The sequence below is a fragment of the Capricornis sumatraensis genome, chromosome 16 (genome assembly GCF_032405125.1).
Source record: "Capricornis sumatraensis isolate serow.1 chromosome 16, serow.2, whole genome shotgun sequence".
In the NCBI taxonomy this organism is placed as follows: Eukaryota; Metazoa; Chordata; class Mammalia; order Artiodactyla; family Bovidae; genus Capricornis; species Capricornis sumatraensis.
Genome location: NC_091084.1, coordinates 83,106,657 through 83,177,602, shown reverse-complemented (window position 1 = coordinate 83,177,602; position 70,946 = coordinate 83,106,657). Strand labels below are relative to the sequence as shown.

The window sequence follows — 70,946 nt, the reverse complement described above, 5'->3', positions numbered from 1 at the left end:
CATGGGATCTTCCGGACCCAGGGGTTGAACCCAGGTCTCCTGCACTGCAGGCAGATTCTCCACCATCTGAGCCCCCAGGGAAGCTTCACATTTCAACGCTTACGTTCTCTCAGGTTTCATATTTTGGGGGGAGGAGGGGTCGCCGCTGATAAGCCAGGCTTCACACATCACACGTTGTAATGTTGGACCTGCAGGGCACAATCCACGTGACCACACCACACGCGGCTACATACACAGGTTTCAAAGTAACTAGAGGGGTCTGTATGTTATCCAACGAGGTGAGAATCACCAAATGCTTTAGCATTTGTTTTTCTGTATTTATCTTCTCACTGATTTTTGTTTGTTTCCAGCACTTGTCTGCGTTCTGCTGTGTGAGGGGCACCAGCCTATTCAGGATGATGCTCCATGTCTGCCAGGCAGACTCCATCTTGTAGCCAGAGATGCAGGGAGCCAGATCCAGTTTCCTGGGAAGGGACGTGGTGAGGGATTGGTCTCTTGGGGCTGGAGGCCTCAGGAAAGAAACCAAGGCCCGGCGATATAAACCGGCTAAGAATAAGGGGAGGAGGAGGCAAGAGATGCCCAGGGCTCCTAGAAAGTATGTGGAATGAAGGCAGATTCTAAGCCTCAGTGTCTAGTGGCCCAAGGATGGTAGTATATTTGATACTAGAGAAGGGAATGGCAACCCTCTCCAGTATTCTTGCCTGGAGAATCCCATGGACAGAGGAGCTTGGTGGGCTACAGTCCACGGGGTCACAAAAAGCCAGACATCCCTGAACGACTCCACACACACACACACACACACACTCACACGCACACACGAATTAGTTTAGAAATAGCATCACATGCTGTTTATCGGACACTATTTGGTCCTACATTCACCTCCGTTATTTATTGTCATGAAAACCCTGTAATAAGTTTAACTGCCGCTTTGGACAGGGGGACGGTGCGTCGAAGCGTGGTAGGCAGTCTGCCTGAGGGCGCAGTCAGGGAATATGTGGCAGGCTCTGGGCTCTGTGTCCGCCGGCGCCAGGCTCGGTCTTGAAGCAGGGCGCCTGCAGGGAGCCGCGTCTCACCGGGTCTGCAGGCTCCCACGGGCCACGGAGGAAAAGCGGCGGCAGAGGACACTGCAGAGTGGATGGCGGCGCCGGGCGTCCCTGTGGCGCTTTCCCCAAGGCTGGGAATTCTGCGCGGCAGCCGCGCCTGAGTCGTGCCCTCTAGCGGCCTGTGCGGTCCAGAGACGCGGCCTGGACAGGACGGTGACAGGCTTCACCACCAGATGTCCTCCATGGCTCATCTTTGCCTCTTTTTTTTCATCCCCCTTTAACTTTCTTGCCTGTTTCAAGCAAGGACGCTTTTAATTCTTTCTACGAGGCACCAAGAAGTTACCTTGGATCTTGGAGAGGCAAGAGAAAACGTGCGCCTTTTCTGCTCCCGGGCGCTGTGCAATTCCAGAAAGTGACAGAGAGTTGGGGATCTTATAATGTTGCTTGGACAGTACGTGTCTGTGGGTCAAGGGACTTGAACCTAAAGAAAGTATTTGTTGAATATTTAATGTCTAGGCAGAGGAAGATGAAGCTGAGAGACAGGAAAAAGTTGTTAGCAGCAAAAGAGAGACAACAAGAAGGGTGTGCTGCAGTGAAGTTGAGGAGGAAGCGTTTGAAAGCAACGTGATATGGTGAGGGTGTGACTTCTCCCCAAACTGACAGAAAGGTTTAATAAAATTCCTACCAAAACCCCAATGAGGTTTTTGTTAAGCAGGCACAGACTCACTCTAAAGTTTCTGTGGAATGGCACAGGGTGAAGAACAGCTGAAACAATCCCAGGAAGGAATAAAGGAGAAGGACGCTCTCTGTGCAGTGTTAAGGTTCACTGTGTAGCTACAGGAAGTCAGTCCTGGGTGTTCATTGGAAGGACTGATGTTGAAGCTGAAGCTCCAATACTTTGGCCACCTGTTGCGAAGAGCTGACTTGTTAGAAAACACCCTGATGCTGGGAAAGATTGAAGGCAGGAGGAGAAGGGGACGACAGAGGATGAGATGGTTGGATGGTATTACTGAACTGATGGACCTGAGTTTGAGCAAGCCCCGGGAGCTGGTGATGGACAGGGAGGCCTGGTGTGCTGCAGCTCGTGGGGTCACAAAGAGTCGGACACGACTGAGCGGCCAAACTGAACTGATATAGCTACAGGACTTCGCTGTTGGCTCAGGTGGTAAAGAATCTGCCTGCGATGCAGGAGACCCAGTTTGATCCCTGGATCGGGACGATCCCCTTGGAGAAGGGAATGGCCACCCACTCCGGTGTTCTTTCTTGGAGAATTCCATGAACAGAGGAGCCTGACAGGCTGCAGTGCATGGGGTCACAAAGAGTTGGACGTGACGGGGCAACTCCACTTTTCTCATGCAGGTACAACGATTGAGACTGTGGTGTTGGAGAGGGACACATAGATCAGTGGAATGGAATAGACAGCCCAGATGCAGAAGCGCACAGATACACCTAGGTTTCCATGAAGGTGCAAGAGCAACTCAGCGGAGGAAGGGTAACCTTTCAAACAAGAGGCGCTGCAGCAAGGGGCAGCGTAAAGTGAACGCGAAAGTCTTACTCGCTCAGTGTATCTGACTCTGCAACCCGTGGGCTGCAGCCCACCAGGCTCCCCTGTCCATGAGGTTTCCCAGGCAAGAATACTGGAGTGGGTTGCCATTTCCTCCTCCGGGGGATCTTCCCAACCCAGGGATCGAACCCAGGTCTCCCACATTGCGGGCAGATTCTCTCCTGTCTGAGCTACCAAGGAAGTCTAGTGGCACCATAAATTTAAAAAAAGGAAGGACTGAAACCTAAGTCTCACACCTTATATAAATATTTAACTGAAAGTTAGTCATAGACTGTAATGTAAAACGGTAAATGTGTACAACATATCACTATAAAAATAAACTTTCTGTAAATTTGTTTTCAAGAGATAAGCACAGACCTGAAGAATCTAGAGTTAGTGGAGAATTCTCAGATTAGACACCAAAAGCACAACTCATACAAGGAGAGAGAAAAAAGGGTTGCTTACTGAAGGCCTTGAATTAAGGACTGGCTGGTTTTGTGACCCTAGTCAGCACAAGGAAAGTACAAAAGAACAGAGCGCACTTTAAAACCCACTGAATATTTACGGAGGCCCAGCTCGGTGCTGCCCTCGGCTGTGGCGCGTGACCGTGGCGGAAGGTGCTCCCCGCAGCCCGAGGTTCTGTGTTCTGTCCTCCTCTGCTGTTCGGTGTGAAAGCCTCAACCGAGCAGGCAAGCCAGGTCTTCCAAGATAAGGTCTTGGCATCAGCCTTCCAAGTTCACGGATGGGCAGAAGACCTGGCGTGAGTTCAGCACATAAGGGTAAAGGCTGCAGACATTGTCAGACACCTACATCCTATACATGCAAGGGGAGAGCATGTTCCGAGACTGTTAATACATTCAGCGTCACCAGTGGGTAACATTTCTAATACGACCATGCTGTGTAACAAGCCACTCATTTTCAAGACAAATTCTGACTTTTATTATTCTCATTAGCCAAGGGTCTGATACTAATTGCCTCTGGAGAATGGTTTATAATTAGAAGACCAGTTAACCATCACCATTCCTAATTTAAATGGTCATACACCAGTAGTCGTGTATGGATGTGAGAGTTGGACTATAAAGAAAGCTGAGCACTGAAGGATTGATGCTTTTGAACTGTGGTGTTGGAGAAGACTCTTGAGAGTCCCTTGGACTGTAAGGAGATCCAACCAGTCCATCCTAAAGGAGATCAGCCCTGGGTGTTCTTTGGAAGAAATGATGCTAAAACTGAAACTCCAGTACTTTGGCCACCTGATGGGAAGCACTGACTCATTGGGAAAGACCTTGATGGTGGGAAAGATTGAAGGCAGGAGGAGAAGGGGATGACAGAGGATGAGTTGGTTGGATGGCATCACCGACTCAATGGACATGAGTTTGAGTAAACTCCAGGAGCTGGTGATGGACAGGGAGGCCTGGTATGCTGTGGTTCATGGGGTCGCAAAGAGTCAGACACGACTGAGCGACTGAACTGTACTGAACGTTGGTTTGAACTTAATGCAACTGAAGAGTAACCAGAATTATGCTATGTTAAAGTATTTGAACTTCAACAAATAGATATTTGTTGAAGATATTGTGACCCTAGGCCTTACTCGGAGACAGGCAGATAGAATGGGTCTTAAACACGGTCCATAATTCTGCATTTTTAGCAATCATATCCAGTTTAAGAAAGGCCTCCCACCATATTTTGAGAATCACTAGATTATTCGAGTAGAAGCAGAGGAGTCTGGAAAACAATTATAGTGGTAAGTAGACAAACTATAGACCCACTAAACGGAGTGCTACACAGCAATAGAAAGTAACGAGCGACTGACGCACACAGCAATGACCACAAGGGCATCAGGGTGAGGGAAAAAAGCCAAGCTCAGAAGGCTACACACTGTGCAGCCCTCTCTGTTGGTTATTCTTTCCTTCCTTCCTTCTCCTTCCTCCTTCCCTCGCTCTTCCATTCCTTTCTTCCGTCCCTCCTTCCTCCACACGGGGTCTTCGTGTGGCACGCAGGATCTTCGGTCGTGGCGTGTGAGATCTAGTTCGCTGACGGGGGACCCTTGCACTAGGGTCTCAGAGTCTGAGACGCTGGACCGCCAGGGAAGTCCCTCGGCTATTCTTAAAGTGACGGAACACGTGGCGGTGGTTGCCAGAGGTCAGGTACGGGGCTGCAACTATGGAGGGGTAATCCGAGGGGGTTTTGTTGCGGTTATAGAAGGGTTCTGTATTATCAAGGGAGTATTTTGGGGGCTAGCAGAATTGTGGTTTTGGTAACTGTTTTATGATTATGTAAGATACAGACATCAGGGAACCTGGAAGAAGGGCACCCAGGAGATTTTGTTCTATGTTAGCAACTTCTGTGTGAATGTGAGATCATCTCAAAATAAAAAGCAAACAAACAAAAAAACAACCAACCACAGAGCAAACCTGGGCAGATGTGAGGTTGAAACGTAAGGATCAAAGACGGCGTTTGAGAAAGAGAAAGGGAGGCAAAGCCCGTAGAGGTTACCAGCGTGGTGGGACCTCCACGCCGGCTCGCATGTCTACTCACTGCACAAGACCCTGCGTGGGTTAGTTAACCTCTGTGCTTTAGTCGACGTGTGTTTGAAATAGGGAAATAGCAGCATCTAGGCAAAAGGAAGCGTGATTGTGAAGGGCATATGCAAATATGTATGTGAAACACTCAGTGTGGTGTTTGATGTATGGGAAAGTCTAAAAAAGCTTTCCTCATTTGCTTAGATGTGGGGAAAGAATCATCACGGCTCGGTTCCGAGGCACGGGAGAAGGGACAAGGGCAGGTCCCAGAGCGGCGGCAGAATCGTTACGGAGGGCCTCGGGCGGGGGCGCTGTCACTGGGGAGGTTGTGGGACCCGTGGCAGACACAGTGGGCCTTCCTGGCTGGCCTGGGGACAGGACTCCAGAAGATACAGAGAAGAAGGTTTCCTGAAAGCGGTGATTGGAACAAAGTTTGGAGCCAACAGAATCAAAGCTGAAGTGCTTGGTACTGATCTCTGGAATATTTGGAAGAAAGTACTGTAGAATAGAAACACTTACTTTTGTTGTAACTCATGTGCCTCAAGCAGTCAGTGCCGCTAATGGAAACTGTGTCAGAGATGATGTCACTGAGCTCATAAAGAATAAAGTCTGACTTAATTTTTTAAACACTGTACTTTTATCCTTAAATTTTTATTGGAATATAGGTGATTTACAACGTTGTGTTTCTGCTGTACAGCACGGTGAATAAGTTAGACATACATTTGCTCTTTTAAAGATTATTTTCCCGTATAGGTCATTACGGAGTGCGGAGTAGACTTCCCTGTGCGGCACAGTAGGTCCGTATTTTGCTGTTATTCAGTCGTTAAGTCATAACCAACTCTTTTGTGACCCCTGCAAGGCTTCTCTGTCCATGGGATGTCCCAGGCAAGAATGCTGAAGTGAGTTGCGTTTCATTCTCCAGGTGATCTTCCTGGCCCAGGGATGAAACCTGCATCTCCTGAGCTGGCCGGCAGATTACCGCTGGGCCACCGGGGAAGCCCCCGGTCCGTATCAGTTTCCTGTTTTAAATGTCCTAGTGCGTATATGTCGATTCCATCTCCCAATTTATCCCTCTTTCTCCCCTTTCACTCACTGGTAACCATAATTTTTTTTTTTTAATCTGTGGACTCTATTCTGTTTTCTAAATAAGTTAATTTGTACCATTTTTTCCAGAGTCCACACAGAAGCAATATCATATTTTCTCTTTTTCTCTCTGACTGGCCTCACTCGGCGCGACAGTCTCTGGGTCCACGCACGTTGCTGCAGGCAGCATTGCTTCGTTCTGCTTCGTGGCGGAGTGATGTACTGTTGTGTGGCGTTCCACGTCTTCTTCATCCGGTTATGTCAGTGGGCGTTTATGTTGCTTCCGTATCCAGGCTGTTGTAAACGGTGTTGGTTTGAGCACTGGGTTGCACGTATCTTTATGAACAATAGTGAAGTGAAGTGAAGTGAAGTCGCTCACTCGTGTCCGACTCTTTGTGACCCCACGGACTGTAGCCTACCAGGCTCCTCTGTCCGTGGGATTTTCCAGGCAATAGTACTGGAGTGGATTGCCATTTCCTTCTCCAGCGGATCTTCTTAACCCAGGGCTCGAACCCAGGTCTCCCGCGTTGGAGATGACGCTCTGCTGTCTGAGCCACCAGGGAAGATCCCAATATAGTTCATAAAACTATCATGAACAATAGTTTTGTCCATATGCATGCCCAGGAATGGAATTGTTGGGTCATACGCTGGCTGTATTTTTAGTTTCAGAAGCATCCAGACTGTTTTCCATAATGGTTCTACCAATTAAAATAAGTATTAATTCAGCAGGAAATGGGGATTTTGAGATGAGTTAAAAAATTGTTTTTTACCTTCAAAAAGCTCATATCCTGATGAAAGAATCAGTGAGTAAAAGTCAAAGAAATACAAGTTATGATAGTCCAGGAGAGAACTTAAAATGCCGAATGGGGAAAGGCCTCACAGAGGATGCCGGCCTCGAAGCTCCCTTTGAGCAGGACCTCCTCTGAGATGACAGGACCTGTGGGATCTCTGGGGCTGAGGAGCAAGCTTCAGTTTAAAAGTAGCAGCCTGAATCCCTGTCAAAATACCAATGGCATTTTTCATGGAGCTAGAACAAATAATTCTAAAATTTGTATCAAAAGACAAAAATACCCTGAATCTTGAGAAAGGAAGCCAAAGCAGGAGGTGTCATGCACCCTGATTTCAAACTGTGCTAAAAAGCTACAGTAATCAAGGCAGTGTGGCATGGTCCATAACCAGACACAGAGATCAGTGGGGCAGGAGAGAGAACCCAGAAGGAAACCCACGCTCACACTGTCAGTCAGTCCACAATGAAGGAGGTAAGACTGAACAGTGGGGGAGAAGACGGGCTCTTCAATAAACAGCAAGAGGAAGACTGTACACCTGCAAGTAAAAAGATCAGATTATTTTTTTCCCGTCATATATCAAACTAAACTCAAAATAGACTAAAGACTTAAATGTAACACTGGAGACCATGAAACTCATGGAAGAAAACAAGCACCCTTAACCTATGACACCCTGAGATTTCAGAGATGTTATTATGTAAAAAATAGTGAATCATAGAATTGATATAAGATGGTGTATCTTTAGATAGAAGACAGAGATGTTCCTTTTTAGTCTTAAAAGAGACCGTAGGAGAAAGGATGAGGGATTTCTGCTTAGCGTGAAGTTTAATCTCACCCCCTCTCACTTAGCTTTGTAATTCTGGGAGGTGACAGTCCTTTTTTTTAAATCTGTGAAATGGAATCACACTCACCTCAACTGGCTTGAGGTGAAAAACTGTTGTTGTTGCTCAGTTGCCAAGTCGTGCCTGACTCTTCCCGACACCATGGACCGCAGCATGCCCAGGCTTCCCTGTCCCTCTGTTGATGGCCATTTAGGTTGCTTCCCTGTACCTCACAAATAATTTACCGGCATTAAAAAACCTACAAACAGTAAGCGTTGGAGAGGTCGTGGAGAAAAGCGTACCCTCTTGCACGCTTGGTGGGAAGGCAAGTTGCTGCAGCCGCTATGGAGAAGTGTGTGCGTGTTGTCAGTCATGTCCAGCTCTTTGCAACCCCATGAACTGCGCTCCTTGGCCATGGAATCCTCCAGGCAGAAATACTCGTGTGGGTGTCCACTTCCTTCTCTCAGGGATCCTCCCGACCCTGGATCCTTCCCGACCCTGGATCCTTCCCGACCCTGGACTCTTCCTAACCCAGGGACTGAGCCCAGATCTCCCGCATTGTAGGCAGATTCTCCACCATCTGGGCCACTAGGGAAGCCCATGGGGAACAGTATGCTGCTGCTACTGCTGCTGCTGAGTCGCTTCAGTCGTGTCCGACTCTGCGCGACCCCAGAGACGGCAGCCCACCAGGCTCCCCTGTCCCTGGGATTCTCTAGGCAAGAACACTGGAGTGGGTCGCCATTGTCTTCTCCAATGCATGAGAGTGAAAAGGGAAAGTGAAGTCACTTCAGTCGTGTCCGACTCTGCGCGACCCCAGAGATGGCAGCCCACCAGGCTCCCCTGTCCCTGGGATTCTCTAGGCAAGAACACTGGAGTGGGTTGCCATTGCCTTCTCCAGTGCATGAAAGTGAAAAGTGAAAGTGAAATTGCTCAGTTGTGTCCGACTCTGTGTGACCCCATGGACTGCAGCCTTCCAGGCTCCTCCGCCCATAGGATTTTCCAGGCAAGAGTACTGGAGTGGGGTGCCACTGCCTTCTCTGGGAGAACAGTATAGATTCCTTAAAAAACTAAAAATAGAAGTACCATATGACCCAGCAATCCCAGTACTGGGTATGTCCCCAGAGAAGGACATAATTCAGAACGGCGCCTGCACCTCAGTGTTCACGGCAGCACTGTTTACAACAGCCAGGATGTGGAAGCCACCTAAATGCCCACCAGCAGAGGGCTGGATAAAGATGTGGTACCTGTATACAATGGAATATTGCTCAGCCATAAAAGCAAAGAAGTTGGATCATTTGGAGAGATGTGAACGGACTGGAGGCTGTGATACAGAATGAAGTCAGAAGAAACAGTGGCCATGTTGATGCATATATATGAAATCTAGAAAAATGATCTTATTTGCGAAACAGAAATAGACACAGGCTTAGAGAACAGACGTGTCGACCCCGTGGGGGGAAACGGGCAGGATGAGCTGGGAGAGAGAGATTGGCGCGTGCAGACTGTTGATCCTCAGTGTGAAACACACAACTCACGAGAACCTAGCTAACACTTTGGTTCCTCTTTAAAGAAGCTTATTGGGTGTAATGCTTTTACCCCAAAGCCGGAGATGGTGTATATTTAACAAAAATTAGTTTCTCTTCCTCTCACTTAAACCGATCTATTTCTTGTATTAACTCCAATCACTTTCCTGTTGTCTCAGCCCTCTGGTGGGCAGGCATGGTTCCGCGTGGGGATGCCGTGTACCGAGAAGTCTCAGGACAGAGCACTGCTTTCTTCCCGTACCTGTCTCCCTGGTCTCTGTCCTTGTTCCCACCCTGCGGGGGGAAATGTGGCCTTGAGGGAGTTAGTACCCAGACATGCGCAGGATGGGGGTCATTTGCCTCTGGACGCCTCTTCTAGTCTGCGATTTTGCCTGCTTTTGCCCTGCCGCATGGCACGGGGGATCTCAGTTCCTCCACCAGGGACTGAACCTTGCCCCTTGCCGCGGAAGCATCGAGTCTTAACCACTGGACTGCCGTGGAAATCCCCCGTTTGCTTCTATCTTAATCTCAGATTGCCTGTGAAATCTTTTGTGGACCCCCAATTTTATGCTTGATTGAATAGCCATTTATGATCACCAGAAAAGCAACTCTCGTTTCCTCTATTATGGAAAGTAGCTTGGCGCAGCAAGGTCCCTCCCCGTATCTGGTGTCTTCCCCTGCATAAAGCCATAGGCTGTTGTTGATATTGCCTCTTCATCCTCTGGCTCTTCTCCAGTAATCCTCTACCCATATTCTCTGTAGCTATTGTCTCTTCTCTGACTTCATCTAAACTTCACTGTCTCTTCACCAACTCTGCTTTATGTGTCTTTATGAGATTATCTCTTCAAAGGGATTCACTTTTTCATTTCTTCAGAAATTATAGCGTCTGCCTCTTTCAAGGTGCTCCCTCCAGAAAACAGAAGCCAAGAAAAGCAGAGAAAGAAAAGAAGGAAGGAAAGGAGGAGGAAGGGTGGCAACTTTGCTCCAAACTGCCAGGTTTGGTGGTTTGGCGTGTCTTGCCTTCTTCCATGTTCTGACTACTTGATACTATTAAGTTAGTAAAAGTGTCAACCAAGGTAAATCACATTTTAGTGGGCAGAAAATGTGAACAGAAAATAAAAAGAAATGCAGTTAGTATATGAGAAAGCTGTTCTATTTACTCACAATAAGAAGTTATCAAGATGGTACAATGTTCTGTTTAATGAATTGGGGAGGGTGTGAAAGAGAGAGTGGTAATTTATTAAAATTAGTCTAAATTTAGTGAACAGGGCACGCCTGTCTTTTAAGGGAACTGCATATCTTAACCTAAAACTATTAACATATAGAAAAAATCACCACACATGAAAAAAAAATGAGTGAACTCCCTTTGAGTCAACATTTCACTGACTTCTAATGTAAACTTTAATAAAGGGATGAAAGAAGAATAAAACTGAATGCTCCTATTTTAATTGGTAAATGTAAAGACAGGAAGACCGGTGGGTAGACACACAAGGGCCTCCTGGGTGGCTCAGTGGTTAAGAATCCGCCCACCAGTGCAGGAGACTCAGATTCGATCCCTAGTGGGGAAGATCCCCTGGAGGAGGAAATGGTAACCGACTCCAGTTTTCTTGCCTGGAGAGTCCCATGGACAGAGGAGCCTGGCGAGTCGCAGAGAGTTGGATACAACTGAGCGACAGAGCACACTCACAGGTAGACACGTACGCTTAGAATCGACCAGGCAGAGATAGTTCCTGAACAAGGTGAACGGATAATCTGGGGCTTTCTCGTGATGGACTCTTGTGCAGCCGTGACGATGAGAACATGCCGAGCTACAGCTACACACGAAGCCCGTTATGAAGGTTATGCAGGGGAGAGAACATGTCTGCTGGTCAGCCTGATTGCAAGGAGCCACAAGCAGAACTGATCTTTAACCCTCACCCTTTAACACTTGCTGTTTGGGGACCCAGTCTGTGACACACTCCTTCAGATGCTGCGGTTTCAGTGGCAAGCACAACAGGCAAGCCCTAGGCCTCAGGAACTTGTCTTCTAGGCAGGAGAAGCAAACCCTCAAATAAATACTGAAAGTATCCAATTGTGATAAGTGAGTGTCAGGCAGAGAACGAAGATGAGCTGGGAGGGAGTGTCGGGAGAATAAGGTGCCAACTGGGTGGTTTTATGTTGTTTATTTTTTCCCTGTCATGTCTGCAAAATTCTGAGCTGTTTTTTCCATATAAAGTATATTTCAGGAGCTATTGGGTTGGCCCGGAAGTTCATCTGGGTTTTTCTGTAACAACTTAGGGAAAAGCCTGAACGAATTTTTGGGCCAACCCAATATTTAAAGTGATAACTTGTTACCTATTTTTTTTTAAATCTTACTTGAATTCTAGAATTAATTCTAGAATCTTACTTAAATTCTAGAAGAATTTAAAATAGTGGTCCTCAGATTACTGCACATTAGAAGCACATGAAAGTGTAACAAAATTCAAGTTTTCTTAATAAAATATATGTGGTCTGACTTCCCTGAATCAGTTTTAATAAAGTTTTCTACCATCTCACGACTTGGATTGTTCTGTGTTAAACATAGATTAACTGCAGCTGTTTCCTGCAAAATGCAAAAGTGTAACTTTAACAAGTTTCATTTCCTATACAGATAAAAGCACAGGGCATTGTTAACAGATCTCTGGGCAGCTCTTTCCCTGCAGAAGCTGATGAAAACTGGTGCCCAGTAATTATGCTGTGAGTACTTCTTGACATTTTAGGGGCCAGCGGCTTCTCCCTTCCTTGATCCCCTCGGTCCCTGGGGTAATCCTGCGTCTGTCTGACGCTGCAGCCCACAGATTTGTGTTCACTATACTGGCTGTCGTGGTTGTTCGTGTCAAAGCCGAGGAAATACTGTTTTGAAAATGAAAACCATTGTAAAAGCTGCACCTGGTCGTCAGTAAGTTATGAGAATGTCAGTAAGTTGGAACTGAAGCGCCTGAAGCCTAACTCCAGCGAAAAGAAACATGGCAGCTGATGACTGCGTCTGAAAGGCGTCAGCCCCACAGAGGGAGGAACGCTTGTCTGTGTCGTTCACTAATTATGTCCTCATCACTTAGAGACAGTCCCAAGGGCAGTAAACATCTGAATTTGATAAAGTGCGTGAGTGCTAAGTCCCTTCAGTCGCGTCCAGCTATTTGTGACCCCACGGACTGCACTAGGCTCCTCTCTGTCCATAGGATTCCCCAGGCACGAATACCGGAGTGAGTTGCCATGCCCTCCTTCAGAGGACCTTTCCCTACCCAGGGACCGCCCCGCACCTATCTATGTCTGCAGGTTTTACGTCACCCACTCTTCTGAATGGGTTTCCTGGTGGCTCTGGTTAAAAAAAAATGTGCCTGCCAGTGCAAGACGTGCAGGAGACTCGAGTTGGATCCCTGCGTCGGGAAGATCCCCTGGAGGAGGGAATGGCAACCCGCTGCAGTGTTCTTGCCTGGAAAATCTCATGGACAGAGGAGCCTGACGGGCTACAGTCCATGGGGTGGCAAAGGAGCTGGACACAGCCTAGCAGCTCGACAAGTGTTCTGAGTGACTCCTTGCCCTGCTTCTCCGTCAGCCGTCCCTCTCCTTCCTCCTATAACCAGACATTCCCGAAGCAGTTTCATTCTCACAGTTTAAATGTTTTCATGTTGGGTTCTTTTTTTTTTTTCAGTGAATTGCAGTCTTTCCTCTTTCCTTAATGCTTTTCTAAAATTGTCTCCCCTGATACCGCCAGTAACAACCGGATGGCTAACTCCAACGGGCTGTATTCAGTCCCCGTCCTTCTGGGTTTCTCAGCTGCATTGCTCTGCTTCTTCCTGGCCCTGTGAGATGCTTGTCTTTCCTTAGCTTCCAAAACAGGACACTCTTGAGTCCCTCTCTTAATTTCTCTGATATCCTCAAGTTCATCTTCATTTATTTCACTTTCTCAGCCAGACATGCCCCTTCCTTACAAGGTGTCACCTTCCCTTGGAACCCTCACCCATTCCCCTAACATCAGCTTTAGGTGGACCTGGCACTCGACGCCGTGTGCGTCCAATCCTGTCCTCTTGCCTGACTCGCCACCTTGCCTTTCCAGAGACTGGCAGTGCACGTCGCAGGGAGTCTTCAGTCCACAGTGTCAGCGCACACAGCTGGTCCAGTTTGAGCTCCTCATCCAACTCCTGCGCTTCTCTGCTTTCCCAGCTTCCTCTCTCAGCGTCACCACCACAAGCCCTTCCCGCTTCCCATCATTCAGACTCAGAGCTGAGAGCTGTCTTGGATTTCTTCCTCTTTCTCAGTCTTTATATCTAATAAATTCCTTCACATTTATTAAATCTTTTCTACCCTCAAATATCTCTAAAATATAACACCCCCTTCTTATTTCTAATTTCTAATTCAGCCTAGTTCCTTGTTTAGCCCTACTGTCTCACTTTCTAAACCGTTAATTGCAATTTCTTTCTTCCCTACTGAGTTCATCTCCAGTGATTCTCTGATGCCTACGTATTAAGGTCCAGATGCCGTGGGCATGTGACACCCCACGTAGTGTGTTTCAGCCTCTGTCTGTTGCCTTAGGTCTGATCACACCCTGATTTACTGTGGACCATCTGGGTATCGTTACTGGCTGTGAACACGAGTGTGTTTCAGCCTCTGTCTGTTGCCTTAGGCCTGATCACACCCTGATTTACTGTGGACCACCTGGGTATCGTTACTGGCTGTGAACACAATTAGAATGTTTCTGTTTCAGCCTGCATAGGTTTTTTTTTTTCCTCCTACCTGGAATGATTTTTCCTTTTTTATTAGATAATTTCTACTTACTCTCTAGGAATCAGCTCACATGCCTCCTGTTTCGCGAGGTTTCCTTTTCATATATCAGCCTTCACTGGCTCGTTCCTGTAGTATCATGGAGCAGTTATCTTGTGCTAGATACCAGAGCATCTTACTGCAATTTAGCCCTTCCTCGCTGTCTCAGATCACTGCTATCTCTTCTTATTTTTATTGGAACGTAATTCATACACCATTTATAGATTTTTTAAAATATATTCACAAAATTTTTCAACCATCTTTGCACCATTGTATAAGGACTTCCCTGTAGCTCAAACGGTAAAGAATTTGCCAGCCAATGCCAGGGACGAGAGTTCAGTCCCTGGATCAGGAAGATCCTCTGGAAGAGGAAACGATAACCCGCCCCAGTGTTCTTGCCTGAGAAAAATCCCATGGACAGAGGAGCCTGGCAGGCTACAGTGCATGGAGTCACCAAGGGTCAGACACGACTGGCTGAGCACACACGAAGACACCCAACTGACTAATTGGCATTCATTCCACTTCTCCTGTCCCCTTCCCCCAGCCTCCGTCTACTTTCTGTTTTTATGGACTTGCCTATTTGGGGCATTTTATATCAATGGAATCATATGATGTATGGTTTCTTGCAGCTATTTTCTGTACTTAACATGAAATTTTTCAGGCTCATCCATGTTATAGCATGTACCAGTACCTCATTCCTTTCATGGCTGAATAATGTCTCATTTTATGCATAGACCACCTTTTCTTTGCCTGTTATCAGCTGGTAGACGTTTGGATTGGTTTTCACTTTTTGCTCATTATGGCTCATGCTCCCACACACATTCGTCTTAGTTTCTGTGTCATCCTGTGTTTTCATTCTCTAAGTATATACATAGTAGGAGGCTACTGCGCTGTATCAGCTCAGTTCAGTCCTCAGTCGTGTCTGACTTTGCGACCCCATGAATCGCAGCACGCCAGGCCTCCCTGTCCATCACCAACTCCCGGAGTCCACCCAAACCCACGTCCATCAAGTTGGTGATGCCATCTAACCATCTCATCCTCTGTTATCCCCTTCTCCTCCTGCCTTCAATCTTTCCCAGCATCAGGGTCTTCCAATGAGTCAGTTCTTCGCATCAGGTGGCCAAAGTATTGAAGCTTCAGCTTCAGCATCAGTCCTTCCAATGAACATTCAGGACTGATTTCCTTTAGGATGGACTGGTTCGATCTCCTTGCAGTCCAAGGGACTCTCAAGAGTCTTCTCCAACACCACAGTTCAGAAGCATCAATTCTTTGGCACTCCGCTTTCTTTATGGTCCAGCTCTCACAGCTATACATGACTGCTGGAAAAACCATAGCTTTGACTAGATAGACCTTTGTCAGCAAAGGATTCTCTCTATTTTTTAATCTGCTGTCTATGTTTGTCATAGCTTTTCTTCCGAGGAACAAGAGTCTTTTGGCTGCAGTCACCATCTACAGTGATTTTAGAGCCCAAGAAAATGAAGTCTGTCACTGTTTCCACTGTTTCCCCATCTATTTGCCATGAAGTGATGGGACCAGATGCCATGATCTTGGTTGGGCCTTATAGTAACTCATATGTTTAGCTTTTTGAGGAAATGCCAAAGAGTTTTTCAAAGCAGCTACACCATTTTACATCACCACTAGCAGTGTGGAGGGCCTAATTACTCCAGACCCTCACTAAACTCATTACTTTCTTTTTGATTATGGCCATCTGTGTGGGTGTGAAGTCATGTCTCATTGTGATTTTTTGTTTTTTAAAGATGTTTTGCTGTGGGCCACTTTTAAAGTCTTTGTTGAGTTTGTTACAACATTGCTTGTTTTATGTTTTGGTGTTTTGGCCGTTTGTCATGTGGGATCCCAGCTCTCCTGACCAGGGATGGACCGCACACCTCCTGCTTAGGAAGGTGAAGCAGTAACCACAGCACCACCAAGGAAGCTCCTTCGTTGTGGTTTTGATTTGCGTTTCCCTGGTGACTGGTGAGGAGCACCTTTTCAGATGCTTATTGACCATTTGCACATTTTCTTTGGACGAATATATATTCACATCCTTTGCCCAAGTTTTGACTGGGCTCTTTGTCTTTTTAATTGTTGAATTGTCAGCTGTCTTTTCACATTCTGGATACTGGACCCCTGCCAGATATCTGATTTGCAGATGCCTTACCCCTCCTGCGGGTCGCTGCCATCGTCTGCGTCGCGTCCTTTGAGGCACGAACGGTTTTGACTTTGATGGTCTGTTCTTTTTATTTGCTGATGCTTTAAGTGTCCAAGAAACCTTTGCCTGATCCAAGGCTGTGAATTTCATATCTGTTTCTTCTAAGAGCTCTATAGTTCTAGCTCTTACATTTAAGCCTCCGATCCATTTTGAGTTAAGTTTTGTAACTGATACGAGCTAAGTGTCCAGTTTTATTCTTTTCTATACACCAACTGGTTGAAGGATCATTCTTCTCCCACTGAATTTTCTCGTATCTGTACTGATTATCTTTTAATGCATATGGTTTCTAGCACCTCCGGTTAGGCACTAAAGGGTGGGGGGTTTTCTTATTTTGGGGGGCAGGGAGCTTTGGAGGTGGGGGTTTTTCTGATTTCTGAGGACAGAGGACTTTTCTTATCTTGAAGTATACCACTCTTCTTCACAGGATGCCATACCCATAGTAAGTGCCTTATGAATATATTACTAATCTCTGTCTAACCAGATAGTAAGCCCTTCAAGGAGGGGACTCTGCTGATTTTTGCTTGCTGATAGGCTGGCATCAGCAAGCACTTCTGGATAACTGCATTAATAATTCCCCAATGATTAGCTCTTCCCTTAGAATTTCTGTTCTCCCTTGCAGCAGACTGCAGACTAGATTAGAGTAACTTTCTTACAGTAAGTCATCAGTGGAAGAGGTGAGCAGGGGGCAAACGTGACTCCATGGGAAAGTCCTAGCTTAGCTGTGACTTTGCCACCAAATGATTCTGCCATATCCAGTTTATATTGCTTGGTTCTCTTTAGCTGAGAATGTCTAACCTCTCAGGTTTACAGACTTATGAAGATTTCTGATTGGTGTTTTAGGTTGTGTACCAAGAGTTTAAAAAACAAATCTAATCCAAGCTACCTTTTCTGTGTATTGGATTTTTCTCTTCTCAAAGTGTGATAAAAACTAATTCCCTGGCTTTTAACAAATGCCAGTGCTTCCTGCTGGTGGAATTTGACAAGGCCTGACATGTGAAACCACACTTTGAATAATGAGAACAGGAAATATGTTTTTTTTCTTGCTGATGTTTTCTGCAGCTATAAAAGTGATTTGAAAAAACAAAAAGCCAAGGAAATACTCTAAATACCCAGTTATAGAGGAATGGTTAATTATCCTATATTGATTCAGTGAGTACTAAGTTGCAACTAAAAACAATACTTAAGAAATTATATACCAATAAAAAAAATTATGTAACAGTAAAGAAATATCTACTTTTGTTTCATGGACTATACTAAAGCCTTTGACTGTGTGGATCACAACAAACTGTGGACAACTCTTAAAGAGATGGGAATACCAAACCACCTGACCTGCCTGCTGAGTAACCTGTATGCAAGTGAAGAAGCAATGGTTAGAACTGGAATGGAGCAACAGACAGGTTCCAAATCGGGAAAGGAGGACGTCAAGGCTGGATATTGTCACCCTGCTTATTTAACTTACATGCAGAATATGTCATGAGAAATGCTGGGCTGGAGGAATCCCAAGCTGGAATCAAGATTGCCGGGAGAAATATCAATAACCTCAGATATGCAGATGACACCATCCTAATGGCAGAAAAAGAGGAACAAAAGAGCCTCTTGGTGAAAGTGAAAGAGGAGAGTGAAAAAGCTGGCTTAAAATTCAATATTCAAAAATTGAAGACCTGGCATCTGGTCCCATCATGTCATGGCAAATAGATGGGGAAACAATGTAAACAATAACAGATTTTATTTTGGGGGGCTCTAAAATCACTGCAGACAGTGACTACAGCCATGAAATTAAAAGATGCTTGCTCCTTGGAAGAAAGGCTATGACAAACCTAGACAGTGTATTGAAAAGTAGAAACATCACTTTGCCAGCAAAGGTCCATATAGTCAAAACTATGGTTTTTTTCCAGTGGTCGTATATGGATGTGAGAGCTGGACCATAAAGAAAGCTGAGCACCGAAGAATTGATGCTTTTGAACTGTGGTGTTGCAGAAGACTCTTGAGAGTCCCTTGAACGCAGGGAGATCAAACCAGTCAATCCTAAAGGAGGTCAATCCTGAATAGTCATTGGAAGGACTGAAGCTTCACTGAAGCACCAATACTTTGGCTACCTGATGCAAAGAGCTAACTCATTGGAAAAGACTCTGATGCTGGGAAAGATTGAGGACAGGAGGAGAAGGGGACGACAGAGGATGAGATGGTTGGATGGCATCACTGACTCAATGGACATGAATTTGAGCAAACCTTGGGAGATGGTGAAGGACAAGGAAGCCTGGCGTGCTGCAGTCCATGGGGTCATAAAGAGTCAGACCCAACTGACTGACTAAACAACAGCAAAAGAAATGTATTTATGATATAAATTTAAGTATAAAAATATTATATTATTATGCAGTGATTCCATCTGGGTAAAATCATGTGTTGTCTTGAACTAGGGTGATCAACTATTCATCCTGGTTTGCCTCAGACAATCTGGGTTTTAGCATTAAACTCCCTGTATCCCAAGAAATCTCTCAGTCCTGAGCAGAGTGGAGTGGTCAGTCACCCAGCTATGAACAAACTGCCAAAGAGATAACTGGAGAGAAAGTCATAGCAAGGGTTTTCATTTTCTAAGAGTACACATCAGTGGTGTCTTGTGATAAAGGAGTTAATGTAGGCTCAGTAAAAACCATTTGAAAATATAAAAATGAATTGATTTAGTTACTAAGTCCAGTCCGACTCTTGCGACCCCATTGACCGTAGCCCGCCAGGCTCTTCTGTCCATGGAATTCTCCAGGCAAGAATACTGGAGTGGGTTGCCGCTTCCTTCTCCAGGGCATTTTCCCAAACCAGGAGTTGAACCTGGGTCTCCTGTAGTGCAGATAAATTGTTTACCGACTGAGCTATGAGCGAAGCCCTATTTTAAAAAGTGAATGAAAGAAACTAAAATACTTAAGAAAGCCAGGTGTTTGGAGAAGGATCCTCATATGTATTTCAGAAGCTGAGAAAATGAGACAGAAATAAGAACTCGTGTCCTTATTATTATTATTATTTTTTGGCCATGCAGCATGGCAGGCAGGATCTTAGTTCCCCAACGAAGGATCAAGCCCATGCCTCCAGCACTGGAGATGCAGTGTCTTAACCCTGGACAGCCGGGGAAGTCCCAAGAGCTTGTCTTTTTGGAAGGTTTTCTCGCCAGTTTTTGCCTCGAGTTGCTCACAGCTGCACCCTCTTCCCTTTCCCCTAGTGCAAGGCAGGGACTGGTCCGAGTCCACCACGGTATAGTCCAGTCACATTCTGGGGTGGAGACAGGAAGGAATGTGTTATCAGTGACCTAGGCCAGGAGGATTTTCCTTGGGAATCTGTGTGTGTGTGTTAGAGTATGTTGACATGAATAGTCAATGTCTTGACATCTCACGGTTCAAACCCAGACTAGGGTTACGTGAATATGAACCTGAGAATGTTGGAGGCTCCTGTGACCAGAAAGCTACAAGAGTAGAGCAGCTCAGGGAAACGCCACGTCGGGATCGCCGGCTGCAGCTGAGCACACACGTAGCGCTCTCTTCATTTAGAGCCATTTTCAAGAACTTTACACAGAGAAATGCCCCACCTACTTTTTTTTCTCTAATCACCACAAATATCTTTTATTTGTGGCCCCTAACAAAGTGGAAATGTCCCCGAGAGTGGAAATCGCATTGTCTCTACACCCGTGAGGGTCTGGCAGCATTTACCACGCAGCAAATGCTCACACATGGTTGGTAGATTTTAGTGACACCTTCCTAGGTTAACGCTCTCTCTGTGTAGGGTAGTAGCCTCTCTGAATGTGAATAAGAATCTAGAGGCAGGGTAAACAGCCCCTGAGCTTTCGCATTGTAAGTAATTGTGTTATTTTCAAGCATGATCTTTCTCAGAATGTCTCTAGCACTTAGTATCTGCATTTTATAATCTGACAGCTGATTGTATGTTAATGAGTTTTTGAAGACTGTGAATGTTTAAGTTTTTTGTCCCCAAGGGGTAAAACATCTTCTGTGTCTTTCTCAACACCTCTTTCGTGCTGGTCAGAGAGCAGGTGCTTGATAAACCTGTTGACTCGGCTCTTAAATAGACACTGGATAGGCAATTTCGTTCTTTCAAGCATTATAGTATTTGAATAAGAAGATCTGGGTACGAAATAGTTCAGTTCAGTTCAGTTCAGTCGCTCAGTCGTGTCCAACTCTTTGCGACCCCATGAATCGCAGCACGCCAGGCCTCCCTGTCCATCACCAACTCCCAGAGTTCACTCAGACTCATGCCCATCGAGTCAGTGATGCCATCCAGCCATCTCATCCTCAGTCGTCCCCTTCTCCTCCTGCCCCCAATCCCTCCCAGCATCAGAGTCTTCCAATGAGTCAACTCTTCGCATGAGGTGGCCAAAGTACTGGAGTTTCAGCTTTGGTATCGAAATAAGACTCTCAAAATTACTTGCTGTGACTGTTGACAAGTTACATTGATTTATTTGTTTACTGTGTAAACACTGTAAAACAGATATGAATTTTTTTTCCTTGATCATGAAAGATCAATTACAATCATTTGATAAAATGTTTTGTGAACTGGAAAACACTGTACAAATGCAAGCACTGATTATCCTTTGCAATTTGGGCATTCGATACGGCATTTGTTTCCATCATCCTTTCTTCTCTTGCCTAAAGGGGAAACGTATGTAGACAGTGCAGCCAAGAGCCTAGAGGAGGAGTTAGGAAAAGTCAAGACGGAAGGAGACAGATCCAGGCATAAGCGACGCTGTTTGTGCAGAGACAGGGCTGAGGACTGGCCCCTTAGAGCTCCTCCGATGAGACGCAGAGGCAACAGTGTCAGCCCATAGGAAGACAGGCGGGATAGGTTCTTTACTGCCCCTCCTTATTAGTATCTTTTACTTTCCCGGAAACAGTGGTACAAAAGAGATTACACACGCACACGCACAAATGTAGATGTAGAAGAAATCAAAGACAGCTTCAGGGTGGCACGGAGCAGCCACTCACATTTTTCATCTGATACAGAGTCTGCCTACTGCAGAGAGAAGAGAAGAAAAAGCAGACTGCTGCTGCTGCTGCCGCCGCTGTGACTGCTTGCTGCACCTTCCCCAAGAGCAGGCCAGTGGCAAACCACACTCTGCAGCCCTTATCCAGACTTCTCCCTCTTCGGGGTGAGAAGGCTGTCCTAAGCGAGAAGCACGATGCTACAGCTGCTGCAGGGGCGTGTGTTCACACTCTGAACGAGGATGGGGAGAAGGGAGCTGTCTGTGGCCCTCCAGGCGGAGACGAGGAAGACGTGGAGCCCACGTGCAGAGTGCCTTCGGAAATGCGGGTGAATAAGTCTCTGGGGAGCTGTGAACACTAATGCTAAAAGGAAAAAGGAAACAGCAAAAGGGAAAAAACCGTTTAAGGGACACTGTCGTTTCCTATTGGCGAGTCTTCCTGATCTTGTGGGGGCTCTGGGAAGTTCATTTCTGCTTCTTCCTCTTCTTCTTGGACTGGAATAATCTCGATGTCTTCTTCGTTCTTTGGTAGGGAAGCTATTTCAATCTGCTCAGCCGCTTCAGTCTGCTCAACCACTTCTTTCATTTCGATCGCCTGTTCCTTCTTTTCTTCAGCTGACAGGAGAACAATGTTCTGGAACACAAAATTGAGCAAACTTTCCTCGACTTTGATCATTGGCACATTTCTCAACAATCTGCACAAATATCAGTATCTCCTGGTTTTTATGCTGTGTTCTAAATGCTTCTGCATACCAGGATTGGTTTCCCAGGTGTTCAGATCCTCACCAAACCACTAATCAAGGCTTATCCTCAAGGCCAGCAAATACTTGCCACCTTACCTGGAATGCACTCACAGTGTTTGGGAAAGAACACTGCGATCGGAGAGGAATTTATATGTCAGTTTTGATTGGCCTTTGTTGGAGATAACCTCAGGAAAGTATTAACTTGCTGTCTCTAATCCTGTCTTCCTCACTTGCAAAATGAAGGCATTAACAATGATTTCTAAATTCTATTGCAAAACTGACATCCTGTGGTTCTGAAGGAGTCGATAGTTGATCACTGGGGTATTCATATCTCTCAACCGTAGGGCCTCCTTGAACCTGCTGTTTTGGAAGAGAGATTAGGTAGAAAGAAGAGAGGAGAAGGGAGTACTGCGAAGTTGGGTTTGGAAGAACTAGTGGCTTTAACCAGCCTTCAGCCATCTAAGTGTGGAAACCTGAAGTCAGGAGGCATGACAGAAGTCCAGCAGAGTCCAAGGTTAGCGAGAGGATGCACGCAGCATAGGGCCCTTGTACTTCTTTTGACTGCCGTGCCCCTGCCCCCTCCCCGCCCTGGGAATCCTCGTAGGTGTTCAGCGCACAGCTGTTCAGCAAATGAAGTAAGTGGTATTCAGAGTGTGTCACAGTGAAGCAGGATGCTTTGAGGGTATAGGCAGGGAGAGGGCAGGTTGGCCCCTCTAGGTCTGTACCGTCGAGTGGAGACACACAGGTGGCAATATACCTTCTCCTTCCCTGTGGACACAGGTTGCAGTCAGCCCTAGTCAGCCATTTCTCAAATACATGGAGCATCACTGGTATTTTCTGCTTCCCAGAAATATGCCAAAATCACTTTTCATGATGCTCCAGACTCATCAGATCATGCTCTCCACAAATGACTTTTTGCAGGTGAGACTTTCCTAAGGGAGGTTGTGAATAGCACAGCGTCTACTTACAGCTTTGGGTCTGGAGCATATTTTTTTCCATTCATTCTCAACAGTGCCAGCTGTCACAAGTTTCTGGAGGAAGGCAAAGATCATCATCACTGCGAAATTGCTCTGAAGAACAGAAAAATGAGGGTAAAAATGTACTAATGAAGATACGCGAATATGGTTAATGCACAGTAAATGACCCTTGACTAAAAGCAAATGATTAAAAGGTCAATTCTTTAGGGAAATAGTGACTAACTGTGAGAAATGCTGGTATCTGCATAACCCTAACCCTCAGTACAACTCCTGGCACATAACAGAGAGTGTATGTTGCTGACCGAAAGTAAGGCAGTAATAATTAGTTGAAGAATCAGTTCCATGTAGGTAAGAATAGTTTAATGTGAGTCCCACGTGATACTGTGCCCAGCTTTGGGTGGTATACTATCACACCAAGGAAATTCCTCCACACCTGGGAGATGTATTTTTTTTTCCCTTCAAGTGAAGTGAAGTTTTAGTCACTGAAGTCGTGTCCCCTCTTTCATGACCTCATGGACAGTCACCCGCCAGGCTCCTCCATCCATGGGATTTTCCAGGCAAGGGTATTGGAGTGGGTTGCTGTTTCCCTATCCAGGGGGTCTTCCAGACCCAGGGACCAAACCCACCTCTCCTGCAGGAGGATTCTTTACTATTGAGCCACATGGGAAGCCCTTGAGGCAAATGACATTCATCACGACTTAGGTTCTTCAATGTTCATCTTAATAATAAAGATAGTAAACATCAGTTCCATCAATAATACTAACAGATGTTAAAGCAAAGGCTTGAATACACTTCCTGTGTAGCAGACACTGTTCAAAGTGCTTTTCATATGTTAACTCATCCCTCAAAATAGTTCCATAAATACTGTTACCGTCTGCCATTTTACAGAGGAAGAAAATGAGGCACAGTGTGGTGCGGTCGGAATTCTGGCTCACAACCATACATACAGGCAATAAGTAGCGGACACATGGTCATAAGGAAAATGCCAGGCTTCCTTCCTGAAAATAAATCCAATTTCATACTCACCAAGAACACAAACCGTATCCTGGCACAATATTCCATGGACTGGGAGTTATTCTCATCAGGGTTAGCTCGTTCACAGTTGTTTATGTTAATATATGGCATCTGAGTCTTAATAAGGTTCAGATTCTCCATTTTAAAAAAATGGGAAATTGTCATATTAAATATGTCCATGATCAAAAAAATTATTCCAGAAATAGCAGCAAAGAGGCTCAAAGAGTTCATTATTACTCTTCCTGTGAGCTGAAATAAGAGACACAGATATTTATTAATTGAGTCTAATTTCCAACTGGACAATATAAGCTAGGACAGAGTTCCAGATCCTATTTTCCCGACCCTTACAGGCACTACCTCGAAATCCTGCTAAGGCCTGCTTCTCTTGGCTGCTTCAGCTCTTTGTGGAGTAAACACCTTCCTGTCTGCACCTTGTTGCTTTCTCGGCCCTCCCCACCTCGTTTATGCCACCCATCCAATCGGTTCATCAGGAAGATGTTCTAGAAGCGATCCTTGCACTTCCTTTAGCTGCCAGTGCCCGCCTCCCCCGGAATCTTAGTAGACGTTCAGCTCACAGCTGTTGAGCAAATGAAGTAAGCAGTACTCAGAGTGTGTCACAGTGAAGCAGGGTCCTTTGTGGGTATATGCAGGGAGAGGGCAGGCTGGCCCCTCTAGGTCTGTACCATCCACCGAGTGGAGACACACAGCAGTAATGACCTTCTCCTTCCCTGTGGACACAGGCTGCAATCAGCCCCGGTCAGCCAGCCAGCTCCCAAAACAAACACACTTAGGGCTGACGTCTCTGGGTGGCAGCAGGATGTCAGCGTGGCACGCCACCCTGTAGGGGTGATGCAGGGCCGAAACCAGGAAGATTCGTGCAGCAAGCACCACGATGACGCGTGGCTGCTGGTGGCCATCTCGCAACACAGACGCCGTCCCTGCTTGCATGACCTGCAGATGGCGAGTCAGCGCGACGGGCTGTGTTTGAAATGCAGCTTCATCTCCATGAACAGCTGCTTTTCTCCCCACAAAGTGAGTTTGTCAGACCACCTCTAGAGGGGAGTCATCTCAATCTCTCATGGACTTTGGAAGGGACTTAAATTAGTAAGACCTTAGTAAATGTAGAGAAGTTGAAGAAGGAAGCCTGCTGGTAAACTCCTGACCTGTAGAGAGCCAGGGGATCCACCTGGGTGTCAGTGTGTCCTGAGGAGTTATATGAGCACGAGCCCTCCAGCTCCTTATAGCCTCTGAAGCACTTTCATACATTTCATCCTGCGCATATTGACTCTGTTTTATCCTCAGGACAGCTTCATATGGCAGCAAGGACTATCATCCCCATCTCATAGGTGAAAATTTAGAGGCACGAAGGGGGACGCTGGCTTGCCCAAGGCTACAGCTCAAGGGTAACTAAGGCTTGAGTCAATCACGGTCTCGATTAGACCATTTTCCTCAATGCTGATCTGAGAGAAGGGACGCGACTTTCAAAGAGATCTCAGTCTCCTGCAGCGTCCCTCATCCCTGAGACCGTAAGCCTGCTCTTCGTCGGTCTGCCTGTTTCCACGGACACCCCGTTTTCACGTTTGTTATGAACCGATCACAGTAGCATCACAGAGGAGCTTTCCCTCCTGGGGGTTGAGGGGTAACAGTGACTGTGACTCCAAGGGTCTTCCAGGGCCCTTGTTTCCAGCGGGGACAGCAGACGCTGCTCTGATGTGTGGGAAAGGAGGGCGTGCGCTACTTGCCATGCTCTGCGTGGAGTTCTTCTCCGCTGCTGCCAGCAGTGATCCAGAAATGATGTGCTGTACACAAGAGAGGTGGTGGGCGGGGAGGGGTGGGGAGAGGGGAGGGGGCAGAGGGGAAGATCACCTTTTAATGAGGAGAAGCGACTGTGAAAAAGCTGTCCACCCTTTCAACCACTTTCCCTGCGCTATTCAGCCCTTTTTAATGGATCCATTCATTTTTCAGCACACAGTCTCCACTATTCAGGCCCAACCGCATTAAATCCTTGCCTTTCATTCAACCAGCTGGGGATCTGTGACTAGGCATTTAGTAAAACCAGAGGCAGAACTCACATTTCCATGTCAATTAGTACTCACACAGTGAATTTAAAAGTTTTATTTTTAGCTTTCCATTTTTAAAAATAAATTGAGGGAATGGTTCTTTGGAGTTCACAGTGTTTTAATGACTGATGGCAATGATGAGTGGATTGACGTAGAAGACGTACTTGGCCTGCCTGGAGCAGGCGCTCTATTAAAATGTGGGCCGCTACAGGACGTGATCATTGTTTCTCGTCTTCCTTCTACTCTTCAAGCTGTAAAATGGAGGAAACTCTGGCTCTAATCGATCTCTTCTTGCCCTGAAAATTTCAGTCCTGAACCTGTCTTCACAGCTCATCTATGAAAGTGTAGCGGGGATAAAGACGTCACTGCCTCATGCCTCATCCACACAGGGCTGCAGGCTTGGAAACTGCACGTGAAGCAGCCGTGGGGACGACTGCCCCACTGACAGGCGAGGGGGATTCATTCGGCTCGCGACTGTCTCACCACATGAGACAGGAACTGAAGAGAATCCTCGGGAAGAAGGGCCAGGAGGGGGGAGCTGCGGTGCCCCCACCCACTCTTGCTTTCTGAAACACCAACCCTCAAGTCTAGGACCCACCCAGCTCCACCCCAGCCACTGAGTTTGGAGAGGTCGTGCCTGGAGCGGTCTTCCCTCACTGTGGACATCCACGTCGGGCCGCTTTCTCTGAATTCCCAAGAAGCATGACCACTGACTCAGCCACGAGACTCAGGCTCAACTCAGCCTCTTTTTCCTTTAAATCACTTCAACCAGACAACCTGTTCCCCACTCCTATGCTTTCCTCAACACACAGGTGATCTGGTACATTCCCATGGAGCTTCTTTGAACATTTTTGTATCACTCCCTCAAAAGGTTACTAGGCTTTACTCACCATGATGCCTCCCCAGAGAGGGTACCACAAGGTTACACAGATGGGCATGTAGACGTCCGCGTGGATCAGCATGAGGCTGCCCAGGGCAATGTGGAACAGCCCGTTCATGATCTGGACGGCCTGCGGGGAGGAGAGGGGCGCTGATGGTGGGGCTGAAATCGGCGAGTCAGGAAGCAGGAGGGGACCTGGAAGCCTTGGTTCCCGAGCGGAAGGGCGGCGTGAGATGTCCAGGGCCAGCACTAAAGGGCCCAAGGCCTCTGTCATCTTCAGGGGCGGCGTGAGATGTCCAGGGCCAGCGCTAAAGGGCCCAAGGCCTTTGTCGTCTTCAGATTCGCTTTCCCCACCACCCTGGCACTTCCAAGGCAGGGGTACTGGGACACTGGTGATGAGCTGGGATGCAGGCCCCTAACTGTGCCAGCCTCAGGGGCAGGGCAGGGGAGCATAAGCCGCAGCCATCTCTGCGCATCCCTGGTTTGATCCTCCCCTCCCCCGCCATGTCAGATATAAAGAACACCTCATGTTGGATCAAACACCTTTAAGTCAGGTTGGGTCCTGTGCCTGGCCCGTAGCAGCTGCTTCTAGAGCCCAGGGAGTCCCTAGGGTGTGGAGTGCAGGGCAACTGACTTACCCCCAGAGCCTTCGCCTCCCTCATGAAGAAGCTCTGCGTGGGGCCCACCACCGCGGGCGCCCTCCTGGGGACCCCTTTCTGAGCAGCGTGCATAGCGGGGGGGCCTTTCAGAGGCTCTGCTGGGAAAGCTCCAACCACTGAATTCCTGGGAGTCGTCATCTCACCCCCAGACTCCTGAGGATAAATGATAAAATGAGAGGCAACAGGATTGTTAGCCAACCTCTACCTTGTCATGGATCTGGATGGCTTCCCCTGTGTTCTCTGCACGGTGTCACTGAAGGCAGTCAGGGCCTCTTCCTACTGGCTTTGGATCGAGGCAAGGCCTCCTTCCTCGCTCTGAGACAGGGTCTGGGGGAGCATCTCAGACAAAGCACGACAAGTGGAGTATTTCCTGCCTGGCCAGTGACTGAGGATGAGTCAGCAGTGATTCTGGCCCTGCAGTGTGGATTTCTGAGCCCTAAGGGCACCCATTAAAAGATGCTTGCTCCTTGGAAGAAAAGTTATGACCAACCTAGACAGCATTTTAAAAAAGCAGAGACATTACTTTGCCAACAAAAGTCCATCTAGCCAAGGCTATGATTTTTCCAGTGGTCATGTACGGATGTCTGAGTTGGTCCATAAAGAAAGCTGAGCACCGAAGAACCAATGCTTTTGAACTTTGGTGTCAGAGAAGACTCTTATGAGTCCCTTGGACTGCAAGGAGATTCAACCAGTCTATTCTAAAGGAAATCAGTCCTGAATATTCATTGGAAGGACTGATGCTAAAGCTGAAACTCCAGTACTTTGGCCACCTCATGCGAAGAGCTGACTCATTGGAAAAGACTCTGATGCTGGGAGGGATTGGGGGCAGGAGGAGAAGGGGACAACCGAGGATGAGATGGCTGGATGGCATCCCTGACTCGATGGACGTGAGTTTGAGCCACCTCCAGGATATGGTGAAGGCCCGGGAGGCCTGGCGTGCCGCAGTCCATGGGGTCAGACACGACTGAGCGGCTGAACAATAGGAAAGGAATGATTTCCGGGAGCCCAGACTCTTACATCTTCCAGACACAGAAAAGCACCGGGTCCCCTAACTTGGAAGGTCTGATTTCCTTTAATTAACAGTAACATCTTGATGTTCAGGCTACCTGCCTTTTGTTTCAAAACTTCTGAATGACCTGGTGCCTTCCCTCAGCTCTTCAGGGCAGTTCTCTCAGGATTCCTTGAGATGCTGCCTCCTGGGCTTAAGTCCTACAAATTTCTGCCAAATAAAAGGACATTCTCAACTTTTAGGCTGTGACTCTTTTTTAAATGTACAGGGATCTGGCTCAGGGGTCCCTGCCAGTATTCTCGACACCCACACGAGGGTCATGGTTTTTCTCTGTGGAGAACGTCACTTTCGCTAACTCGTGGGTTCTGTGCGTCTGTCAGCCTAGGATGCTTTGCTTGTGCTTTAATATAAGAAAATGTATTTTTCTCGGGCTTGTCCTCGTCCCTTTGCTTATCTGCTTTTGTCCGTGGTGGCGGGCCAGAGTCACCGTGAGCAGACGGACAGGCGGAAGACGGTGAAGACCGCGCCTGCAGTCAGGAGGGGCTGGCACAGTCTGCCCCGCTCCCACTCACTCTGCGATCTCGAGTACATCACCTCGGGGAGGTTCTCGAAGGTTCTGTGTAAGACGGTGGCCTCCTGAGTCACACATCAGACTGCCTAGGTTTAGATCAGGACTTCCCTGTTTGCTGTGAAACATTGGGAAAGTTCTTCAAACTCTGGGCCTCAAGTTCTTCAGCCGTAAAACGAGGACAGTGATAATTCCTGTCTCATACGGTCGCTGTAGGACTTAAATGGCCGTATGGCGTGTGTGCCTCAGCCGGGGGCAGCTCAGACCCCAGCGTCTGGAAGAAGCCCTCCCCGAGCCCTCGGTCCACCGTGCGGCCTCCTGATGGCTCTCCCGCAGCACCTCCCTTTCTTTGCTTCGTGCTCACTTATGGTGAGCGGTTGCGGTGTTTGCCTGCTTCTTTACCGCTTGCCTTTCCCTACTGGAGCATACATCCCTTGCGTTTCTTCTTTCCTAGTTAAAGCACGCCTGGGACTTCCCCAGAGGTCCGGTGGCTAAGACTCCGCTCCCCCACCGCAGAGGGCCCGGGTCCGGCCCGGGTCCCACCCGGATGAGCCGCATGCCGCAAGTAAGAGTGTGCACGACGCCACCGGAGACCCCGCGCGCCGCGGTGAAGAGCGAGGGGCCTCGTGCCGAGCCCGGGACCCGGGGACAGTCGGCCAAGTGAGCGAGTACTTTTAAAAGTAGTGAAAGTGAGCCTGGGTTTAGAAGTTTCTTCGTGAAGGTGACTGAAGTACATGGGGGTGACGCACCCACGTCTGAAGCATTCGCTTCTTTTGTTCTTGTTCCTATTCTTCACATGATTTCCTTTGGGAGCATTTGTTTCTATTTTTTTTCCATCTGAAAAATGAGACCAATACACCTTTCACAGGCAGGTTGTGATAAATAAGTAAGTTAATGTAAGTGAAAATGCCCCATACTCAGGGAGAGAGTAAATGTGGTTTGATCTCTGGATTCTGAACAGAAATGTCCCTTTCCAGTTCTGACGGTTTAAGACTGTTCTACCGTCTTCATCATGGGATCCCCTTGGGAATTCATTTCTGTGGGTCAGTTACTGGCAGGAATTCCGTGGAGCCTTTCCCGGGCCCTGAAAGTCTTCCTTTAGGGACACAGAGTTCGAGTTGTCCTCATTGACTGAGTCACGTGAGTGGCCTTGGAGGCCGAGGCTGTGCATCCCGCGTGCTTATCTCTGGGCGCCTGCGGGGTGCTGAGGACAGGTGCCCCGTCCTGTGCCCACTTCCCAGTAACACAGACACTCTGGGTCTGGCACCTCATCTGAGCCTCACAGGGGAGACGGGATGAAGCATTGCCTGTCTTGTGCGGAAACGGCAGCAAGGACACAGAGGAGTGAGTAACTTGTTCAAAGTCACGTAGCCTCCAGGGATTTAAAACGAGGGCTTGGCAGAAATAGAGGCGCAGGGGTGGGTCGCGAGGTTGGGGCTGAGGTCTGCACACGCCCGTGCGTGAAGCAGCCGGCCACCTGCTGCATAGCACATCCCCTGATGTAAACGGGAAGGAAATCCAGAAACGCGAGGGATGTGTGTTTATGTGATAGCTGACTGACTCGGACGGGCGGCACAAACTAGAACAACATTTTAAAGCAACTACACGCCAATAAAAAGCTTAGAAAATGAGGGCTAAGACCTAGCCAACCCAGTCTCTGTGACAGCAGGCTGCTTTGTCAACCATGGGGACAGGAATTTAGCCTTTCCTTTATGAAGCTTTTCCTTCTATTCATACAAATGTACGATGTGGGTGATTATAAATCAGTTGGAAGGAGAGCATCTGTCTGAGCCGTGGCTGAAGGAAAGAGGGGAGGCTGTGGGCCTGTCACACCTGATGTTTGCCCCGGCTCTAGACTGCCAGAGGCCAGGTGGTCTCAGGGACCTGCTTTGCACCACAAACCTCCCCACAAGACCACCAACAAAAGGCAATAGATTCACACAGACCGCTAAGGAGTTTACAAAGCCATTTCTGGTCAGCAGGCGGAGCTTTCAGCGCCAGTCGGAACCTCTGAAACCATTCTGTCCGTCTGACAAATGAGGGAGCCGTGGCGCAGCGATGGGACGCGCCTCGTTGGAGACCTTGCGCTTGGGACTTCCCTGGTGGCCCAGCGGTTAAGACTCTGGGCCTCCAATTCAGGGGGTACAGGTTCGATCCCTCGGGGAACTAAGATCCCTCAGGCTGTGTGCGATGCAGCCAAAAAAATGTTGACGTACTCCCATAATTATATTTCTAGGACTTTATTCCCATAAATAATAAATGATGGACCTATTAAAAAAAAAAAAAGACCTTGCACGTAGTGGCAGAGCCTAACCCAGGGCTCTGGAAAGGCTGGTGCTTTTCTCTGCACTGCAGGCTGGGCCGCACAGAGTTGTTCACGGAGCACCCACTCTGTGCCAGGGATATTGGGTATCTGGTTCCAGCTCTCCACACCTTTCCTACTAAGTGGGCATTTTGTCTTTTTGCGGGCATGGAAATGGGAGTTCTGAGAACTTAGTTAATTTTCCCATGGTTACGCATGGAAGGGGCTTCCCTGGTGGCTCAGAGGTAAAGAACCTGCCTTCCAATACAGGAAGTGTGAGTTTGATCCCTGGGTCAGGACAATCCCCTGGAGAAGGAAACGGCAACCCACTCCAGGCTTCTTGCCTGGGACATCTCATGGAGAGAGGAGCCTGGCGGGTCCATGGGGTCACAGAGAATCGGACATGACTTAGCAACTAAACAACAAGTATGGAATGAGCCGGGGTTACCTTGCTTCTCTCCAGAGCCAAGGTCATCAGTTATCTGGATGGAAGGCGACGACTGGACTACTGTTGTTTCAATTTCTCCTTATTTCTCAGCTGCTTAAGGTTATGCCTATATTATTGGTGACATATACCTGTTATGTAAACAAGCCCTGCTAGGGCTGTGTCAGCAATGCCTAATGGCAGTAATGACTTTGGAGGGGAATATTTTATTTCTCTTAAAATGATGTCTCATTCCGGCAAGTGTATTTCTACAAAACCTTCAACACATATATTACTGTAAATGGTAATTTATAAACACAGACGTACTTGTTTCTCTTTGCTACCTCATTTTTTCATGGACATAACCATATATGCACCAGGGAAGTCCATATATATATATATATATATATATTTATAGCAGGTTGTTGCGGACTGACAGATGAAAGATTTCATTCATTTTATTCTATGGGAATGTATGAAACTGGGCCACACGCTCATCAGAACATTGTAGATTCCTGCAGCCTCACCCTGGGTATTTTTCTAATCGTTCACAGTGACTTTTTGTCCCCGCCGGTGTGTTTTCCACAACACGGTTAGGCTCCGAGACTAGTGGGTACACTTGGTAGTGATTACTGATCACACTGGTCAAAATGTGGTCATAAGAGGATTTTATTCTCACTGAACTGTGCTAAAAGCAGGGCTGCGTTGATCAGACCCTGCCCTGTGTTATTAGAGCAACTTCTGCAAATGGTTTTGGGTTTGTGAACGGCGCCCACACAGTTCCCCTGTCCATCTATACTGAAGACGATCTCACAGCCTTTATGGGTTTTGGTTTGAATAATGACTTTTAGGTCCAATAAGCCCATCCTTTACTCAGAAGCCCAAAGCTGTGCGGCTCTTGTCACCTCAGCTTCCTCCTTTGCCACTCAAAATAGTTCTAATTTTACCCTCGTGGCCTCCGGCGTGCCTGTCTCTGAGGAAGTGTGGTCTCACTTCCTCCCCGCTGCCGGTGCCCCTCCGCCCATCTCCTTTCACTGCAGCGATGCTTCTTCAGAGAGCTGTCCTCGCATCTCTGGCGCTTGTTCTGTTCGTGGAGAATAAGGCTGCAAGAGCTCTGCTCTTTCTGGGCCCCAGCTCTGTTGCTTGCTACCTTGGTGGTCTGAGCTCTCCAGTCAAGAGTTTTGTTTTGAGAACATGGGATCATTTCAACTTACGGCGCTCAGAGGATAACTGTCACTGGAACCTGCGTTTTTCTAATTGTTGATTTCTTTTTAATTGGAGGGTAACTGTTTTACAGTGCTGTGCTGGTTTCTGCCATACAGCAGCACGACTCAGCCCTATGTAGACGCACATGCCCTCCCTCTGAGCCGCCCTTCCCCGCGCTGTGCGCAGCTCTGCCCCAGCTGTCCGCTCTGCTTACAAGGCTCTGCGGGCCCGTCACTGCTCCCGCCTCTATCTGCCCCGCCCTCTCCTTCCCCCGCTGTGTCCACAACATTCAGAACAGAATAGAGAACCTTTGCTACGATTAGCAGGGACGGCAGTGTCCCCCAACCCCAAAGTCCCTTCCTCCACCCCAGGCCTGCCCCAGCCGCTTCCCAGCCCCCCAGCCCTGTGCCCCCAGCGTCCCAAGCGCTTCCTGTCTCCCTCCACCTTCTCACCACCCACTTACTCCTCGACACTTGGCGGCTAGTTGCTGCCGGAGCCACTCAGCTGAAACCGCTCTTTTCAAGGACTGTGCTGCAGGGATTTCCCTAGAGGCCCAGTGGTCTAAGACCCTGCGCTTCCACCGCAGGGAGCATGGGTTCCATCCCCATCTGGGAACCGAGACCCTGCAAGTCACTGTGATCCTGCGTGTCACTGTGATCCTGCATGTCACGAGCTGGGGGTGAGACAGCTCCAAGAGACAAAGGCTGTGCTGTTGAGCCAGACACCAGCCCTCAGACAGCTTCACGTCCGTATCCCTGCCTCCCTGGCTTGGAAAGCTGGAGCCATATTCCTCTCCAGCTCTTTCATCTCCACGTGGAACCAGTGGCCAAGTCCTGCCGATTCCCCCCTGCAAGGGATCTTAGTTTGCAGGTGGCCCTTCTCCTTTTTTCTTTTTACTGCCAGCGTCACCCCATGAGTGAGACTCTCGTTTCCTCTCCTGGTCTAGCACAAAAATCTTACTTTTCTGACTTTCACATCTCTTTCCTAATCCATCCTCTGTGAGCCTACTAGATCAGGCTCTCTAAATCCCTGCTGAAGTTATACTTTTTCCTGAACTCGAACTCATCTCTGATCCATCATTGCCTGCTGGAGAAACCCTCCACCTGGCTGCTCACAGACTCTACATGACTTTTTTTTTTTTTTACAGTTTCCGACTTTGCTTTATTCTAAGAGTTCAGGCTTAAGAAGCATCACCCATCTCTTGGTTTTCAGTAACACTGATGGTCTCAACATGGTTTCTTAAGCTCACATCCCTCCACTGCCCACAAAGCCACTGGTCTGGACACATCTCCTGCCTTCCAGGTGGCACTACTGGTGAAGAACCCGCCTGCCAGTGCAGGAGACACAAGAGACATGGGTTCAGTCCCTGGGTCAGGGAGATCCCCTGGAGGAGGGGATGGCAACCCACCCCAGTGTTCTTTCCTGGAGGATCCCATGGACAGAGGAACCTGGAGGGCTGCAGCCCAGGGAGCCACAGAAAGTTGGACGGACTGAGCACACACACGTGGAAGGCTCTTTCTGGGCAGAAATTCTGTAAACCCCCAGCTCTATGCATTCTTTACTTGTCAACAAAGTCATCTTTCTCATATATTGTTAATCCCTCCGCTGCTGCTGCTACGTTGCTTCAGTCGTGTCCGACTCTGTGCGACCCCATAGACAGCAGCCCGCCAGGGTCCTCCATTCCTGGGATTCTCCAGGCAAGAACACTGGAGTGGGGTGCCACTTCCTTCTCCAGAGGATCTTCCCGACCCAGGGATCGAACCCAGGTCTCCCGCATTGCAGGCTGACTCTTTACCATCTGAGCTACAGGGAAGATCTTTTCTACACGCTATGAGCTAATAAATAGGAAACTGAATTGCTTTCCTGGGCAGCTTTACGCACACTCAGGTGTCAGACCAAAAGGCGGCCATTTCCCCTCATCTGTTGATCAGTGAGCTGAGACTTTTATGGGAGTGTTGCTGGTTTCAGGAAAGAACCGTGACAGGGCTGGGTCATCACTATCAGCCTTCCCTAGATCCTCCTTGCACCCCGCCCCCAGCAGCTGCTGTGATGGATTTGAGGCAGGGGTTTGCTGTCCACCAAGCCCCTCCAGAAACTTTTAGCCCAAGAGGCTCACCAACACCGAAGGCTACTTACATTTAGTGCGACATCTCTGGAGACAAAAGCATTTAAAGCGAGAAGCGTGTTATTTTCATAATAGCCGTGCCTGATTATTTTCTCACTTGATACAGGGCCATTCTAAGAGCGTCGGGATTTCAGCTCCTTTATTCTTCATAATGCAGGGGGTATTACTACTGCCCCCATTTTACAGAGAAGGAAACCGAGGAATATTGGGGTTCAGTAACTTGTTGATGGTGGAGCTCAGGTTGGAGCCCAGCAGGTAGTAACCATGCTTTAATCTACGTATTGCAGTCTGCTGCTTTTGTGGAAGGACCCAGAGCTGACTGGCCCAGGCCATTCTTGAGAGAGAGAGCGGTTACGACGGCAGGTGGTCGCATGTCTTGGCTTCGCCCCTCCTCGGATGATGACACCACCAGAAAACCCGAGCAGGGAAGCCCTAGGGTCAAAGCTGAGCCTGTTGCCTCGCGAACCATCCTGTGCCTTATCCATCACTGCCTCAGTCACTTAAACAGAGCAAACGGATTCCTTACCTGAGTCTCCGAGGTCTCAAGGCTCAACGGCTGGTGCGCGGGTTCTGGCCGCTGAGTTCACCTCGCCAGCTCTTTTCCCCAGAACACGGGGGCCAGAGTGAGCGGGGCCAGGCTGGGAGCGCCCAGGGATGCCAGGTGACAGGAAGTCAGGGGCTTCTGCTGCCTCGGGCTCTGCGCCGACGGCTGGGGTTTAATACACAGCTATGAGAGCCGGGGGATATACCAAAAAAGTTCCGCCATACCAGGAGGTTTCACTTCTTGAAAAAGACCCCAGGGACTGCCAGGCGTACTTCACGCTGCCTTAATTAGAAGGACGGTGTACCCCCGCCCTGTAAGCAGGTGTGGATGGCAGGTCCCCAAGGGCAAGAAGGGCTCTAGAAACTCTCCCAAGAAGGGCTGTTACGACTCTTACCTTTTTCCGTTTGCTTCTAGGAGGGGGCAGGTGGGAAGGAGGCATCCGCGCGGAGCGACTCGAGGCTCGCTCAGCCCTCACCATGGAAGCGGTGTGGGCCCGTGTACCCCATGGTCCCGTGTACCCCATGGGCCCGTGTTCCCCCATGGGCCCATGTACCCCATGGACCCCGTGTGCCCCATGGGCCCGTGTTCCCCCATGGGCCCTGTGTTCCCCAAGGGCCCCGTGTTCCCCCATGGGCCCCGTGTACCCCCATTGGCCCCGTGTACCCCCATGGGCCCGTGTTCCCCCATGGGCCCGTGTTCCCCCATGGGCCCCGTGTTCCCCCATGGGCCCGTGTGCCCCATGGACCCCGTGTTCCCCCATGGGCCCGTGTACCCCATGGGCCCGTGTACCCCATGGACCCCGTGTGCCCCATGGGCCCGTGTGCCCCATGGGCCCTGTGTTCCCCCATGGGCCCCGTGTTCCCCATGGGCCCCGTGTTCCCCCATGGGCCCGTGTACCCCATGGACCCCGTGTGCCCCATGGACCCCATGTTCCCCCATGGGCCCCGTGTTCCCCATGGGCCCCGTGTTCCCCCATGGCTCCGTGTACCCCATGGGCCCCGTGTTCCCCCATGGGCCCCGTGTGCCCCATGGACCCCGTGTACCCCATGGACCCCGTGTACCCCATGGGCCCGTGTTCCCCCATTTGCCCTGTGTACCCCATGGCCCCGTGTTCCCCCATTGGCCCCGTGTACCCCCATGGGCCCGTGTTCCCCCATTGGCCCGTGTACCCCATGGGCCCATGTTCCCCCATTGGCCCCGTGTACCCCATGGCCCTGTGTACCCCATGGGCCCGTGTTCCCCCATGGGCCCATGTACCCCATGGACCCCGTGTGCCCCATGGGCCCGTGTTCCCCCATGGGCCCTGTGTTCCCCAAGGGCCCCGTGTTCCCCCATGGGCCCCGTGTACCCCCATTGGCCCCGTGTACCCCCATGGGCCCGTGTTCCCCCATGGGCCCCGTGTTCCCCCATGGGCCCGTGTACCCCATGGGCCCCGTGTACCCCATTGGCCCCGTGTACCCCCATGGGCCCATACGTAGAGTTCCAGTGGGACCGTGTGTGTCTCACATTGAAGTTAGCAGAGATGGCCTGCAAATATTGTTGGGCGCTATAGAACGTGTCCCCGAAGCCTCAGGTGAGAGCTCCACGTTCGGGGTGTCACTGAAACAGCACCTCAACCTCCATGCTCGCCGCTTCGCTCCGTGTGTCTGGGCACTCTGTGTCCTCTCTCTCTGCAGCAGGGGCTGGAGCCGTGTGACCGTGGAGCCCAGAGCCAGATCAGGTGGGGGGTGGAGGCAGATGACGGCGGGAGAGCGAGATGGGAGATGGACCCGACCGAGCCAGTATGGGGCAGGAAGCAGGGAGAGCTTTGTCCGAAGAGACTGTGCCCCTTGCCTACAGTGTCCGACCTTCCTGTTCGTAGTTTGGATTTTCCCTGACTTTCACATTTTCCTACCTATTGACCTGACTCATCAGAGACCCTGGGCTGTAGCTGGGCAGTCGTTTGCCGGGTCTAAAGGGCCGAAACGCAGCGGTCTGCCGCTGAACCTGAGGTCAGTCCGCACCCTGTCTCTTGCTCTCTCTCTCTTCTCTATTTCTCCCTCTCTTTTCTTTAAGGTGATCTGGAATCAGATGATTAACGCCAAGTAAAAGTCATTCTGGAGAGGCCGATGTGGGGGCAGCGTAGAAAACGTGCCATCTCCCCACCGCGGGGCAGGCTGGCGTTTGAACAGGGAACTTGCTGCGGCCGAAGCCACGCGGCCGCCTCTCGCTGACGTCGCAGAGAGAAGAGGGGGACACGGGAGACCCGCGTCCGTTTCTGCGGGTCTGCGCGTGTCTGCTCCCGCGCCTCACAGCCGGCAACGCCCCGGGTCTGAGTCCTGGATGACTGTGAGGCCCGGGGGCTTCCCTGGGGGCTCCGCGATGGAAGAATCCGCCTGCAGCGCGGGAGATGCAGGAGACAGGATTCGCTCTCTGGGCGAGCGCGATCCATCCCCCGGAGAAGGAAAGGGCAGCCCACTCCAGTACGCTTGCCTGGCAAGTCCCATGGACAGAGGAGCCTGGTGGGCTACCGTCCACGGGGTCGCAGAGAGTGAGACACGACTAAGTGACTACCACGGGCTTTTTCCACTCTTGCGTTGGCAGCTGGATTCTTTACCACTGAGCTACCAGGAAAGCTCCTTCCTTCTGCTTTGAGGGACCACTTTAAATTAAAAAAAATAACATTAGATGCCTATCTGCTTATATGCCAAGCACTGTCCATGTAACACCTATGGTATTGATTCCGTTTTATAATTGTGGGAACCAAAGTTCAGAGGAAACGGGGGAAACTGACTCAAAGGCACAGAGTAAGTGATAGTGATGTTTGGGAAGCAAGATAACTGCAATTATAAATTTCAAAGAAAACCCACCATTTTCTGCGTGATTTTTACATTCCAAGCAGTCATAGGATCCATTCACATTTCATTTAAGGCTCACAGTAAACACGTTAGGTAGGTAGTATCATTACATTTTAGAGTAGGAATTTAAAGCTCACTAAGGTTAAATAATTTGTTCAAGTCACTTTGCTTTAAAGGTCGAAACCAATGCCTGACTTAAAAGCCCTTATTATTAGATGACAGGCCCCTCCTCAAATATATCTTAAACCCTACCCATCAGAACCCTACCCACTGGTTACCATATACTTTTCATCTGAACCCCACTCCCCAGCCCTCTCCCCTCAATTATGCCTTTTCCTTCCAGCTTAGAGCAGAACTGAAAACCTGCTTGTTTGTTCCTGAGGCGTGCTTTTTTCCCATGCCTAAAGAAGCAGAGGATAAAGGATTTAATGCTAGGGATTTTGGTTCAAATCCTGAGCTAAATCGTGCTCCCTTTTGTGGTCTGAGAGTTAGCCACTCTGAGCCTCAGTCTGCGACCTGGGCTAGTTACACACCTCTTTCAGGGTGTCAGTGGCAAGCAAGCAATGACAGCGGTGAGACCCCCAACTCTTCCCAGGCGGCTGTCACCGAAGGGCGGCCTGGGAATCTCCGGGAGTTTCCTGAGACCCTCGTAGGAGGTCTGTGACCTCAGAACAAGTCTCATCATAATACTAAGACCTTATTTCCCCTCTTCATGGACTTACAACAGCATTCTCCACCGGCTGCAGAGCCTGAGACCCTGCCCCAGGTGGAACGCAGAAGCCGCTAAGAGAATCTGTCTTCCGTCAAGAGCAAAGCAGTGCTTTCCAAGTTTCGCTCTATATCACAATCACCCGGGAGCCTTAAAAAAATACCGGCGTCCGACTCTTACCACGTTCCGATTTAGTTGGTACATGGTGGTATGCGGTGCGTTGGGGTTTCTGAAAGTTCCCCTTGAATGTGCAGTCAAATTAAATGAGGATTTGTCTTACAATGGAGATAAAGTTACACAAGATGAGTAGGTTTTGGAGATCCGTTGTCCAGCAGAGCATTTATAGTTAATAATATGGTGTTGTGCACTTGGAAATAGGCTAAAAGGATAGACCTAACATTAAGGATTTTCACTGAAATCTAAAACTAAAACCAAAACCCAGAAAAGGACAGAAGGAGCACTTTGGAAGTGATGGGTAGGCTTAGCGGCTTGGGATGGTACAGGGCGTAAGCACACATTAAATGTGTGCAGTATTTTTGGTGAATAAACTATAACTCAATAAAGCTAAAAATAAAAGAATCTCACATAACTCTAAAAAAAAAGGTTTACAAAACTGTATTTCAATGTTAACTCTCCACAATCATTTTTTTAAAAATAGTTATTTTAGTAAAAATATTTCCTGTATTAATCTGTACTGATCAGTCAAATATTTTTGCAGAGTGTCAAGCGCTTCTGAGACCAAGGACCTAAAAGACATCAGTGTCTTGGCCTAGAGAGTAAGACTTTGGGCTCTGGAGCTGGATTATCTGCTGATACATGACTTTGCCATTGCAAACTCTGTGACCTTGGGCACTTGACTTTCCCTCTGTATGCTTCAGCTTCACTGGGCCTGCAAAATGAGTAGAATAACAAAACCTGCCTCTCAGATTTTTGGGGGGGTGGGGGTGGGGTGGAGGTTGAATAAGCCACGCCCCTGAAGCCCTTGGCGTGGCGCCTGGACACGGTGCTGGCTTCTGCCGTCACCTGCCAGTGGGTATGAGTGGCTAACATCGATCGGTGCGGCCTGCTGCAGGCCTAGCCATTCTTGCAGCCAGCTCATCTTCCCACACAGCAATGGCGCAGGAGCCCCTGGGCCGAGTCTCTCGAAGTCAGCGGGAGGCACCTTGGACCCAGCTCACCCTGGCTCTGGCTCATTTCTCAACCAGCCCCACACTGCCATCCTTCAGTTCAGTGAACGGACCGCTAGCAAAGGAGGTGACACCACGGCGACTGTGTGATCTGGGGAGGAGATGGTCTTGCAAAGAGGCAGGGTGTGGTTTACCAGCCAAAATGTTCCCAGTCCCATCCCCTGCCCGCCCCGCCCCCAGCCCCCCACCAAGCAACTCCTCTGAGTCACTCCCCTTTGCTTCGAGGAGTTACCAGCCTGAAGAGTCTGTGTTCCTGCCAGCTTTTCCTCACAAGCACAATTCGCCTCCCAGTCACGTCTTATATCAGGCCTTTATTCTCACAGTTCTGCTCCGTCCCATTCCTCACAGTCACCACACCCAGTGGGTCCCCTCATGATGGAGAAAGACAGGGAAATGAGAAATTCAATGATGCTGAAGGCCATCAACATAACCAAAATTCCCTGTAACAGAAGAAAAGGGTTACAGTATTAGCACAGCAATGCTCATGTAACAGTAATTTCCGATGCTGATGGGGCAGCAGTGGTAAGGCGAGAAATGAGACCTCCATGTCTCAAGTGTGTCTAACGCTTAGGAAGCAAACTGCTGGAGGGCTGTGAGGAAATGTGGGTGTTTTCACAGCAGGCACAGCAGAGCCCTGCGTAGAACAGCGTCATTGTTTTTCTGGAGGAAGTTATGCAAGAGGTAGTTACGCATCTACCTTCTGAATTATACGCTGAATTATATGACTCCACTTCATAAAAATGCAATACAGAGAAATATTTAAAAGTGGCCTGTTGAAAGAGAAAGAAAGAAGGTTAAGAAACCAAAAAGGAGCAAAAATAGAAAAGGAAAGAAAAAGAGGGGAAAGAACCTACAGGCTAAGAAAAAGAGGAACATGCAGAAAGAGACACCTTTTAATGTAGCGCTGATAGTAACTTCTTGTGTTCTTTTTGTTACCACTGAAGACCTTGACAATATTTGGTATTCTGGCCACTAAGGGTGTCTGTAGGGACACACACCTGTTAGTAGCCCAGGGGCTGGTCACAACTTGGGTTCTGCTGGTGAAGGTCTGTAAAGATGAGCACGGATGGCGCTCTCTCCTACAGCTGTCTGCGTCTGCACGCTTCGACTAGAGGCTGAAAAATTGTTCTCAAGACGCACACAGCAAGCCACTCCGGTATTCTCGCCTGGAAAGTCCCATGGACAGTGGAGCCTGGCGGGTTACAGTCCATGGGGTTGCCAAGAGTCTGACATGTCTGAGGACAGTATCTCTTGGTGTAGTTATGATTCTTTTATTCTTTAGTGACTGGAAATAGTTTATTTCTTTCTCCTCTTCTGTTCTTTTCTGCTTTTTGTTTGATTTTTGTCTTTTTCTTTGTGTTTACCATTCTGGAAAATGCTGCAGTGAACGTCCTTGCGCACATGTCCTTCCGTGTGGGGGACTTAGTGCTGTGGGGACTGCTTTCTGGGTTAAGGTGGGTGCATCTTTCGTATGAGTGTCTCCTTGCTTCCAGAATCTTAGGAACATTTCACATTCCTGCTGCGTAAGTACACAGAAGCATCCGCTGCGCCACTTCCTGGCCAGTCACAACTTTTGTAAGCCTGGCTTTTGCCAGCCGGGTGCATGTAGAGGCTCGCCCATTGTTGGCTTGCGTGGCATTGCCCGCCAGTGAACGTGAGCGTCCCCCTGAGTGTCTCTGGCTGCTGCGTCCGCGTGTTTGGTCCTCCCTCATGAACCTTTGTCCATTTCTTCCGCTGTGTCCTCCACATTTTTGGTCACTTTTACTTTCTCTTTGTGTATAAAAATCTTACAACTTCGCTGGTACCTGCTTTAAAAGTATTCTTCCAGCTCTTTTCCCGTTGCAGAGTTCTAACGTAAATGTGTTTTCCTTGCCCTTTCGTGATTTCTGGATCAGGACCATACACTCCACCACGCAGTACGTCCTCCAGTGTCCTCTGCTAGTCAATTCCCCTCCCGCCCAGAGGACCCCGCTCTTGTGATTGGCTGACACAGCTGGTTGGGTCTGCTGCTGCCTCTGCATCTGAATTTGTTCACAGACTGGGCTGCGCTCCAGCCACGCTGCTGCCTGCGCCACTGTCCCACTGTGTGAGCATCGCAGTCGGTTGTTCCTCTCTGCTGCCGACAGACACTTGAATTGTTTCAAGGTTTTAATTGCTGCGAATAGATTTCCCCAGAAATCTATTGGTTTCTTGGTTAATTGTTGGGTTTTGCTGATATATAAATAAGTCTATGCTTAATTTTGTTAAAAGCTACCAAGTGGTTTTCCAAGGTGGTTGAATCCTAGTTTCTCCATATCCCGGCCAGCACTCAACTCTGCCGGTTCTTTTAATCCAGGTCCTTCTGGTGTACGTGCAGTGTATGTCACTTGTGATTTTCATTTGCATTTTTTTTGGTAATTAACAATGCTGAACAGATATATGCTCACTAGTCATTGGTGTGCCTTTCTTTGTGAGGTGCTTGTGCAGGCCTTACTTTTATTTTTATTTTTTATTTTTTTTTAATTTTAAAATCTTTAATTCTTACATGCATTCCCAAACATGAACCCCCCTCCCACCTCCCTCCCCATATCATCTCTGTGGGTCATCCCCGTGCACCAGCCCCAAGCATGCTGTATCCTGCGTCAGACATAGACTGGCGATTCAATTCTTACATGATAGTATACATGTTACAATGCCATTCTCCCAAATCATCACACCCTCTCCCTCTCCCTCTGAGTCCAAAAGTCCGTTATACACAGCTGTGTCTTTTTTCCTGTCTTGCATACAGGGTCGTCATTGCCATCTTTCTAAATTCCATATATATGTGTTAGTATACTGTATTGGTGTTTTTCTTTCTGGCTTACTTCACTCTGTATAATCGGCTCCAGTTTCATCCATCTCATCAGAACTGATTCAAATGAATTCTTTTTAACGGCTGAGTAATACTCCATTGTGTATATGTACCACAGCTTTCTTATCCATTCATCTGCTGATGGACATCTAGGTTGTTTCCATGTCCTGGCTATTATAAACAGTGCTGCGATGAACATTGGGGTACATGTGTCTCTTTCAATTCTGGTTTCCTCGGTGTGTATGCCCAGCAGTGGGATTGCTGGGTCATACGGTAGTTCTATTTGCAATTTTTTAAGGAATCTCCACACTGTTCTCCATAGTGGCTGTACTAGTTTGCATTCCCACCAACAGTGTAGGAGGGTTCCCTTTTCTCCACACCCTCTCCAGCATTTATTGCTTGCAGATTTTTGGATCGCAGCCATTCTGACTGGTGTGAAGTGGTACCTCATTGTGGTTTTGATTTGCATTTCTCTAATAATGAGTGATTTTTTGGTCTTTTTATTGTTGATTTTCGGGAATGCTTATATATTCTGGATGTGGGTCCTCTATGAGTTACGTGTATTGAGGAGATTACCTCCCATTCTGTGCCTGGCATTTTCACTTTCTTTTTTAAAAAATTGAGAAGTGTGACATATAACATTGTGTAACTTGAAGGTGTATAGCATGTTGATAAAATACATTTATATGTTACAATATAATTACCACCATGGTGTTCATCAGTCAACACTTCTATCACGTCATGTAATTATCTTTTCTTTTTTATGATGAGAACATTTACAATCGAATCTCCTAATGATACTGAAGTCTGTGATACAGTAGTGTTAACAGTAACGCTATGCCACATTGTTAGGTCTTCAAACCTTATTCGTCTTGTAAATGGAAGTTTAAACCCTTTGACTAACATCTCCTCAAATCACCCACTGCCAGCCCCTGGTAACCACCATTCTATTCTGTTCCCATAAGTTTGGATTTTTTAGATTCCATGTATAAGTGATGTCATACAATATTTATCTTTCAATATCTGACTTATGTCCCTTAGCATAATTTCTTCAAGGTCTATCCATTTTGTTGCAAAGGGTAAGATTTCTTTTTTATAACTGACTAATGTTCCTGTGTGTGTCTGTGTGTGTGTGTATCTCATATTTTCCGTCAGTGGACAGCAATGTTCCTGTGTGTGTGTGTGTGTGTCTGTGTATGTGTGTCTCTCATTTCTTTATCGTTCATCCGTCAGTGGATAGTAATGTTCCTGTGTGTGTGTGTGTGTGTCTGTGTATGTGTGTCTCTCATTTCTTTATCGTTCATCCGTCAGTGGACAGTAATGTTCCTGTGTGTGTGTGTCTGTGTGTGTGTGTATCTCGTATTTTCCATCGGTGGACAGCAATGTTCCTGTGTGTGTGTGTCTCTCATTTCTTTAGCGTCCATCCGTCAGTGGGCAGCAATGTTCCTGTGTGTGTGTGTGTGTGTGTGTGTGTGTGTGTCTCATTTCTTTAGCGCCCATCCGTCAGTGGGCAGCAATGTTCCTGTGTTTGTGTGTGTGTGTGTGTCTCTCATTTCTTTAGCGTCCATCCGTCAGTGGATAGTAATGTTCCTGTGTGTGTGTGTCTGTGTGTGTATCTCATATTTTCCGTCAGTGGACAGCAATGTTCCTGTGTGTGTCTGTGTGTGTGTGTGTCTCTTATTTCTTTAGCGTCCGTCCGTCAGTGGACAGCAATGTTCCTGTGTGTGTGTGTGTGTGTGTGTGTGTGTGTGTGTGTATCTCATATTTTCCGTCAGTGGACAGTAATGTTCCTGTGTGTGTGTGTGTCTCTCACTTCTTTAGCGTCCATCTGTCAGTGGGCAGCAATGTTCCTGTGTGTGTGTGTGTGTGTGTCTCTCATTTCTTTAGCGTCCATCCGTCAGTGGGCAGCAATGTTCCTGTGTGTGTGTGTGTGTGTGTGTGTGTGTGTCTCTCATTTCTTTAGTGTCCATCCATCAGTGGGCAGCAATGTTCCTGTGTGTGTCTGTGTGTGTGTGTGTGTCTCTCATTTCTTTATCACCCATCCGTCAGTGGGCAGCAATGTTCCTGTGTGTGTGTGTGTGTCTCTCATTTCTTTAGCGCCCATCCGTCAGTGGGCAGCAATGTTCCTGTGTGTGTGTGTGTGTGTGTGTGTGTGTGTGTGTGTGTGTGAGTGTGTGTCTCATTTCTTTAGCGCCTGTCCGTCAGTGGGCAGCTAGTTTGCTCCCATGCCTTGGCACGTGTAACTCTTCCTGCAGTGAACATGGAGGGACATACTTCAGCTGCGTTGCAGTCTGCTTTGGATTAAATACCAGAGTGGATTTGCTAGATCATATCATAGTTCCATTTTTAATTTTTTTAGCCGCCTCCATCCTGTTTTCCATAGTGATGACACTAACTTTCTTTTCTACTAACAGTACACAAGGGTTCCCTTTTCTCTACATTCTAGCCAACATTTGTCATTTCTTGCCTTTTGACAGTAACCATTCTGACGGGTGTGAGATGGCATCTCACTGTGGTTTTGATTTGCGTTTCCCTGATGATTCATGATGTTGGGCATCTTTTCTCGTATCTATTGGCCTTTTGTATCCTTCATAAAAATTTCTATTCAGACCCTCTGCCCATTTTTTAATTGCATTTATTTTGCTGTTGATTTGCATGGTTTTTAAAATTTATTTTGGATATTAGACTCATATTAGATATATTGTTTGCAGATACTTTCTCCTATTCTATAGGTTGACTTTTTATCTTCTTGATGGTTTCCTTTGCCATACAGAAGCTTTTCAGGTTGATATTAGTAGTTCCACTTTTTAATTTTGTTTTTTTCACCTTTGCCTTTGGTGTCAAATTCAAAAAATCATTGCCAGGACCAATGTCAAGGAGCTTACCTCCTATGTCTTCCTCTAGGAGTTTTACGGTTTTAGGTCTCACATTCACGTCTTTAATCCATTTGAGTTTATTTTCGTGTGTGGTGTAAAAGATAGTGGCCCAGTTTTATCCTTTTGCATGTGGCTGCCTGGGTTTTCCCAGCACCACTTACTGGAGCGACTGTCCTTCCCTCATTTTATACTCCTGGCTCCTCTGTCACAAGCTGACTGACCGTGTCTGTGTGGGTTTATTTCTGGGCCTTCTATTCTGTCCCACTGGTCCTTCTTTCTGTTTTCAGGCCAATACTGTACTGTTTTGATGACTGTAGCTTTGTAATATGCTTTGAAATCAGGAAGTGCAATATCTTCTGCTCTTTATTTCTCAAGATTACTTTAGCTATTTGTGGTATATCGTGCTTCCATACAAATTTTAGTGGTTTCTTTTCCTTCTATATTTGTGAAAAATGCCACTGGCGTTTTGGTAGGGATTGCATTGGCTGCTGATTGCTTTGGGTAGTATAGACATTTTAACAATATTAATTCCTTGAATCCATGAGCAGAGGGTATCTTTCCATTTCTTTGTGTTTTCTTTGTTTTCTTTATTCAATATCATATTTTCCAGTATGCCAATCTTTCACTTCCTTGGTTAAATTTATTCCTGTATATTTTCTTTTTTGATGTAATTTCAAATGGGATTGTGTTCATTAATTTTTCTTTCTGATAGTTTGTTATTAGTGTTTAGAATGCACTTAACTTTTGTTTATTGATAAATAATCCACCCAAAATTATTAAAACTAATAAACAAATTCCATGAAGTTGCAAGATACAAAACTGATAAACAGGCACAAGCTTGCTCTGTAATCTCTGTGGACGGCACAGGACATAGGGCAGCTGAGACAGGCCTAGAAAGGGATAAAGTAGAAGGAATCCCTCTCTGCAATATTAAGGGTCACTGTGTAGCCACAGGGCTTCCCTGGAGGCTCAGAAGGTAAAGAATCTGCCTGCAATGCAGGAGATCTGGTTAGATCCCTGGGTGGGGAAGATCCCTTTGGAGAAGAGAGTGGCTGCCCACTCCAGTATTCTTGCCTGGAGAATTCCATGGACAGAGGAGCCTGGTGGCTACAGTCCGTGGGGTTATAGAGATGGATAGTTGAACTGAGAGACTAACACTTTCACTTTCAATAATTAAAACTTACCAAAGTCTCAAGTTCTTCAAAGCTTTACCTTCTTCTCTGGTAAAGCTAAAGTGTCAGTCGCTCAGTCGTGTCTGACTGTTTGCGACCCCATGAACTGTAGCCCACCAGACTCCCCTGTCCATGGAATTCTGCAGGCAAGAATATTGGAGTGGGATTTTCCGGAGTAAGGTGGCTGCAGCGCGTGTGCTGAGGACCTGGAGCTGGACCGCGGGGCAGCTGTTTCTGCAGATAAGTGGTATCCTGCAACATTTGTCTTTCTCTGCCTGACGGACTTCACTCATTATGACAGCCTACTTGTGTCCGCTACTTTCACACATGTGGTAATGTTCATGTTTTGAAGCCAAAATATGTGTGTTTCTTTGGTTATCCTCCATTCAAGTACAGTCAGCCACATCAGTGGCTGGAAACAACAGCTGCTCTCCAGGGACAGATTGTTCAGTTCAAACTCTCAGACACTGGAGAAGGGATTAGAGAAGTTACTGTTCAAGAATGGTATGTTAAAAGAAGGAGACACAGGGTCTCCGCTTGATAGCATCTGTGAAGTTCAAAGTGATAAAGCTTCTGATACTATCACTGGTCGTTATGATGGAGTCATAAAACACTGTGTTCTAATCTAGATGATACTGCCTATGTGGGAGGGCCATTAGGAGACACAGAAACGGAAGCTTTAAAAGATTCAGAAGAAGATGTTGTCGAAAGCCCTGCTGTGTCCCATGATGAACACACACACCGAGAGATAAAGGGCCAGAAAACAGCGGCGACTCCTGCAGTTCGTCGCCTTGCGATGGAAAATAGTATTAAGCTGAGTGAAGTTATTGGCTCGGGAAAAGATGGCGGAATACTTAAAGAAGATATTCTCAACTACCTGGAAAAGCTAACAGGAGCTATACTACCTCCTTCACCAAAAGCTGAAATTATGCCACCTCCACCAAAACCGAAAGACAGAACCATTCCTATTCCAATATCACAGCCTCCAGTGTTCACAGGCAAAGACAGAACCGAACCCGTGAAAGGCTTTCACGGAGCAATGGTCAAGGCCATGTCTGCGGCCCTGAAGACACCTCATTTTGGGTATTGTGATGAGGTTTACCTTACTGAACTGGTTAAGCTATGGAAAGAATTAAAACCCATTGCTTTTGCTCGTGGAATTAAACTTTCCTTTATGCCCTTCTTCTTAAAAGCTGCTTCCTTGGGACTACTACAGTTTCCTATTCTTAATGCTTCTGTGGATGAAAACTGCCAGAACATAACATACAAGGCTTCTCATAACATTGGAATAGCAATGGACACAGAGCAGGGCTTGATTGTACCCAATGTGAAAAATGTTCAGATCTGTTCCATATTTGAGATCGCCACTGAACTGAACCGCCTCCAGAAACTGGGCTCTGCGGGCCAGCTCAGCACCAATGACCTCCTAGGAGGAACGCTCACTCTTCCCAACATTGGATCAATTGGTGGTGCCCGCCAAACCAGTGATACTTCCACCTGAAGTGGTAACTGGGGCCCTGGGAACAATTAAGGCCCTTCCCCAACTTAACGAGAAAGGGGAAGGCTGTAAGGCCCAGATAATGAACGTGAGCTGGTCAGCTGATCACAGAATCATCGATGGCGCTACAGTGTCACGCTTCTCTAATTTGTGGAAATCCTACTTAGAAAACCCGGCTTTTATGCTACTAGATCTGAAATGAAGATTGATCAGACATCCTTGAACTTTCTGAGCTTCCAAAGAACGCGTAGAGCCCAGCTGTGCAGCACACGTTCCTCACTGCAGTTAGTGTTGTAAATGGCTTCTGACGCATGATTATGGTTCTGAGGCACAAAGGGGATCAGCTATTCTGCCAGGCTTTTCCTGAAAAGGAATGACGGTGTACTGGTTCTCCCAGGCCTGTCACACTTCATAGGTCACAGAACTGAGCTGAACTGAAGTGTGACTTCTTAATATGGTGCTGAGGCCTCTGTGTCCGTGGATCGAAACTGGAAGGAACACCACAGTGAATATTACTGAGAGACAGACAGCCACATACAGTACTTGCCCTATTTTTTCTCTCTCTCTTTTTAAATTTTATTTTAAACTGAAGACTTATTTTATTTTAAACTTAAGTTAAAATAAACAAGTTTATTTTAAACTTAAGACTCTTAATGAAACTTAGAGAGTTGCATTATACTTAGTTGGGAAAAGGAATTTATATGCAAATATATTTTCTATTTCCCCACAAGAATGCAAATTATTTTATAAAGTAAGTGCAATTATATTTACCTTTTAAGATATCCAGGAGTCTGTTGTTCTGTAGCTATTATCATCTGTAAGTGTCTTATTTGTATAAAGTAATGTCTTTTGAAAGTGAAAATTATAAGCTAATCTTAAAATGTCCAATTATAGTTTTGTAACCTATAAGGCCATTGAAAGTATTTGTTTAAAGTGGATAAACTTTTAGAATTTTGGCAATGTCTTAGTGTTTTATTGGGAGAAATGTCACTCTTACAGCCTCGCTTCAGTGTGAGGAAGGTACTTGAAATGCACCAGTCACTGACATTGTCTTACATTCAGAAATCCGTTACCTTTAAATTTTATTTTTATTCTTTCTTGGTCTTCAGCTAAAAAAGATAGACTAAGAAATTAGAGTCTGTTCTGGTCTCCATATCCTGAGAAGGACTTTGAATCAGGGGAGAGAGAAGACTAATGGGTAATTATGGACATTAAAATGAAATAATAAATTTTGCACAGAAATAAGGGTATCCTCATGATCATTTTTTTAGAAGCCCACTTGAATCAGAAAGTCAGGTCGTTTCTGATATTGTCTAAGTGAATCCTGTTGTTCAAGTGAGGTTTTGTGACAGAAAAAGTTATTTTAACGTCTTTTTGATTTTTTTCAAAATAGAAATCATGTGTAAGTCAGAAAATAATGGATCTAATGAATGCTATTCTTTTTAAAGTTCAGAAAATGTGAAGAATTGCAAAGAAAATAAAATCGTCCATAATCCTGCCACTATTAACAGTTAGATCAAGCTATCTGTATACATAGCTGTTCTTTTTACGAAAATGAGATTGTGCTGGATCAATTACTTATAATTTGATTTTTAATTTAACATTATATTATCAGTCAATAAATGATTCCATATTATAATCCTTAAAAGAAAAAAAAGAGTACTGGAGTGGGTTGCCGTTCCCTTTCCAGGGGCCCTTCCCCACCCGGGACTGAACCCCAGTCTCCTGCACTGCAGGCAGGTTCTCTACCGTCTGAGCCCCGAGGGAGCCCTGCGAATCTGTAGGCCGATAGACTCGCTCCCCGTTCCTGCTTGCATGTCAGCGTTGTCTGGCACGTTGAATGCTTCATTTAGTCCAGCGCGTATTGTTATTATCACCACTGCACCCTACCAGCAGCGCTCACCTGGGCGTGTCCGCGTGTCCATTCTAGCCTTTGATCTTCTGTTGCTGCTGCACCTCGCTGCGCCGGCATTCTCCTTCTGTTTGGAACTCCTCCTTCGTCATTCCTTTAGTGGGGGTGTACAGGGGGCAAGCTCAATCTTTGTCTCTCTAAACACTCTTCATTTCACCTTCATGTGAGACATGTGAATGGATAATGATAGATTGTAGGTTGGCAGTTACTTTATTCAGCACATTGAAGATATGGTTCTGTTTCCTTCTTTTCCTGATGCTTTTGGAAAGTTAGCCGTCCATTCAGTTGCTTCAGTTTTTCCTTTTTTGTAATTATTAAAATCTTTATTTATTTAGTTTTAGTTTTAGTTATGATTGCTGAGAATTGAGAAATGAAAAGAAAACTTAATTTGGAAAAATAACTCAGCAAATAGTTAAAGTGCACCACAGTCTGGTGTGAAAGGCTACTGCCTAAATTCAAGCTTTTAACTTAAGGCTTTTCAGAGCCTCATTATTTTATTCAAGATAAACCCACGGAGAACTGCTTTAATGGTAATTTTATGTTAATTCATGTTTTCCGAAAATAAGATTGTCATCTGTGCCTGCGACTCTTCTGCTTTGCAAGTCTAACCGTTTCCTGTCCTGTCCCGGAAACCGCCCCACGGCTGACTCAGCTGATGAAACCCTCTTGTGCCCTTTCCTGTTCTCGCCTGTTGGGCCTGAGACTCTGTGCTCTGCTCTGCTTAAAAAATGTAACAAATTAAGCTGTTAATTGTCATAGATTTTGCTGGTAATCTTCGAAGGAGCCAGGCCAGACCCCTTGCCACTATGGTCCTGTGACTCACCTGGTGGCTGTCCCTGGACCCCCCGTGAGCTTCCCTGTCCAGGGTTTGACTGTCCTTGCTGGTGAGGCGAGCATAGCACTTTTCATCGAGCAGGGTTTATTTATTTGTCCAGGTCGCTGATCTCCCGGAGCCCCTTTTCATTATCTCTCATATTTGTTTTCGTTTTTTTTCTCTGTGAAGGTCTGCCCAAGCTTTGCCACTAGCCATCCTGTCTGCCCATCTGCCTCCTATCTGTGTTTCTCTGTGTGTGTAAGAATAGGTCACAGGGCAGGAGTTATTTCAGGTTTTATCATCCTTATCCAGCCACAGGGACTAATGAGTAAAAGGTCTCTTTAAGCACTATCCCTTCTAGAAACAACTGTCTTGGATTCCTCCTTAAAATATTAGAAGAATTTTTTTTTTAGTTTTATTTATGCATAAGAAATTTGCTGTGGGATAGATTCTTTTTGACAAATTCCACCTGTCAGAGGCGGCTGATTCCCTTTGTCCGCAGGGAGGGGAGGATTTTCCAAGGCTGTCACTATCCCTCAAACTTCTTACTTTCCAGTTAATCATTGACTGAGTCCTTGGAAATTAACTCTGTGTTATATTTCAGTCAATATTTCAATGGATTTGATTCCCATTCTGAGAACATGGATGATACAATAAATTTGTCACTTTTCCCCTCTGATATAGACTGCTTTCCTTTGACAGCTATTTATCATCCTTTGCCTCCTTAGGCAGGAGCTTGGTTACTTCAGAAACTTCATCAGAGAAAGAATACACATGAGCCTTGTTCGTAGACCTTGCTACACACACACACACACCTTTCCTGGCCTTAAACTCTGCTCTTCTAACATTTCTCCAGAAGTGAATGGTCCAAAAGACAGGACAGCTCGCAGACAGCGGGCGCAAGTGCCTCGATTTACCAAGTAAACTGCTTCCACTCAAGATGATTGAAACAAAACTACTCCCAACCCCCGCCCGGCTCAGAGTGACAGACACTGTTGGTGGCAATGTGCTCATTTTCTAGGCCCTTTCCTCCCGGCTACGCTAGTTCAGAGTTCTCGATTGTTGGTAGACAGTCCTACACACATGGGACCACCAAGGCAATCTTTGAAAATTACTATTGGCATAAGAGACAAACTCCTAAAAAGACACAAGCTACTGAAATTAACCCAAGAAGAGATAGAACATCTGAATATATCTATAACAAGTAATTATATAACTTCTACAGAGAAAAGCCCAAGGCCAGGAGACTTTGTTGGTGAATTCTTCTAAATGTTTACTGACACCATCATTGCTTCACAAATCTCTGCCCCCCCCCCCCCACCACCAAAATATAAGAGCAGAGAATATTTCCCAGCTCATTCTGTAAGGCCAGTTTTAACCAGACACAGAATCAAAGGCATCACACACAAAAGGACAGCTATAGGCCAGCATCTTTTAGAAATGCAGATGCAAAAATCTTTTAACAAGATGCTAGGAAACTGAATCCAACCACATTTAAAAAGGATTTGCACAATGACCAAGCGAAATTTATCTCAAGAATCTAAGGTTTATTTAGGATAAAAAAATCAATGCAATATACCATATTAATAGAATAAAGGACAAAACCACATGATCATCTCAATAGCTAAATTGAGAAAAAGCATGTAACTAATTTATCACCCATTATAAAAATATTCAACATAGTAGAAAGAGGAGAGAATGTCCTCAACCAGAAAAAAGTTCTCAGACAACATGCTACTTAAGGGTGAAAGACTAGATGTTTTCTCCCAAAGCACAGAAGAAAGATCAGGATGTCTGTCTGCTCTTGCAGCTTCAGCTCAACATTGCTCTGGATGTTCTCGCCGGGGCAGTTGAACAGAAAAAGAAAGGAAAGCATCCCTGTTCGAAGAAAAGGAAAACTATCTGAATTTGCATACGATGACACCACCCTTATGGCAGAAAGTGAAGAACTAAAGAGCCTCCTGATGAAAGTGAAAGAGGAGAGTGAAAAAGCTGGCCTAAAGCTCAACATTCAGAAAACTAAGGTCATGGCATCCAGTCCCATCACTTCATGGGAAATAGATGGGGAAACTGGAAACAGTGTCAGACTTTATTTTGGGGGGCTCCAAAATCACTGCAGATGGTGATTGCAGCCATGAAATTAAAAGACACTTACTCCTTGGAAGGAAAGTTATGACCAACCTAGATAGCATATTAAGAAGCAGAGACATTATTTTGCCAACAAATGTCAGTCTAGTCAAGGCTATGGTTTTTCCAGTGGTCATGTATGGATGTGAGAGTTGGACTAGAAAGAAAGCTGAGTGCTGAAGAATTGATGCTTTTGAACTATGGTGCTGGAGAAGACCCTTGGACTGCAAGGAGATCCAACCAGTCCATCCTAAAGGAGATCAGTCCTGGGTGTTCATTGGAAGGACTGATGTTGAAGCTGAAACTCCAATACTTTGGCCACCTGATGCAAAGAGCTGACTCATTGGAAAAGACCCTGATGCTGGGGATGATTGAAGGCAGGAGGAGAAGGGGACGACAGAGGATGAGATGGCTGGATGGCATCACCGACTCAACGGACATGGGTTTGGGGGGACTCTGAGAGTTGGTGATGGACAAGAGGCCTGGCATGCTGTGGTTCATGGGGTTGCAAAGAGTCGGACACGACTGAGCGACTAAACTGAACTGAACTGAACTCATGTTCTTGTATATAAAATAACGTAAGGGATCCTCTAAGAACTATTACAAATAATAAGTTAGAGTGAGAGTATATAGTCTATTAGTATAAAGGTCAACTGTATTTCCACACAGTAGCAATGAATATCACAAAAATAGAATTTAGAAAGCAATTCCATTTGCGCATGTACGTGTGCTAAATCGCTTCAGTGGTGTCCAGCTCTTTGTGACCCCATGGGCTATAAGCTCCCAGGCTCCTCTGCCCATCAAATTCTCCAGGCAAGAATATGAGAGTGGGTTGCCATGCCCTCCTCCAGGGGACCTTGCTGACCCAGAGGTTGAAGTCATGTCTCTTAAGTCTCCGGCGTTGGCAGGTGGGTTGTGCCACCTGGGAAACCCTAATTTTGTAATAGCATAAAAAAAGAAGGGCAGGCTTGTTTACTGAAAACTGTAAGTCATTGACAAAGAAATTAAAGAACTAATCAAATGAAGAGGTTCATGGATCAAACAACTTTGTATATTAAGGTGTCGATACTGGTCTACAGATTCAGTGTAATACCGATAAAAATTCCAACTGGCTTTTCTTTCCCCCAAAATTGACTGGATGAGCCTAAATTCATGTGGAAATGCAGAGGCCCATAGCAGCTAGAACAATTCAGAAAAAGAAAAACAAGCTTGAGAACTTGCAGCTCCCCTTTTCAGAACTTATCATAAAACTGCCATAATCAAGACGCAGTGGTTTTCTGTTGGTGAGAACGTAAATCGTTGCATCCACGACGGAAAACAGTGTGAAGGTTCCTTAAGAAACCGAAACCAGAGTTACCATACGATCCCGGGATCCCGGCATATTAACAGACAAAACCGAAGTTCAAAAGACACGCACCCCAGTGTTCACTGCAGCACTGTTTGTAGCAGGCGAGACACGGAAGCAACTCAAATGTCCACAACAGGTGAATGGGTAAAGACGCTTCATATAAACAAGGCCGGGCACGCTCAGCTGTGCCTGACTCTTCGGGATCCCACGGACTCTAACCCTCCAGGCTCCTCTGTTCATGGGACTCTCCAGGCGAGAACACTGGAGTGGGTTGCCATTTCCTTCCCCAGGGGACCTTCCCGACCCAGGGGGAACCTGCGTCTCTGTGCCTCCTGCGCTGGAGGCGGGTTCTTTACCTCTGAGCCGCCAGGCTCCCCGTAGTGACCACACCAGTCTGCATTCCCAGCAACAGTGCAGGAGTCACCCAGTTTATTTTAACCAAAGGTTCACGTCCTGGTCGGGGTGCAGGGTGGGAGGACACTGTCAGGGGATCGGTATAAGGCCACAGTTTCTCAAGGAGATTTCTTTCTTTCTTCACTCGGTTCAGTAAGTTCTCTCTGCTGTTATGGGGCAGAGGATTTTGTATGCCTTCTTGCCCTTACCTGAAGAGTACAGTTAACCGCTCAAGGACCCAGGTCCTGAATCTCAACGTGGAGATCTTTTCTAAGCCTTCCCACTTGGAGTGGAGTCTGGGCTGTGGCCTCTTTCCCCTGCCCTACGCTTAGGCTTGGGACCAGATGCCAACTAGACGACGCTGGAAAAGGCCTCGAGGAGAAGCAGCTGTGTTGGTCTTTGGCATCCGTTGATAGATTTTTAGATTAGGCTTCTGTGTAATAATTGATCTCGGAGCTCCAGTGACCCTTCAGCTCCTGTGTCTTTGAAGTGGTTTTTTTAAACGTAGCATTTTTCTTTGTTTTCAGAGAAGGTTTGATTCAAATAGCTCAATTAACAATTACAAGAAGCAGTCTCTCTATTTTCTTCTCTTTGGCCTTGCTTTCTATAGTCCTTGTACATACAGACACTCAGTGTTTCTTAGAATGTGCCATATGAAATATCTTGCTTTTATTAGGATCTCCCTTTTCCAGCTTTCTCAGCAGTTTTGGCGTCTCACCATTTTTTTCTCCATGTAGATTCGTATTTTTTTCCGTTTCTTCACACTAACTTCAGTGGTATTTTGGAAAGAGCAGAAATAAATGCCTGTTTTCTATCTACCATGTTTTATCAGAAGTCCAGTCTAAGTATTAAAACCAATTCCATAAAAGTATTCCGTATGTGACTGTGCGCATCCAGGACTGAACTGTCACCTCATTGCTATCTGTACGCTTTTCTTTTAATATGTCACTTTACCTTTTGGGTTTTATTTACTGGTATGCTTGCCTTATCTCCTTATCTGTGAATTCCTAAAAGTGGGGGTTATAATGCGTTCATTTCTCTATTTTACAGTGCCTGACCTAACAGTCTATCAGATACTGTGATTTCGGTAAGATGTTTGAGAATAAAAGACAGTACCCGTGTCTGCAGTGTTATTTAGGTGATGCTAATAAACGGCAACCCACTCCGGTAGTCTTGCCTGGAAAATCCCATGGACGGAGGAGCCTGGTAGGCTGCAGTCCATGGGGTCGCAAAGAGTCGGACACGACTGAAAGACTTTGCTTTGCTTTCAATCGGGTGCTAATAAACCTTCCTGAGTAAACCCATTTCTCCTCGCCCTGAAAGAGCAGCCCACTTACAATGAAGAGGGTGGTAACCGCGTAGCACTCACTAACTTGCCCCGCGTAGCCGCACAAGAAGTCTCGGTCTATGAGGAAGCCAATGACGAGGAGGAAGACCCCCGCTGCCGCGGCCAGGGCGCTCAGCGCGCTCATGATCCGGCTCAGCGCCACCTGAAAGAGAGAGACGGACGCGGTGGCAGCAGCGCGCGGACAGAGCCGCGGACGGCGCAGCAGGCTGAGCTGGCCCGGGGCGGCCTGCGGCCTCGGGCGCCTGCACTTGACCTCTGTGCGCTTCAGGTCCTCGTCCACAGAAAGGAGGGGGTCCAGTGAACTGGTCATAACCCTTCCAGCCCCGCAAAGCCGTACCTAAGTTGCCCCCCATTTAATTGCGGGAAGCAGCCCACAGCGGACAAAAGAGGAGTTAACGGTGAGGGGGCAGCCGCATCACCTTGCCTTCCCATGCTCCACTAAACGTCGCGGCCTGTCGACATTTCCACTTTATGATTGTTTAATGAAACCTTGTATTTCTTTGCAATTTTTGTTTCCTTCTAAAACTACAAGCCCACAGGTGATGTCCTTTGCTGAAAATAATTGATTGGCCTATGAATTAATATCTCATGTCTTTGCTTCTTTGGGAAAAGTAAAAATACTCTACTTTATAACTTAGTTGTAAATTAAAAGTTGGCATTCATTAACACTGTATTATTTATTTTGAGATTCTGCTTACAAGGTTGAATTACAGAAAATGGATGAGGAAGTTACCGGAACATTGGAACCTGTCCCCCGCCCCATATGACTGAGTGACGTGGGCAAGTCATTTATTAAGCCTCAGTGTCTAAGAATTTAACTAGATGCCCTAGAAATGGCACTAGTGTTTTATGATTCTGTGAAAAAAGAAGTAAACATCATTGATCGGTGTCAGTACTTGGCAGTTTGTGGAATTACAGTGGCTTAAGGATTTTCCAAATTCATTTGCAAGGCTGGAATGATTTAAAGTTAAAATTCTTTAGAAAAGGGGATACATAACTCACCAGAGTTTCTGTGGTTTTTCTTTCCAGGGCAACTAGAAAGGCTCCAGAATTAACAAACTGTTAAAAAGAATACATATCTTAGTGACGGACAATTGAGCTGATTTAAAGAATTCTCGTGGTTAGCAGATCGCTTCCCATTTCTTCTGCATCCCCCCTTCCTAGTTCACACAGTCCCCAAGGCAGTGAGAAGGGCTGATGCCCTCCACGGTTGTCCTGAGTGTATAGTGGGTGAAATCCGGTCCTAACTATTTGAACATGAGAGATTTTTTTAATCTTACGGGCTTTTTTTGTTTTCTCATCTGTCTTCCTTTCACAGCTATTGTGGACTCAGCTCTGATACCACAAGAGACTAGTGTCAACTCAGTTTACAGCCAACAAGATTGGATTCCACCATTCTTCCAAGAAACCTCCTTCATGCCCGTTTGCAGTCCAGCGTGTTCTCTTGGATGAGAACATAGATGGAGTTGCAGCTGATACACTGGAAATTCCGGAAAAATCCTGGTAATTTCCATGGAGGTGAGTCACGCTGTGTATTGTTCTTGTCAATCTGATCTCAACATATCTGTCTTAAAATTCTAGTCCCGTGGACTGGAGCGCCTTCAGCTCCGTCCCGCCGCTCTCGCTGTCTGGGCTGGCCTCGGTTCTCCCGTAGCTTAAGCCTCTGCCGGTGGTTCTCCCTTGGTACGCAGCAAGGCAGCAGTGCCCCTAATGCCCAAACACCCCCACTCCTTTCCTTCCCACCAGGTTAACCGCTTGTCCTTGAACAGTTAGGCAAGCTGCAGATGTCTCTGGAGAACGTGCCCTCTGTTCTGCAGAGTCAGCTAGTGTGTGGAGAAGGCAATGGCACCCCACTCCAGTACTCTTGCCTGGAAAATCCATGGACAGAGGAGCCTGGTGGGCTGCAGTCCATGGGGTCACACAGAGTCGGACACGACTGAGCGACCTCACTTTCACTTTTCACTTTCCTGCACTGGAGAAGGAAATGGCAGCCCACTCCAGTGTTCTTGCCTGGAGAATCCCAGGGACGGGGGAGCCTGGTGGGCTGCCGTCTACGGGGTTGCACAGAGTCGGACACGACTGAAGCGACTTAGCAGCAGCAGCAGCACCTTGTATGCCCTTTATCATCACCCATCACACCAGACGATAATTGTCCGAGACTCTACTCGGCTGCCTGCCAAGGCAGGAGATGCGGGAGACGGAGGAGACCCAGGCTCAATCCCTGGGCAGGGACGATTCCCTGGAGAAGGAAATGGCAGCACCGCTCCAGTGGTCTTGCCTGGAGACTTCCATGGACAGAGGAGCCTGGCAGGCTACCGTCCACGGGGTCGCAAAGAGTGGGACACGACTGAGCGACTGACAGTCACTACTCAGCTGAGACCTAGAGACCAGGGACTGCCGTTTCTCAGAATCCCCAGACACTGCCAGTTTTCTGATACTAGAATAAGTGCTAAAATAATGCTTCTTGAATGTGATTAAACGCTTCTGTGCAGCTCAAAGGTACAGCTGAGAAGTCCTAGCTGCTTCTTCACTTCTCTAAAGAGTAACTTGATCTTTCATCTCTGCTTATATACCACTTTCTATGCCTCTGTGATGTCTATCAACTACTTTGAAATGACCTGTTTCCGTGTTTTCTTTCTTGCTAGATGTGGGAGCCCTTTGAAGGAAGGGCTCATGCGTTATTCTTTTTCTTTGCCCCCTCCCCCACCCAGTTTTATTGAGATATAATTGAATTATAGCGCTGTATCAGTTTAGGGTATAGAACTTAATGATTTGACTGACATGTATCATGAAAAGATTACCCCAATAAATTTAGTTACCATCCATTCATAATCTCGTGTAAGTTTCAAATAAAGGAACAGAGAAAGCAAAGAAGAAAAAAAAGTTCCTTGTGGTGACAACTCGTAGGATCCACCCTCTTAAACTTTTTCCCGTGTATCATACGGCAGTGCTAACCGTGGCCCTGATGCTGTGCATTGCATTTCTGGCACTTTTATATCTCATACTGGAAGTGTGTGCCTTTAGAGCAAATTCGCTCGGCTCCCTGCTCGCCTCTGCCCATCCCCTGACCGCTTTCCTGGAGCCCACATATAAGCAAGGGCATCTGGCACTTGTCTTTCTCTGTCTGGCATTTCAATTGGCATAATGCCCTCAAAGTTTGTGTGCGTTGTCACAGGTGGCAAGATGTCCTCGTTTCCTCACGAACAAGACTGAGTGGTGTTTCCGTGTGTGGCGTAGCACAGCTTCTTCGTTTGTGCACTGATGAACATGTGGGTTGTACCATGACTTGCCTGTTGTAATCATTGCTGCTATGAACATAGACGTGCAGATATGCTTTTGACCAACTGCTTTTATTTCCTTTGGGTGTATTCCTAGAGGTGGGATTTCTGGATCATAAATCTATTTTTCATAATTTTTTGTGAAACCTCTATGCTGTTTTCCATAGTGAAAGTGAAGTTGCTTAGTCGTGTCCAACTTTTTGTGACTCTGTGGACTGTGGCCCCCCAGGCTCCTCCGTCCATGGGATTTTCCAGGCAAAAATACTGAAATGGGTTGCCATTTCCTACACCAGGGGTCTTCCATATATGACTTATAATAGTAATTCATTTTGAATGGATGAGTGGATGAATAGTGTCAAGACCCAAGCAAATATTCCCAAAGGAACCTTGAGACCCAATGATGGAATGCAAGTAACTGATGAATTGGGGAAATCATTTCAACAGAGTTGGATTTTATTTTAATTTTTCAAACCATATCATACAACTCAGCGTAGCTCATTTCATTACTAAGAACCCCTTAATATCCCTGTTGGCATGACTTCAAATTGAATTTGACTGACTTATACTCACCAAAACGGAGCTCCAGAATGGATATCCTGAAATAAATATAAAGGGAAACCTTGGGTATGGATCTTCCAAGGTGAAAAGGAGAACAATTCCAAAAGAAAAGTTCATCACTCCACACAGGATCTGGACAGCCTGCAGACAGAGGAGAACGGCCTGGTGAAAAGCGATCAGCGTGGTGGGCTTCCTGTGTGAGAACTCAGGAGATCTCCTACTGCTTAACAGGAAATTGCCCCCGTTTATAAATCAGGAAAGCATCGTAGACACTTCTTCATGAGGACAGTAGAAGCTTCTACAGATATTTTCTTGACCCCTCTGTCCAGTGATTGATGAGAGTAAAACGATCTAATTCCCTGCTCCTGAAAAGGTAGTCCATGGATTGGGAACATTAGGATCACCTGGGAATTAGAAGTGCAGACTCTCAGGTCATGTCCTGTACTTACTAAATAGACTGTCCAGGTGAGACTGAGAAGTCTGTGTCTTAAGCTCTCCAAGCATCAGGGAAGTGCATATAGAGAGCAAATAGACATCACTTCACACCTGTTAGGACGGCGGTCACGAGACAAGGGAACAGTCGCTAGAGCGCACGTTGAGAAGGGGGCGGCCTCGCGCACTGCTGGTGAGGACGTGTCCCTGCGGCAGACACAGGATGGGGAGTCCCCGGAAGGTGGGAAACAGTCCTGCTGTGTGACCCGGCAATTCCACTCCCGGGTATATGCACAGAGGAGATGCAATCGCTATCTCGAAGAGCTATCTATACTCTCTAGTTAACTGCAACATTCTTCACAATAGGCAAGACAGAGAAACAGCCTGAAGGTTCATAGGCAGATGCGTGGATAAAGACACACACACACGCACACACAGGAATATTATTCAATCACAAAAAGAAATCCTGCTTTTACAACAACATGGATGGATCTTGTGGGCATTATGCTAAGTGAAGAAAGTCAAAAGAAAAGGCAGATACCACATCATGTCCTCTATATGCTGAATCTAAAAACTTCAAACTCGGGGTTTCCCTGGTGGCTCAGTGGTAAAGAATTTGCCCGCCAATGAAGTAGATGCAGGTCTGATCCCAGGTCCAGGAAGATCCCACGTGCCGAGGACGGTCTGAGCCCGCGCCACAACTACTGATGCTGTCCTCTAGAGCCGGGAAACCACAGCTACCGAGCTGCAGCTGCTGAACCCTGCTCGCCGCGACTACAGAGCAGCCCCTGCTCGCCGCAGCTGGAGGAAAGCCCGCCCAGCAATGAGGACCCAGCACAGCCAAAGATAAATGAAATTATTTTTAAAAAACATCAGACTCACAGGAACGGAGAGCTGGGGGCTGGGGGGCAGGGGAAACGGGAGATGTCTGCCAAAGGGAACAAATGCTTGGTTTTAAGTTCTGGGGATCGAGGGTTCAGCACAGTGACCGTAGGTAGCAGGACAGCATTGTGGGCTTAAAAGCTGCTGTGAGAGCCAAGCTCTAACGTTCTCGCCACCATCCCCACAAACTGTAAGAGGCGAAGGAGTGACAACTAACCTTACTGTGTGAACATTTTGCAATACGTATGTGTATCAAATCATCACATTGTACACCTTAAATTTACACAATGTTATATGTCAACTATGTCTCAGTAAAGCCGGGGGAGAGACCTCAAAGGCTTTGTCATGTAAGTGATAGAGTCTGAAAAACACCTGATTCTAAACCACCATAGCACAGCGAGCTTAGCTGCTCAGTGACGACCTAGGTGAGTGGAAAAGGAGGAAGACTCAGGAGGGAGGGGATACACGTATGCGTATGGCTGATTCACGATGTTATGTTGCACAGCAGAAATTAACACATCCCTGTAAAACAGTTATGCGTGGGTGCTTACTCGCCGAGCTGCGTCCCACTATTTGTGACCCCATGGACTGTAGCCTGCCAGGTTCCTCTGTCCATGGGATTTTCCAGGCAAGAACACTGGAGTAAAATGCCGTTTCCTGCTCCAGGAGATCAGCCCCGACCCCCATGTCTCCTGCATCGGCAGGCAGATTCTTTACTGCTGAGTCGCCTGGAAAGCTAATTACACTCCAATAAAACACTAATAAGTCACCACACCAGTCAGGCCTCAAGTAGTGGACAGTCAGAAAACCCTTCTGCTGATGACCAGTCCTCTGAGCCTGTGGAGGTAACGTCATCTCCCGGGGCCCAGAGCACCCCCATCTTTTCTACATTTTTCTACTTTTTTTCTCTCTGCCCCACATTTGTGATGCTCTACAACAGAGACATTACTTTGCCAACAAAGGTCCGTCTAGTCAAGGCTATGGTTTTTCCAGTAGTCATGTATGGATGTGAGAATTGGACTGTGAAGAAAGCTGAATGCCAAAGAATTGATGCTTTTGAACTGTGGTGTTGGAGAAGACTCTTGAGAGTCCCTTGGACTGCAAGGAGATCCAACCAGTCCATTCTAAAGGAGATCAGCTCTGGGATTTCTTTGGAAGGAATGATGCTAAAGCTGAAGCTCCAGTCCTTTGGATACCTCGTGGGAAGAGCTGACTCATTGGAAAAGACTCTGATGCTGGGAGGGATTGGGGGCAGGAAGAGAAGGGGACGACCAAGGATGAGATGGCTGGATGGCATCACCGACTCGATGGACGTGAGTCTGAGTGAACTCCGGGAGTTGGTGATGGACAGGGAGGCCTGGCGTGCTGCGATTCATGGGGTTGCAAAGAGTTGGACACAACTGAGCAACTGAACTGAACTGAACTTACCGACAACACCAAGTAGTGTTTTGGTTGGTGAGAATGCTGATTAGAAGGTATACAATATGTGAGTCTGCGTCTTCGGTCTTCGTTTATTCCCAGTCCACGTTCCCAGACACTGAGCTCCCCTACTTCCATGGCAAGCACTGTTTGAAAAGGTGCATTGTAAATGGTGCCATCTTCCTCGCCTCCAGACTCATGCTCAGCTCTCGTCGAGCACCGCCGCTTGCGTCTCCTGCTACCACCTTGCGTTCCATATGCCAGAACCAAGTTCCCTTTTCTCCCTTTGAACCTTTTCTTCTTTCTGCCCTCTCTTTGTTTCTAGTGTCATCTTTTTCTGAAGCTTAAAGTCATCTTCAGCTCTTCGAATGTCCCTTGACCTCCTGCAATCAGAAAGTAACCAAGCTTTCCTCTTCCTTCTGTTTTCAAAGTCATAAATATTTGGCTTTTGCTCTTCCCTTTTTTCCATCGTCAGCAATGTTGGGGCACCTGTTTCACGCACCCCAAGTCCCTCCCATGTGTCAGTGAGTATGTGCGAATATTCTCAGCTTGTCTCCATCTGTGGTTGGGAAGTTGATCCCCTTCTCTCTTCCTTCCTTGTCGTGAGGTCTTCCAGCAGGCACACGTCGCCTTCTGCTTCTCAGGGCCTAAATGTTCTCGGGCAGTCACTGCCCCTACAGTGGGAAAGCTTGATATTTGGGGAGTAAGTTCAGCTCAGTGGCTGCTGCCATTCATCTAGACTATTAATATTGTCCTATCACTGGCCTTTCTGCGCCAGCATCCATTTTCCCTGTCTGACAGTGTCAAAGAGAAGCCCGATCCCATTACTTTCCTCGGTATTGTTTGAAACAGAGCAGTCGTCAAATTCATTCAGAGAAGTGTTGAAAATGGTCTCCTGCCCCTACCCCCTCAAAATTGTGATTAGGTACTTCTAGAACAAGGCACGTATTTTGTAAAGCTCCTTAGGTTATTTTATTGATTTTACAGACTGGAAAATATTAATCCTTATCTATGCTATAAAATCTGAGTAAGGATGGTTTATAGGGTTCCTGGAAATCAGGTCTCCAAATTGCTTTCCTGGTTACTTCTCCTCACCACTTAGTATTTATTTTTTTGTACTTTTTTAACACCATGGTAAAAGGTACATATAAAATTTACCATATTTACCATTTAATTTAAAAGAGTAAGCTTTATTTTTAAAAGTAGTTTTAGAATTACAGAAAAATTGAGTGGGAAGTGCAGAGAGTTTCCGTATATTGCCCTGTCCCCTTCCTTCACCTCCTACCCAAATATCGACGTCTCCCACCGGATGGTGGTTTTGTTAAAACTGATGAACCAACATCGACACGTGACTGTCAACCAGAGATCATACTTTACACTGGGCTTCAGCATCTGTGTTGTGCTCCAGGGCTTTTGGGAAATGTATGATGTCATGTGTCCACCCTTGTGTTATTGTGCACAGTGGCTTTTCCTGCCCTGAAAATCCCCCTTTCTCCACCTCTTCATCCTGCCCTGCTCTCCTCGTTTCCTGGCAGCCACTGACGGTTTCTCTGTGTAGTTCTGCTTTTCCAGGATGGCGTATAGTTGGCATCACGTGATAGCTGGTGGCCTCGGCAAGCCGGCTTCCTTCGCTCAGCAGTGTGTGCTTTGGGGCCTCCTCGTCCCTTCGTGGCTTGATGGCTCGTTGCCTTTTCTGCTGAGTAATATCCCACTGTGTGGATGTACCACACTTTACTTATCCATCCTGGTTGTTTCTCATTTTGTCCTTTTTCAATCCTCTCACATCTTTTAAGCCTAGCTTTTTTTCTTCCAGCTCTCCTGTGCCACCATGAAAGCTGTGCCACCATGAACTTTGGCCCCTTATGCTTTCTTCATCTAGAATATTCTACCTCCCTCCTCTCTGCCTTCTAAAATTGCATCACTTCTTCTGTGTTCAGATTTGCCATGATGCTGTCTCATCCTCTCAGCTGGAAGTAACTGTTTCCCCTCTGGGTTCTCCTGCCCCACCACCAACACCATTTATCACTTTCAGTAAATGCGGCATTGAAATGCAGTCATTAGCATTTTCATTCTCTTCGTTTTAAATTATTCATTTTCTCTCCTCAGTGAGAGAAACTAGCCAGTGTGTGTCTTTATAGGCCCTATAATGTTAAGCAGAGTTTCCTGCATGTAGTTTAAGAACGTGTATTTCAGAAATAATTTTCACTCTTCAGCAGAAGTTTGGAAGTCATTATATTTGAATAGGTGCTAATGCAGTTTAGACTGATGGCCCCATTCCTCATGTCAGTGGACCACATTTATGTACTAATCTCTTTATTTTTCCTGAAAAAAATATTGATGTATTTCTATTTTCTATTCTATTTTCTATTTCTCTTTTCTAAGGATATTGAAAGGATATTTTCTAAGATTTGGGCAATATTATAGCCTCAAACGGCTTCCCTAGTGGTTCAGATGTTAAAGAACCTGCCTGCAGTGCAGGAGACCTGGGTTAAATTCTTAGATAGGGAAGATCTCCTGAAGAAGGAAATGGCCACTCCAGTATTCTTTCCCAGAGAACTGCATGGACAGAGGAGCCTGGTGGGCTATAGCCTATGGCGTCGCAAAGAGTCAGACACAGCCGAGCTACTAACGCTTGCACTTTCATAGCCTCAAATATACCTGAATCCCCACATTGTCTGAAGAGAAGATTGCTAAATAATTGATAATTAATGTTGATGAAGTGGACAGATGGATGGATAGATGAAGACTTACAGTATTAAGGAGATTTTCTGCAAAAAATTTCCACATACACAGATACCATATCATTGTTTTCAGACTGAATTTTGATTTTTCATTGGGAAAATATGAAACTGTAGAACTGAACCACCTGAGATATAGAATTTAGTGTGTTGACTTCTATTCAATTTTCTCCTTCCTTTTTTCCTGAACTTGACTGGAAAAAAATCATACAGGTAGTCAGTTTGGGGATTTTTACTACGTGACTTTTAAGAGTCCAGGGATCTTGGCTTATTCATTTAATGTTTTCCTTTCCATAGAATCTTACACAGGATTGGTGTAGAAGTGATACACATCTCCTGAACTGAACGAACATGAACTTTGGAACTGGCTCCTACCTTGAAACATGGTGTCACCAACCACAAAGCAAACAAAAGGGCAACCTAAAGAGTGGGAGGAATATTTGCAAACAATGCAGCTAACAAAGGCTTAATTTTCCAAACACACAAATAGCTCAGACAACGCAACAGCAACAAAAAAAACCAGCCCAATCAAAAAATGTACAGAATATAGATAGGTATTTCTCCAAAAAAGACATACAGATGGTCAACAGGCACGTGGAAAGATGCTCAGCATTACTCATTACTAAGAAATGAAAAGCTACAAGGAGGTACCACCTCACACTGGTCACAATGACCATCATGAAAAATACATGCTGGAGAGGCTGTGGATACAAGGAAACCTTCCTACACTGTTGATGGGAGTGGAAAACTGGAGGTTCGTTAAAAAGCTAAAAATGGTATTGTCATATGATCCAGAATGCAATTCGTGGGCATATATCCACACAAAACTGTAATTCAAAACGATACATGTGCTGCAATGTTCTTGAAAAGTGAAAATTGCTCCGTCGTGTCTGACTCTTTTTGACCCCATGGACTATACACTCCATGGGATTCTCCAGGCCAGAAGACTGGAGTGGGTAGCCGTTCCCTTCTCCAGGGGATCTTCCCAACCCAGGGATTGAACCCAGATCTCCCACAGGCAGACTCTTTACCAGCTGAGCCACAGGGAAGCCCAGGAATCCTGGAATGAGTCACCTATCCCTTTCCTAGTGGAGCTTCCCAACTCAGGAATCAAACCGGGATCTCCTGCATTGCGGGCAGATTCTTTACCAGCTGAGATGCGAGGGAAGCCCTTGCAATGTTCATAGCGGCATTGCTTTCAGTAGGCAAGACATAGAAGCAACCTAAATGTTTTATCAACAGATAAATAGAGAAGATATAGGTCTTCCCTTGTAGCTCAGTTGGTAAAGAATTTGCCTGCAATGCAGGAGACCCGGGTTCGACCCCTGGGTCAGGAAGATCCCCTGGAGAAGGAAATGGCAACCCACTCCAGTATTCTTGCCTGGAGAATCCCATGGACAGAGGAGCCTGGCGGGCTACAGTCCTTGGGGTCTCAAGAGTCGAACATGACTGAGCGACTAAACCACCACCACCGTGGTTTCTATACAGAGTGGAATGTCCTTTAGCTATAAATGGAATGAAACAGTCTCATTTGCAACAACACTGATGGGCCTAGAGATTATCACTGAGAGAAGTAAGTCAGAAAGAGAAAGACAAATACCATATGATATCATTTAGATGTGGAATCTACAATATGACTTAAATGAACTTATCAATCAAACAGAAACACTCAGAGACCCAGGGAACAGACCTGTGGTTTCCAGAGGGGAGGGGAGGCGGGGCAGGGTTGGACTGGGAGTTTAGGGTCGCAGGTGAAAACTATTATGAACAGACAGCAAGGTCCTACTCTGTAGCATAGGAAACTATATTCAGTACCCTGTGATAAATCATACTAGAAAAGAATACGGAAAAGAATGTATATATGACTGAATCACTGCTGCACAGCAGAAATTAGCACAACTTTGTAAGTAAACTACACTTCAGTAAAACAGATTTAATAAACATCATTCTACTGTGTGTATATATATATACTGTATATATATATATATACTGTGTAAAATATATATATATTTCCCCCTTCTCTTCCTACCCACTGTCTTAGTTCAGGCTTCTTTACCAAAGTACCATAGACTGAGTGGCTTACAAACAGCAGAAATTTATTCCTCATAGTTCTGAAGACCCAAAGTCTGAGCTCTGATTCCCGGCCTGGTTGGGTTCTGAAGGAGGTCCTCTGCCAGGTCGCAGAGTGCTGCTGTTGAAAGAAAGCTAGCTGGCTTTCTGGCCTCCCCTTCCAAGGGCTCTAATCCCCCATTCATGCAGGCTCCGCCAGTGGAAATTAATGACCTCCCGAAAATCCCATCTCCAAATACCATCACATTAAGATCAGGATTTCAAATATAAATTTGGGGGCTAACAAACATTAAGCCTCTAACATACCCCGTGTGGAATTTACATGGGGGAAATCTTACTCACCCCTAAGACTTTCATTCTTGTAGCGAGCAATTTTGGAAAGGGCATGCTCGAGTCGTAGGTTGAGCCTGTGGCATCGCCTGACTGAAATTCGGGCACAGTGATGTCTGGAGGAAAGACTAGGAACACAGGACCGTGTGCAGCGCTTGAGCTCATGATGGCGTAGCTGAGATTCTGAAGTGAAACCTAAAGATGGATTAGCTGATGCTTCAGCCTAGGCCATGCTCTTCTGTACGAGGCCGTCGGAAGCACCGCCATTGTTGTGCTTTGCCTTGGAATTACAGAACCGCTGAGTCATAGCCATGGAATCTCCGGACTGGCCAAGGTCTCCAGAGGGTTAGTGAGTAAAAGGCCCAGGTCTGGGGTTCGGAGATCTGCCCAGTAGACCTGATTCAGTCAGGAACTCACTGTGATCTTGGGCAAGCCTCCTTATCTGTGCACCTATTAGGTTGGACTAAATGGTCTATAAAGACATTTCAATTCTCAAATAAATGAGGTTTATGGACATGTATTCTAGTTCTCTGTCTTCAAACAGGTAGAAAACAAAACCCAGGCCACAGAATTAATTAGCTACGTCTTGAAGCAGACGTGTCTATTTAGCCTGTCACTTTCGTTTTTTGCCAGCTGAGTTTATTAGCTTCAGCTCAGTTCAGTTCAGTTGCTCAGTTGCGTCTGACTCTTTGGGACCCCATAGACTGCAACACACCAGGCTTCCTTGTCTATCACCAACTCCCAGAGCCTGCTCAAACTCATGTCCATCAAGTTGGTGATGCCATCCAACCATCTCATCCTCTGTCATCCCCTTCTCCTCCCGCCTTCAATCTTTCCCAGCATCAGGGTCTTTTCCAGTGAGTCAGTTCTTCCAATCAGGTGGCCAAAGTATTGGAGTTTCAGCTTCAACATCAGTCCTTCCAATGAATAGCCAGGGTTGATTTCCTTTAGGATTGACTGCTTTGATTTCTTTGCAGTCCAAAGGACTCTCAAGAGTCTTCTCCAACACCACAGTTCAAAAGCATCAGTTCTTCCGCGCTTGGCTGTCTTTATGGTCCAACTCTTGCATCTGTAATGACTGCTGGAAAAACCATAGCCTTGACTAGACGGACCTTTATTAGCTTAGCTGTGAACAGACCGCTTGAAGACTCAGTGGCTTCAAACAGCCACCATTTGCTATAGCTCACAGTGCTTTGGGTTCTGTTGGGTGAGTCTACCGGGTGGTCCAGCTCAGCTCTCCTCTGTCCGGCTTTCTCATGCGTCTGTGGTTAGCTGGTGGAGGGACCGTAGCTAGGTGATTTAGTGCGACTTCTGGCACATATCTGGGCTTCCCAGGTGGCTCTTATGGTAAGGAACCCGCCTGCCAATTCAGGAAACAAAAGAGACGCTGGTTTAGTTCCCGGGTTGGCAAGGTCCCCTGGAGGAGGGCATGACAATCCACTCCAGTACTCTTCCCTGGAGAACCCTCTGGACAGAGAAGCCTGGCGGACTACAGTCCATGGGGTCACGAAGAGTCAGACACGACTGAAGCGACTTAGCACACACGCCCGCGGTCACATATCTGGCAGTTGGTGGACTCTCGCATCTCAGATGCTTTTCGAAAGTCTCCTGAATCATGTGTGCTGATGTCCCGTTGACCACTGGCATGGAAAACCCAGATTCAAGGGGTAGAAAAGTGCACTCCAGTGTCTGCAGAGGAGGAGCTGCTCTCTCAGTGCATGGATGAAGGGGAGGGAAGAACTGTGTTTTTTATCCATTCTGTGTTGGCATCCTCTGTTTAAATCAGGTCTGCCTACTTTGAAAATGCTGCTATGGCAGTATCAAGCCATTTGCCAGTTAGAACACCTGAAAATTCCTTTCTCTGAATTTACCTTCTTTCCTTCAATTTTCCATGGACATAGAATCCTAATGGAGACCATCCTCTATGAAAATCCTTTGATGCTGAGTTAGTGTTCTCAAAAGTAAGCAAACTTGTTCCAGATACTTTATGATGTTCCATCTCATCCTCACCACTCAAGGTTTAGCTGTCCTCTGGACCTTCTCTAGTTTCTCTTTCTCCCCCAGCTGCTTCTCTAAGCACCATGATTGGAGCATTATAGTGCTAGCTGTCTGACAGACGTGGGAGTTGAGTTTTATTATGCTTTAATTCATGCAAGTTAATTCTGGAGATATACTGAGTAGAAAACTCAATCCTTAGAGCATAGAAATTTAGAATTAATTCCCAGTCCTTTTATTTACTAGTTATGGAGTCTTGGCCAAGTGATAGATTAACTTACATATTCATATTAACTCACATGTTCATCAAAATATTTCATTCCTTGTTAAAAATGGAAATACTAATTGTTGCCTTGATAGCTCAGTTGGTAAAGAATCTGCCTGCAATGCAGGAGACCCTGATTC

The 70,946-nt window shown here is 46.8% G+C and overlaps 2 protein-coding genes and 1 pseudogene across 2 annotated transcripts; 1 reads left to right on the top strand and 2 right to left on the bottom strand.

Annotated features, from left to right (window-relative positions):
- Positions 1–21,680: 21,680 nt before the first annotated feature.
- Positions 21,681–27,748, bottom strand: LOC138093148 (B-lymphocyte antigen CD20-like). The gene is made up of 6 exons (XM_068989260.1): positions 27,590–27,748; positions 26,962–27,081; positions 25,754–25,810; positions 24,024–24,260; positions 22,989–23,090; positions 21,681–21,911 (listed from the first exon to the last, which is right to left on the bottom strand). Exons 1-6 carry the CDS (start codon positions 27,746–27,748, stop codon positions 21,681–21,683), a joined length of 906 nt encoding a protein of 301 aa, XP_068845361.1.
- A 13,090-nt stretch (positions 27,749–40,838) lies between these two features.
- Positions 40,839–68,711, bottom strand: LOC138093221 (membrane-spanning 4-domains subfamily A member 5-like). The gene is made up of 5 exons (XM_068989339.1): positions 68,559–68,711; positions 60,688–60,816; positions 57,842–57,898; positions 56,829–56,981; positions 40,839–40,961 (listed from the first exon to the last, which is right to left on the bottom strand). The coding sequence occupies exons 1-5, from the start codon at positions 68,709–68,711 to the stop codon at positions 40,839–40,841; spliced, it is 615 nt and encodes a 204-aa protein (XP_068845440.1).
- On the top strand, positions 48,196–49,099 carry LOC138093205 (lipoamide acyltransferase component of branched-chain alpha-keto acid dehydrogenase complex, mitochondrial pseudogene; annotated as a pseudogene).
- Positions 68,712–70,946: the final 2,235 nt, after the last annotated feature.

Excerpts from the sequence above, each read along its gene's own strand:
- LOC138093221 (XM_068989339.1), bottom strand. The coding sequence starts at position 68,711 with ATGAGCTCAAGCGCTGCACACGGTCCTGTGTTCCTAGTCTTTCCTCCA. Across the intron at positions 60,817-68,558 it reads CAAGAATGAAAGTCTTAGGG|GCTGTCCAGATCCTGTGTGG; the intron begins GTGAGTAAGATT and ends CTCTGTCTGCAG. Across the intron at positions 56,982-57,841 it reads GAAAAACCACAGAAACTCTG|GTGGCGCTGAGCCGGATCAT; the intron begins GTGAGTTATGTA and ends TCTCTCTTTCAG.
- LOC138093148 (XM_068989260.1), bottom strand. The coding sequence starts at position 27,748 with ATGACGACTCCCAGGAATTCAGTGGTTGGAGCTTTCCCAGCAGAGCCT. Across the intron at positions 23,091-24,023 it reads GGATACGGTTTGTGTTCTTG|AGCAATTTCGCAGTGATGAT; the intron begins GTGAGTATGAAA and ends TCTGTTCTTCAG. Across the intron at positions 21,912-22,988 it reads TATGCTCCAGACCCAAAGCT|AACATTGTTCTCCTGTCAGC; the intron begins GTAAGTAGACGC and ends TTTGTGTTCCAG.